Source organism: Eumetopias jubatus, unplaced genomic scaffold (genome assembly GCF_037043125.1).
Source record: "Eumetopias jubatus isolate StellerSeaLion01/CBP00866 unplaced genomic scaffold, mEumJub1_p1.0 scaffold_2, whole genome shotgun sequence".
Classification (NCBI taxonomy): Eukaryota; Metazoa; Chordata; class Mammalia; order Carnivora; family Otariidae; genus Eumetopias; species Eumetopias jubatus.
The window spans coordinates 113,985,443-114,046,397 of NW_028274808.1; the positions used below are offsets into that span (position 1 = coordinate 113,985,443).

Sequence of the window (60,955 nt, forward strand, 5' to 3'; positions counted from 1 at the left end):
TACTTCACCTTCCAGAAAAGAAAAACGATGTTATCTATCTCATATTATTGTTGTGGAAATCCATGAGATTAATAAAGTGCTTCTTACAGTGCCTACTTAGCACGTAATAAGGTCCCGACAAATGTTAGATAGTATTATTTCAACAAACTCTGTCTGAATCACCATTGCATCTTTAGCCTGTCTCCCAAACTCCTTCCTTCCTCCTCCTTATTCCTGGGCTATTGCCCTACACAGAAATGTCCACCCTTTGTCATTACTTCTCATACTCTATTTCCAGTTTGGCTCAACTCCATCCCTCCCCACAACATGAATTCCTGCCCCCCCACCAGGCTCTTCCGCATACCCTGTGGAACCTCTGTCTCAGTGTAAACACACATTTCGTCCTTTCTCCTCAGTGCTGGCTTGTCCCTGAAGATACCACTTCCCTTAAAACCTTTTCTAATGGTGACCACTCATTCCATAACCCATCACCTTTGAGATGGGCATATTCTAATCGCAAACCTAGTTCAGTCACCTGCCAACATCTGCTTACCTCTGACTTCAACGCCATCCATATATATCATTTCCTCCATTTTTTTGCTGCCATGCTTCTTAGCTCTTTCATAAATTATACCTGATTTGAATTTTGTTCTTACTCATGTATTTAACAATTATGCTGTGCATAGGTGCATGAAACTCTGCATCATGCACTTAGGACGATAAAGGTAAATAAGACATTATTCAAGTTCTATGAATTAGCAGTCTGGTGGGAAAGCAGACACATAATAAGAGAACATTATTTATTATAATGAGTGCTATCAAGGAGATAAGTACTGATATAACAGAAGCTCACACCCTGCAGGCACCTCCGTGTCCGTTGTCTTCTCTTCTAAGCCCCGTATCTTACATAACCTGATCACCTCAACTTTTCTACTTGTCTACCCTATTAACAGACACCGCCCCCTTAAGATCTGGTTATCTATATTTTGGAATTGCTCACCTCCAAGATCTTAAACCCTTAAATGCCCCTCATTGATGATAACTTCTAATCCCTATGAAATCTGCTCTCTGTCTTCATTTTCCTCCGTTTCCTAAAACATTCCTTATTCTTACTATTCACTGATCCCTTTTATACAATTTTAATATCGCTATCTAGTGCCATTAATTCTATTGGCCCATATCCTCCAGTCTTAACTTACTTGGAAAACCCCCAACCTGGGTCTTCAAACCATCCATAGTCACATTTTCTTCTCCCAAGGTTCTATTATCGTAAACATTAAAAATAAAAATAACAAAATAATTTAAACCTGAAAAGTTCCATTAAATCCAATCCAATCTCAACTGGCAACTTATCCTACCCAACAGTACTTTCATTCAGTGAAACCCAATTACATTCCCTACAAAGCCAATTCCACATCATTTCCTTTCTCCAAATCCTCCTATCACATTACCTCAGCTGAAGCCATGGGATAGCTCTTTTAACTTGCCCCATTCCCCCTCAAAATACCGTTAAACTCCCATCTGTTATCTCTTCCTTCCTTCCCAGCACGGAATACAGAACATGTTCCTACTCTCCAAGGTTAACCACTCTGCTTGTGACCTTAATCTTAGCTAGTTCATCCTCTTGGAGCATCCATATCAATTGTCATTCACTTGATTCTTCCCTTTCTCCCTCTCCACTGATCCTTCCCCCCTCAGCCTATAAGCAAGTTACAATCTCTCTTCCCATCCTAAAAGAGCATTCCCTTGATATGCCACCCCTCAAGCTACCATCCATTCTCTCTTCTCTTTTCTTTTTTTCACTGCCAACTTCTTGAAAGAAACCTATACTCGTTGGTTTCCACTTCCTGACCACCCACTCATATCTTTTGCCTGTGCAATCTGCCTTCCAGCCATGTGGCTCTAATAACAGTGTCTTACTTAGCACAGATCACCAAGGAAAACACAAGATACTAGAGAAATCATTTGAAACCAAGGTTAAATAGAGTAGAGTTAGGCCTTTTCAGTGAAATTCTCACAAGAATTAAACACCACCCAATTCTCACAATTGTGTGTTGTTGATTTAAAAGGAGGGAAAAAAATGTTCTTAATTGTTTTTCAGAAAAAGGAAGAAACTTCAGGATGTAAATTACAAATCATGTGGGTTCTTTTTCCTCTTCCCTGAAATATCCTAATTTTTAGAGCATAATGGCAGTATTTGGTGTTTTCTATAACCATTTTGATTTATAATGTATAAATCCATTTTGTGTGAAATGAATCATATCAGGTTTTAGAGTTCATACAGTAGTCTTTTTATTTTTTTTTAAAGATTTTATTTATTTGTCAGAGAGAGAGAGAGAGAGAAAGCAGCAGGCAGAAGGAGATGCAGACTCCCTGCTGGGCAGGGAGCCCGATGCGGGACTGGATCCCAGGACCCTGGGATCATGACCTGAGCCGAAGGCAGACACTTAACTGACTGAGCCACCCAGGCGTCCCAGATACAGTAGTCTTTATAAAAGTAGTTCCCAGGAATAGCAATGAATCAATTTAACTGATTATTTCATTATTCTGAAGAAAGATAAGCAATAAAAATTTGAGGAAAACATATCTAGAATGCAGATATTTGTCTATAATCTCTAGTCCTTGCAGTCGAGGACCATGACATACACTCTTCTAACTATGGCAGAATAAAATTCAAGATTAATAATATGCTTTCATGAGTTTTAGGAGTTTTTTACATGTTGCTGTTTCCGTCCATACCTTTGCTATGACTCACTTTCACTGGGATTCTGCTGACAATCTGTTCTAATGCATTCTTGTCTTCCAAAGTGTATCATTACTTCTGCCTTGACATATCCATATTAGTATCATCAATTAACCCCATGCTTGCCAGTTTCACAATATAAATGCTTTATAATTAGAATAATGACATTCAATCATAGTATAAGAATCAACTGAGCCTTCAGAAAACTGAGGGTGTGGTCTCTCTTTCTGGTCTCTCCAGGTTTCAGACAGCTAAGGACATTTCTATTTCTTCTTCATGCTATGCAGGTGACATCCGAGAGTGTCTAATGAGTGAGAGTCTTTCTATCATTTTAGACAAATTTAAAGTGTTAAGGTTTAATTATATTAGAAGAAAGGTAGGAGAAAGTATGACTTGGAGAGTGTATGTATGAACCAAGGTTCATAGATTTTATTTCTTAGAGTGCTCCCTTTATGGGTGTATTCTTAAGAAGGAGCTCTTTACAGTGAGTCTTCACCATCATATCACATAGTTAAGCAGGAAACAGCTGAATGATGTTTGCAAGTACATAGAAAATGCAGGAGCCAGATAGCCAGGTCGCATGGAGTTTACCCTCTCTACTGAAAAATCACAAAGGGAACAAAGTACAGAGAGCCAGGGCTATCTTTTAGTTTTAATGATCTAAGAATTTAGAGTTGAGAAATCACCTTTTTCTTATATTTCACCAAGAGTATATTCAGTTAAGAGCCTTAATTCTGTTAACTGTGGAAAAATAATGCACCTTTCCATGGCTATTTCCTGACAAGTGAGGAAGCCTAGGGTAAAACTCCTCTATACCATAATTAAGGCTGGAATACATCTTGTCGTTTGTCCAACACTGCTTACTTATACAATGTTATTCACACACCAAAGGGAATTCTAGTTACCATGAAAAACAAGCCACAGGGACACTACAGAAATTTCCCACAATTATTTGTTCCAAAGTAAATACATTTCCTTTGATTTTGACAGAACCATAAAACACAGAAGTGTATTGTGAAGCTCTGTTTAGCTGTGTGTTTACCAATACCCTGGAGGCTTTACTCTTTGAAATGCAGCAAGATTACATCATGCTGTTTCATCTCTCATCACTTGGCATGCATGTATGTTATACCTAACAATCAAACATCAGCAGGGAAAAACAATGAACTAATTCATGAATCAGGATTCTGTTTTATACTTCATTTGTGAAGGATAATCATGACTTAGCTTAAATAAGACTTTATGTCTTGATTACAGGTTTCAAAGCATGAAAGTGTTGACCAAGCCTGGGTCCCTGTAACACATGAAACACAGACTATTCATATTTTCTTTGCTGAAGGAGCATATAGGTGTTAACTCATGTAATGGGATATGAACAAACAACAGAACATACAGAAGACTGACATTTCTAAATTTTATCACCGTTCTTCCCATCCATAATAACAATAACTGTTTCGCTGAACTTTCTTTTCTCTTCCAATTGAAAAGACTTTCAAATGTTTGAGCCCCTGTAACTCTACTCTCCAAAATCAGATAGTCACTTCAGGGGAGCATTTTGTTTTCACTTAAGATGGCAAACTTAAGTTTTCACTTCATTTGATTATGGGTACAGTGGGATTATAAAAGAGGGATAAATGCTCACAAACCACACAGGAAGTCCCACTACTTTTTAGTGTTTTTGTTTTTTGTTTTTGGTGGCTATCTTTTTATTCATTCATTCATTCAGTAAATATTGACCATCTAAACTATGGCAGGCATTGACCTTCCAAGAGACAATACAGAAGGATCTTGTAGTTCTATGGCCTCCTTAACTCTGATTCATTCACATCCATTCCCATGGCTACATTTTAGCTTTACATCACCTGGAATTGGGTCACTTAAGACTCCTAAAAGCAAACCACACCTTTCTATCTATGCTCTTCCCCTGCTCCTTTACACTTTTTTAAAGCTAGTCTTTGATACTGCTGATACCTTTAGTTTCTCATCACTTGGGAGGCCTCCAAACATACCTGGATTCAGATACTAGCTCGCCTAGAGCCACATTTAGTCATCATGGCAGGAGTCTAGCCAGTACCCTCCTTTCTAGCTTCCTTTGTCTTTTCATTGCCTTCACCATGACAAAACCAACTCAGTTCAACCCAACCAGATTCATGGAAACATCAGTGGAATGGCATGGTCCCAGACAAAGTACTAGGCTTTGGAATAAGTCTGGTTTGCATCTGCTTTGGCCAGTTGTCAGCTGTGTGACTTTATTAAGTTGTTAATCTCCACAGACCTCAGTTTCTCCATCCATATCATGGAAATAATAATTACTCCATCACAGGCTTCGCTATGAGGAGTAGAGAATGGGTACTTGAATTATATAGCATAGATCCTGGCATATAGTAGGCATGAATAAATAGTAACTAGCATTATTTTGTCTATTTCTGGTTCAGATCTGCTAAGCCCTTCTGGAGAAAATTACATATTCATGTTACTGGGCTCCATTATAAATTTATGAGCTCCCATCTTAACTGGGCCTTCAAGGGTTTCTCATCTACTCCATTTCCGTTCTCCATAACAGCTGTTCCAAAACTTTAGCACTTTCCTTCAGGGTCTAACCAGCTCCCTGCCTCCCCTGCTCTCAGCAGGTGGCTTAGCCTCTCCTTCACTGAGATAACAGGTGGCTATGAGCAAGTCTGCTTCTCTCCTGACTTGTCCAATCAGCCATGTCATCACACCTCCTCTCTCACTTCACTTCTATCTCAGGAAAAGAGGAGGTATCTCTGCTCACTAGATCACTAAATAAATGACTCAGAAAGTATTTACTGAACGTGAACCGAGCGTATGTCAGGCCCTGAGCTGGGTGCCAGCCTGCCCTCAAACAGCTCTAGCTTCATGGACAAGTCAGACCCACAAACAGACTAGACCCAAACAACAGGATGTGTGCTATAACAAATGTGAAGACAGGTACTCGCCAAGACTTGCAAGGTCAACTATGACAGCTTCTGGTGGGAGGTTGCATCTGAGCTGAAAACTGACGAAGAAAGAGGAGTAGCCAGGGCCTTTCAGACAAAGAAAGCAAGATATGTGCCAATCATGGAAACATGGAAAAGCCAGATGCTAGCCATGAGTCAAATACCAAGGGAATGAGTGACTTCAATGTTTTTAATTGTAATGAGACAAAAAATTTCATGCATTGAGGGTAGAAACCAGTCAAATGATTTCATATCCTTTTATTCCTTTAAAAAATACTATCTTAACAATATTCAGATAGGACACAAACTGCATTGAGCCCTCTGCCTGAAGATGAGAACCTGCAGCTCTGTGGAAGATCCCAGACCTCATAGTGGTGGTGGATGGCAGAGGATTGCCATGGCCCGTAGCACATCACTGAAGCTTGTCCAGGATGTCTTTCTAGTAAATCATGAAGGTCTCCAAACTTTTTATGCTTTCCAAAGAAGAAACTGTGGGCCCACATTGTCTATATTCCAATAGGTCCTATGATAATTGTGATTTATAATAAGAAATACATATCAGGTCTTCATCCCCATTTCTGGCACAAAGCCCTTGAAACCATTGGAATTCCCTAAGTAATGAGAGCAATAAAATTAGGTGATTTTTGTTATGTTAATTAGATGATTTTTGGAAAGCACCTAAGGAGAGGCTGGTTGCCAGGAGAACCAACTAATGTGACTGGGGGGTTGGAACTTTCAGTCCCACCCCCCCCCCGACCTCTGGGGAGGAGAAAGGGGGTTAGAGGTTGACTCACTCACCAATGTCAATGATTTAATCAGGCATGCCTATATAATGAAGCCTCTGTAAAAACTCAAAGGGATGAAGTTTCAAGAGCTTCTGGGTTGGTGAAAATGTGGAGACGTGGGGAGAGTGGTGCCCTGAGAGAGGGCATAGAAGCTCTGCACCCTTCCCAACACCTTGCCTTATGCATCTTTTCCATCCAGCAACTCCTAAATTATATCCTTTTATAATAAACTGGTAATCTAGTAAATAAACTATTTCTCTGGGTTCTGTGAACCACTCTACCCAGTTAAGCAAACCCAAAGAGGGAGTCATGGGAACCCCTGATCTATAGCTGGTCCATCAGAAGCACAGGTAAAAACCTGGGCTTTCTATTGACACCTGAAGTGGAGGGCAGTCTTGGAAAACTGAGCCACTAACCTGTGGAATCTAATGCTATCTCCAGGTAGATAGTGTCAGAATTGAGTTGAATTGTAGGACACCCAGCTGGTATCCAAGAATTGCTTGGATGTGTGTTCTTCAGTCCTCAAGCACTTCATGCTGCTAACATCCTCCTCTGTTGCACTTTCATACTTCCTCATGGTTTAGCCTTATTGTTATTTTGAATTATCTACAAAGGGTACACTGCGATCTTTTTCATGGTAAGGGCCTTCCAAGAAAGAAATTGTACACGAATTCATCTTTGTGTGCCCAACACCAAATACAACACTAAGCACATATATACTGCTATGAAATTTGCTTTTTCCCCCATTAATATGTTATGGAAATAATTCCATATCATTGCATACCTCATTCTTAATAGCAGCATAGTATTCCATTGTGGGGAAGTCCTAAAATTTAATTTCTGTTGATGAACACATTGGTTATTTCAAATTTTTCTTTACTACCAATAATGCTATACTGAATATCTTTATAAATATGTCTTTGTGCAGGTGTATGAATGGGTCTGTAGGATAAATCCCTAGAAATGGATCCATTTTAAATTTTTCGTAAATACTGACAAACTCTTCTCCAAAAATATTTTATCAGTCCACAGTTCCATCAAAAGTCTTTTAAGAGTACTGGTTTCCTCATATTCTTACAAACGCTAAATATCATAGCTCTGTTTTAAAATCTTTGCCAACTGGATATGTGAAAAATATATCTCTGTGCCTTTAATCTACATTTCATTGAATATAAACAAGTCAAGGACCTTTCCATATGTTTAAAGGACATTTGTGTTTATTCTTTTATAAGCTACCTGTTAGTATACTTTCCTTGTTCTTTTTTTGCAGTGTTGACTTCTGATTAATTTGTAAGAACTTTTCTAACTTTTCTAAGTTTCCTTTTGCCATATTGCTTGAAAACAGTTTTCAACTCAATAAAGCATTTTTTAGTGCATAAAGGTTATATGTTCTGGGTGGATTTCATCTTTTATTAATATTAAAATAGCCACTCTGTCCTGTTTAGTGTATTTTGTCTTAAATTTTTCCTTTCTCTTCTCTCTCATTCCTAATTTCTTTTTGTGAGCATTTCCCTGATGCATCTTTTCATGTCTCTTTTTAAAAATAATTATTTGTGGGCACCTGGGTGGCTCAGACAGATAAGCATCTGCCTTCGGTTCAGGTCATGATCCTGGGGTCCTGGGATGGAGCCCCACATCAGGCTCCCTGCTGAGCGGGGAGCCTGCTTCTCCCTCTCCCACTCCCCCTGCTTGTGTTCCCTCTCTCTCTCTGTGTCAAATAAAAAATTAAAAATATTTCAAAAATAAATAAATAAAAACAATTATTTGTTATTTACTTTTAAGTATGTCTCTTATAAATAGAAAATAGTGATCTTGCTTCTTCACCTAATTGGAAAGCCTTTGCTTGTGAGTGTGTGTGTATGTTGTTGAGCGGTGTGGGGAAGAGAAGGAACTCATTCACATTCATTCTGCCCACTCATATAGTCTTACTATTGACTTAGTCTTCTTACTCTCTTCTTAATTTGTACTTCAGTTTATTATATCTGCTTTTTGCTTCATTTCTTCTTTATTAGCTTATGCTTATTTCAAATATAACTGAACTTCTATTTCTCTATCAAAGTCAAGAATTAGTCAAAATCTATTAATTATCTCCATACAACCATCAAGATCAGACCTTCAGCAGAATTTTATTGTTTTTTTCTTTAAGATTTTATTTATTTATTTGACAGGGAGAGAGAGGAGAGACAGTGAGAGAAGGAACACAAGCAGTGGGAGTGCCTGAGGGAGAAGCAGGCTTCCCGCAGAGCAGGGAGCCCGATGTGGGGCTCGATCCCAGGACCCTGGGATCATGACCTGACCAGAAAGCTGACGCTTTACAACTGAGCTACCCAGGAGCACCTTCAGCAGAATTTTAACTCCTATCCCCAGTCCTAGGCTTCACTGAAGTAAACTGAAATTTTAGTTACAGATTGTTTTATTGTTATAATCTGTCTCCTCTGGTACAAAAATCTTTAAAATTTGCCTTAAACTTTACAATGACAATATCTGCTAGTTACTATAAATTTCCTACTCACCATTCTATCTTTTATGCCTTGGCTTTCCTTCTTGATTTCTTTATTCTGATTTGTTTTTCATTTGGCTGGAGTACTTCCCTGAGTAACTGTTTTTATGAAAGGTATGTAGGTAGCATGTTTTCTATGTCTTCTTACGTCTTCACAATTGAATGACAATTTGGGTGGATGTGGAATGGTCCTTTTTCCTTAGACTCCATCATCTCTTAGTTTATACTGTTTGCCTATGAAAAGTTGATTCCAATCTGATTATCTTTCTTGGTGAGTAATCTGGGTTTTTTGCCTGGAAACTTGGACTGAGAAATTTCAAAGGATATGAAGAAAAAAGTTACTCAAAAAAAATTAATATCTGTTCAAAGGATTTAATGATTTCACAAAAGCAATTTAAGAATAATTTATATTCTACTTTAAAAAGTGGCTAATTTTTACCAAAGGCATAATAATTAGTTTTTTTAACCGAGTAGCAAAAGAGCAAATGTGATTTATCTCTATGATTAAAATAATTAGGTTATGCCAAATGAATTATTTTCTAATAGCAGGGGTTTTGAGAAAAGTTTATAAAACTAAGCACTGCAAAATAAGTTTCTCAAAAGCCCAGGAAGGTCCCCAGAATTGGGAAGGAATTCCAGATTCAATCATGTAAAAGTTCAGCAATGGAAGAGAATATGTCAAGCACTTTACTTACATTATTTTCTTCAGTGGTTCTCAAAGAATTAAACATTTAGTCAAGACCCCACAACTGGGGCGCCTGGGTGGCTCAGTCATTAAGCGTCTGCCTTCAGCTCAGGTCATGGTCCCGGGGTCCTGGGATCAAGCTCCACATCAGGCTCCCTGCTCAGCGGGAAGCCTGCTTCTCCCTCTCCTACTTCCCCTTGCTTGTGTTCCTGCTCTTGCTATCTCTCTCTCTCTCTCTCTCTGTCAAATAAATAAATAAAATAAAATAAAAAGACCCCATCACTGATAGATAAGTGGCAGAACGTGAATTTGAACCCAAGATTCTATGCCTCTAGTGCATATCCACTTTTCAGCACGCTATATTATGTGGAGTGTTGTTTTTTTTTAAGATTTTATTTATTTATTTGAGAGAGAGAGAATGAGAGATAGAGAGCATGAGAGGGAAGAGGGTCAGAGGGAGAAGCAGACTCCCTGCTGAGCAGGGAGCCCGATGTGGGACTCGATCCCGGGACTCCAGGATCATGACCTGAGCCGAAGGCAGTCGCTTAACCAACTGAGCCACCCAGGCGCCCTATTATGTGGAGTGTTAACAAAGTTCAGGGCACTTGGCTAGGAGTTGTGAGGGACAGAAAGGTGAATGTTACCAAGTCCCAGCCTTCAGGTTGGGTACATCTCCATAGTGGTTATCCATTTAATGAACTTAGCTTTTTAAAAAGTAGCACTTTTCTTCTTGCTAGTAAAAATTAGGCCATGAATCTGTGATTCAGAACAAAAATGTCCTTATCCAGGTGCATTTTTATACATTAGCATTTAGGGCAAATTGCCCAGAAATCCAATACTAATTTACCCCCCAGATCTCAGCCTATAGTTACTCTTGGAATTTTTGGCAAGTAGATTTCCCCAAGGGTAATAACAGTCAAATTAAGAAGTATTCTTAAAGAAAAGGTGTGAGAGTCTTAGGCAACAGTTCAAAGCTTGGTGTTCAAAGGTGGGGAGGGGTACTCAGCCAAGCGGTGTTCCAGCGGTAAAGAGGTGAGAGTTTGCCTATTTACCTTGCCTAAACCTCTGCTTCATGGATCAGTGGTGAAGTTTGATGTGCCGTGGTGAGAGTCTTTACTTTGCACTCAAAATTAGAGTGGACCATGTTTTAACTCCTCACTCCAAAGTTACCATAGCAGATTTGGGAGAACATGTCCAGGGTCAGTACTAAACTCTCCTGCAAGTATGAAATACCAGTGTGAGTTTGGCAATCCAGATAAACGCTTCCCACACCCCTACTACTCTTTTATTTTTTTTTAAGATTTTATTTATTTATTTGAGAGAGAGAAAATGAGAGATAGAGAGCACGAGACGGAAGAGGGCCAGAGGGAGAAGCAGACTCCCTGCCGAGCAGGGAAGCTGATGCAGGACTCGATCTTGGGACTCCAGGATCATGACCTGAGCCGAAGGCAGTCCCTTAACCAACTGAGACACCCAGGCACCCATCCCTACTACTCTTTTAGAGCAGAACCCAAATTGATGAATTCCATCCCATTGAACTGAGAGTCCCCTTAGACCAACCAGAAAAATAATAATAGTAATAATAGCTAACTTTCTTGATCATTTACTATGTGATACGTACTATCCTAAGTGCTTTACCATTCATTAATCCTCACAACAATGCTATGAGCTTATATATCTATTTTATACATGAGAAAACTGAGGCCCAGGGAGATTAAGTGATTTACTGAAGATTATACAGCAAGTAAATGACAGATCCAGGATTTGAACCTGCATAGACTGGCCCTGAGCACGCATTACTAACCACTACCATTTACAAAGTTTCATGTGGTCACATCTGACCTTTAGAGAAAATTTTCTCTCACTTGAATCAATCATGTCAGGCTGAGTGAGAGTTTGGTTGAGGAAACTGACTTGCTAGAGAACCAACTCCTACAAAGTTAAGAGATTTTACAGATTCTAAAGAGCTCTAGAAGAAGGAATGTCAACATTTAAACATCAAGATGGGATGGGGTGGAAATCAGTGGGAGGACAATATTAAGGGGAAGCTACAACTGAATGGGCAGGTCAGTTCTCATCCCCAAAACCGTCCAACGCAACAAGATTAAGTCACGCTCCACTACCTGGTAAGCCAAAGATACTGAACCTGCTCACTGACCTGATCAGAACTGATTTAAGAATTGAGTATGGTTGAGCCAAATGGGCTTCCATTTTCATTGTGGGAAAGGGGTTGAGAAAGGGCAGAGGCTAGACACTAGAATAAACATAAGGGGAATGATTTTCAGGTCCATGGCCAATTCCAGAAAACATCCACTTATAATTTCCCATTTCAAGTTAAATTTCTACTGTCAAGATATCTGACCTACTTTAATGTCCCTTTCTTTTACGCTTCACATAAAATAAATGTTTAATACAAATTTGTTAATTGATGTCAAGTGTAAGATAGAAAGGACAGCCCTCAGTGTCATTCCTGTCTCCCAGTGATTGTCTTGGAGAATCACTTCCTCTTTGCCAGTTAGCACTCCCCAGGACCGGATATCCACTCTAGAAAGCCTGCAGCTGTACTCATGACTAAGCACTGGCTAGGTATGTTACAGCTGCTCTGGATGAGCTTGACCAGTAAGATACGGGGTGTGGCAAACCAAGGAATCCTCCATCCAGCATGAGAGCCAATCTGGCTTTTTTTTTTTTTTTTAAGACCCACAGAAGAGTGTCTCACACTGACTAAAATTCATCTTCAGTGAAGTAAGACTGACAAGGAATCTAGAGGTGAGAGGCATAGGTATGGGCTTTCCCGGCTGGCTTTTTAACTTTATACGCTGTGGAAAACCTGATTTTTTTTTTTTTTTTTTTAGTTTTTTGAATCTTCTCATATTCAGGGTTTTCAGTCAAGGATGTCTCTGGCTGTCAAGAGAAAATGTTGGCAGCAGGAAGGAGAGATTAGCCACCTTTTATTTCCATCAACCCTAGCGGCATTGCTTTTTGCCAAACTGCCCACCCCACATGAAAGGATTCTCTTTCTTCTGGTTTTGATCTAGTTCTCTGGCAAGACAAATATGATTTTTCTTAGCACTTCTCTTCCTCCAGTCAAAGCATAGACTGTTTGGATACATGGTCTCATTTCTATAATCCTTAATCTATGCACCAGAGTTGATGGTGGGTCTGCTGGAGCTCCATCTAGAGCGGCTGAGGAATCAGGGGGTCACTTCCTGAGGAGGGGACACATGTCTAGTGAAAGACATAAGCTCCAGGCGATGGGGGTCTGTGTCAGTCTTGAACAATCCCATGTTCCAAGCACTGATCATAATACCTGGCACATGTGGACATCCAGTAAATGAAGGTGGGTGTTCAATATCTTCTACAAACTTATTTTGTACAGAAGCTAGTGGTGCTAGATGGCAGTGCCTGATCATCGGGAAGAAATTTTATCCCATCCGTATTCTCAGTGGCCAACACTATAGATTATAACATCCTTTCCCAAAGTATTTCATGGGACACTGGACTCAAAATGTGCACAGCAAAAAGTTGATTGCACAATCAAGTAAGTTTGAAATACTGCATACCACAGCCCCTTTCAAGAGTCCCTATTCACATTAACCTACTAAGGAGACTTCAGTTTCTCTGTAAAGAAACAAGTTTAACTTTAATCCACAATTTCTTAAAATGTTTTTGATCACGCAATCTTCACCTTTCACCTACTACTTACTACCCCTTCGAAGTAGTGCTCCTCTGAATTCACCGTGGAATCATATTTGGAAACACTGAGTTATGTCACGATTAGACTTCTATTGCTCCCAGTAGTCCCTCTGAATGGATATTCGAGACTTTCCTTAAAATCATTAATTACATGAACTTGATGGATTATAATTTCCAAATCATCCTGCATGAAAATAGGGATAATGAGTTCCTTCTGCCTTCCTCTGAGGAGAGGTTGGCACTCTCCTGTCTCAGAAGGAGAGGGGGTGACTAGGAGCAGCTTCTCCATCAGCTCAGCAATCTTGTGCATTGCCTGGTATGGAGCTCCCAGGGGCTCAGGGACGTGGTGAGAGAGGGAATCGGACCTCTGTTCATGAACCCTGGCTTCTTCTTGGGACTGCCTATGTGTCAGCTTGACTAGGCTAATAGACCCAGTTATTAAACACCAGTCTAGGTCTTACTGTGAGGATACTTTGTAGATGTGGTTAATATCTACAATCAGTCAACTTTAAGTAAAGGAGATAGTCCTCAATAATCTGGGAGGGTCTCTTCCATCAGAAGAAAGACCTTACAAGCAAAACTGAGGTTTTTCCTAGAAAAAAGAAATCCTACTTGTAGTCAGCATCTCTGGCTCCTGCCTGAGAGTCTCCATTGTCCAGTTGGTTCTGGTCTCTGGTAGAACCTTGACTGATACCCTGCTTTCCCTCATCAGCATCCCTGTCAGTCAGGCTAACAAACTTTTCAAGCAGAGTAAGGAGCCCGCAGGAATGGACATAGTATCTTCCCCCCAGGCCGCCGAAAGGATCTGCCTCAAAGCAGCAGGAAGCGGCAGGATCTGCAATCTGTCCTGACAAGAAGGCTGGGAAGGAGAGACAGGAATGCCCTTTGCCTCCACCCTGGAGGTGCATGTTCTCCCCGAGGCAATTTGTGTCTCTTCCACTGTTGCTGTCCAGCAGTGGGGCTGGGTAAGAGGCGGTTTGATGGGGGGCAGGGAGTGGAGGTGGGGGGGGTGCTCAACACTGATGTATTTCCATGCCTAGCCCCACCCAGGTGAAATAATTTGTGGGAAAAAATGCTTGCCTTCAATTTAATTATCGTTTTCACAGTTTAATAGTATCTCAGGGCATTTATTTTGCATTTAAGATGAAGAGCATAGATTTGTATATATTATGGAAATAGACTGTACTTCTCATTTCAATAAAGAATGTGAAAGCCCAATCTACTCAGTAGCACTGACATGAGGGAGAGTTGGGACACGTTTGTTTGTGCACTTACGTGGGTGTTCTTGATGCTGTATATAGAGAAGACTTTAATTTTCACAATATATGTTTAAAACATTAAAATGTGCATACTCAGTGGTTCCAGGTCTAAGAATTTATCCTGAGGATATATGTAAAGTTGTAACGTATAAGAGATTTCATCTCAGTTGTGAAAAATTAGAAGCCACTTGGGGCGCTTGGGTGGTTCAGTCAGTTAAGCACCCAACTCTTGATTTTGGCTCAGGTCATGATCTCAGGGTCATGAGATCTGCTGTCATTGGGTTCTGCGCTCAGCAGGGAGTCTGTCCCTCTCACTCTGCTCCTCCCTTGCTCATTCTCTCTTTCTCAAATAAATAAATAAAATCTTAAAAAGAATTAGAAGCCACTGGGGCACCTGGGTGGCTCAGTTGGTTGAGCGACTGCCTTCGGCTCAGGTCATGATCCTGGAGTCCTGGGATCGGGTCCCGCATCGGGCTCCCTGCTCAGCGAGGAGCCTGCTTCTCCCTCTAACCCTCCCCCCTCTCATGTACTCTCTCTCTCTCATTCTTGCTCTCTCAAATAAATAAATCTTTAAAAAAAAAAAAAAAGAATTAGAAGCCACTTGCATGTCTAACAGTACGGTTAGTAAACTATAGTATAACAATACATCATAGAGTAAAATAAAAATAGCTGTCATTCATTGAACAGTGTGCCAAGCACTATTCTATAAGGGTTTTATATTATTAACTCACTTAGTTCTCACAACAAACCTACAAGGCAGGTTCTACGATCTTCTTTTTACAGATGAGCAAACTAAGGCAGAATGGCAGGATAAAGTATACAAGGTCACACAGTTAGCAAGTGGAGCTGGGATTCCAGCCTGAGCATTTTGGCTCCAGAGCCCACGCTCTGTGTCTATCCTATGCCTCACTCGAAAGAAGGATGCTGTTATTTCAAACATCCGTGTTTGAAGCACAACAACAAAAATAACAACAAAAACGGAAATTCTACACTTTAAAATCAATGATCTTCCTTTTTTCTTTCTTGCTCAACTGTATTTGCTAAATTTTCTATGATAAATTTAGTAAATATTTTATAGTTTAAAAATAAAAACAATAAAGGGGCACCCAGGTGGCTCAGTTGATTAAGCAGCAGACTCTTGATTTCAACTCAGGTCATGATCTCAGGGTCCTGGAACTGGGGCTCCATGCTCAGCAGGGAGACTGCTTGAGATTCTCTCTCTCCCTCTCCCCCAGCTCATGTGCACTCTCTCTCTCAAATAAATAAATCTTTTAGAAAAATTAAAACAATAAAAACTCATGTTCTCATCGGGCTCCTGGGTGGCTCAGTTGGTTAAGCGACTGCCTTCAGCTCAGGTCATGATCCTGGAGTCCTGGGATCGGGTCCCACAACGGGCTCCCTGCTCGTCAGGGAGCCTGCTTCTCCCTCTGACCCTCTCCCCTCTCATGCTCTCTCTCTATCTCATTCTCTCTTTCAAATAAATAAATAAAATCTTTAAAAAAAACTCATGTTCTTATTTTGATTGAGAACAAATTCCTAATTTGTCTGTTCAGAGACTAGAGTCAGCTCAATGACGACTCATTCAGGACAGCTACTCATCCAATTCATTGCAGAGGACAAAGCAGGCAGCACGGGAAGGACTCCTCCAGGGCACAAGTTCCTGGCCCCCACGTCATACACACCATCAAGAAGCCAGTCAGCCAACAAGCCCTCTGGTAGGAACAGAGCTAATCTGAGAACATCTCCTGTACCCTCCTTTAGCTAGTTTCCAAACCTCACTTCTCTCAACACAGCCAATTATCATGATTACCAACAGTGACCATGAGTTTCAAGTCTATAATCTTTTGAAAAGTCAGGAAATAAAATAAGTAATAAATGTGGTGAGCTGGGACTTCACAGAGCTCTTTGTCAGTGGGTGTGGTCTGGATCTTCTGCAGTCGGCGTACATGTTGAATGCTATGAGAAATAATCAAGAATGTAAAGGTTAGAGCTGAATAGACTCTTAACAGATAAACTCCAAATATCTTCACTTAACAAAGATCCCAAGTCTCCAAGAGGTTAAATAACTTGCCCTCAGTTACCCAGACTCTCAGAGGCCAAACCAGAATTAAAAACCAAATGTTTATCGACTAGTCCATACTCTGTCTGCTGAGCCGTGCTACCTCAGGGGCTGGGGTTCATTTGGAAAGAGTGAAAGGAAGTATTGGTATAAAAACAATAGATACTTTATCAAAACCATCTTGTATTCACTTTTATTATACTAGCAATATATACAAAAGAGAAGTATGCAAAGTAAACTTGAAGGTCCCGTCTACACACCACAACTCCCCCACCCCCCAAGAGGTAATTACCACGGGCAATAATTTGGGGTGTGACCTTCCAAACCCCTTTCCACAAATGTTATACATGTACTTAGTGGCGTGCTAGAACCAGCTCATACTGGTTCTTGAGAGCCAACTTAAATATTCAAGAAAAGTTGTGAGCTGGTTGTTAAACACAGTCATTATTAAAAATCAACTTATACAAACTTACAATTAAATTATATTAAAAACAAAGATAAAAAGTACTCAAGACTCATCACTTCCTTTTTTCTCCCACAACTTTTTACTATTGGCTACATTCCTGGGGTTATTTGCATTTACTGGGTCTGTATGATGGAGAGAATAATGGTGTGTTACTGTGCATGTTTTTACATTTACAGGATCTACCACAGTGGGAGCATTTACACCAAGGAAATTGACAAACACTACAAAACAGGGCCTGCCCTTGCCTCTGCCGAGACAGCCAGTTTTGGGGCATTTACTAGCTGGTATATACCATAAGAGACATTTTTTTCAAGTTTTTTTTTTTCTTTATAATAAACAGACTATTGAAAACTTACAAAAATCTGTTAAATGCATTTCTTTTACTTGGTGAAAACAGACAAGCCCTCACTGAAGCATGTAAAATATCTGTGTTTTAAACTACTACTCATTTTTTCTTCCTCAATAACCTGCTCCCTTGATAATCTAAACTTGTATTTTAACTAAATCCCAGTTCCTTTTAACTTTCCTCTTCAAGGATATTCTGTCTCCCCTCCTCAGTTCACCCCCACACCTTTCAAGTTTTCTTAAGAGAGAAAGAGCATTTTTAATGGCAGAGGTGAAATTTTCCGAAGGTAATTACTTAATAGGCAACAAAACAAGAATGGATGAATTTGCTTGGCCATGGTAAGCACTAGATCCTCCTAGGGGCTACTTGGTCACTCCTAGCTCCTGAATATACTTAGTCCCTTTTGTTTACACACCAGAAGATTAGGTTTCCTTAAATTCCTAAGGAATTTCAGAAGATTAACTTTTAGATAGGAAACTTCATAGGCTGAGCAGGCTGAGAAAAGAAAAAAGAAAAAAATCATGTCACCCTCAAGCAGTTCCATCAAGGGATGAAATTTTAAATCACATCATGTCTCACACCCATTTCTTAGTGCAAAATAAATCACTTGAACAGAGGGCAAGCCAATTTTTACTTTAAAAATGTTGTGTCCTAAGGCTGTCTTCTTGAACTTCAAAAGCACACTTTGTAATTACTCTACCTATCAAAGGAAACTCAACATTTCACCTCCAATTTCTTCAGCTTGTGTTATCACTTTTAATTGTTAATAAACCACATTAATTTTAAACTGATTATTCTGTTTGGGAATTCAATGTTTTCGAACAGAATAGCCTGAATTATATATAAGTGGACTTATTTACATACCAGCTAAAGTTAAGTGCAGGTTTTTCTCACTACTTGTCATTGGTTTTATTTTTAGTAATTTCTGTCATTTTGGAGACTCATAGCAATTCATGTCCCTCATTTTTTAAAGGAACTTTTCCAGGAATGAGAAGGATAAAAAGTGCCAGGGATTTTATTGGGGTTTTTGCCCAACATTGATATCATTCGATTGTGGGACATGAGCCTGCCCTTGACTTTTTTTTTTTAAAGAAAGTGGAGGGCTAAAAATAATTTGCTAAACTCAGACCACACTATCAACCTTCATTCAGATTTGTTTAAACCTTTCATTTTCCTAACAAGATTCTCCCCAACCTGGAATTAATAAGATCAGTTCTTACTATCAACCTCCCTGCAACTATAGGCACTGACCATGTCTATTTGACAGAAGCATTTATCTGCAAAAAAAAAAAAAAGAAGAAGAAGAAGAAGAAGAAGAAGAAGAAGAAGCATTTATCTGCTCACAGACCATATTTTTCCAGCCCGGCCAATTTTCTCTCATGGTAACAAACAAAACGTTCTTGAGATGGAAACATGTCATGTTTGTTTCCACTTTGGCATCAAGGTCCGAATTTGGGACTTGAGAGCAGTTCCTGGCTGACTAAAAATTCTCAGAACATCCTTCTCTCTACCTACACTGTGCCCAGAGAGCTGAACCCTTCCCCTGGAGAGGGCTCCAGCTCCTCTGGCCAGCAAGTCCAGTCCTGCGGTGCCTTTCCCAGCCTCCTGGATGACTGCCCTGCCTTCCGCACGGGAGTGCTTCTCGCCACCACACCCACCATCACCATCGCCATCATCATCCTCTCGCCAGGGTTTGCTGTGGTGCCAGGCACTGTTCTGTTTTACATGTGTTGATTTAAGTAATCCTCAGCACAACCATTATTATTACCACTCTATAGCTACAGAGAGGACGCTCAGGCGCTGAGAGGTTGGTGCCGAAGGCCACTCGGCCGGTAGATGACAGAGCAGGCCAGCTCCAGGGTCCATGCACTCAAGCACTCTGCCATACCTCCCTGCTTCATCAAGCTACTTAGTTACCCCCATATTTGTTTCTCTACCGGCCCAAGCACTCCCAGAGGGCAGGGACCATCTGCTATGCATTCCTACTTCACCCAGGGTGCCTGCCACAGTGCCTGGTGAGTAGTAGGGGCTCATTAACTGTTTATGGAATGAATGAATGGATTTTTCCTATGATTTCCAGGTATGTGAACAGGGAGATGTCTCCGCACGGAGAGAGCCCATGGTGGCACCAGGGAAAGAGCTCACCAAGCTGATGGCCCTGGACGGTACATGGCCTAAAGCCAAGATCTGCCCACTCCTGGGCTATATGAGGTGAGCTACGTAACTGACTTTGTCAATCAGGTAAACACTGATCAAGTATCACCTCCCCCAGAAAGTTATGGCAAGGAAGGTGCCACAGACAGTACACGGCGTACTTTAAGTCAGTGACTAAGGCTGGTGTAAGCCAGCAGGGCTGGACCTAGGCTGGTGGGAAAGTGGGGAAGGTTGACTCTTTTAGCAATCCACTAGCAAAATTACAATTTAAGTTTATTTTTCAGTTATTTATACATACCCTATCTTTTCCCCCAAATGGTTTCTATATTCAGATTTATAAAATGGAAGTGGAAAGAAATAAGAAAACAAAAATAGGGACAATAAATGGAAATTAGAACAAAGCTAACACCAAAAAAAGTATATAATAGTTTTTATATTTTTGCTATGGCTAGGACAAAAGATTGAAATGTATATAGTAATTTATAATGTACACTCACAAAGACTCTCATATTGAGTCTTCAAAGCAGCCATTCCCTATAGCTAATGTTATGATGTGCAGGTTACAGGTCAGGAACTAGAGGCTCAAAGAAATCAAGAAACTTGATTGAATTCCCACAGATAGTGTGACTGGAACCAAGGCTGAAATGAACCCTTTGGGGTAAGAAACTAATTCCAAAGCCTGTTGCCTAAGAGGCCTCACAAATCAGCCACACCTAAGCCATCTCTTCCAAATGGGAGAAAATAATGAACCATAGTTTGGGTAAAATCTTTATTTGTCCCTTTAACCTACAATTATTTATAGCATAATAACAATAATTTCGCAGATGCGCAAAATCTGAGTTTGATTCTAGAACTGGTGTTTTCTGAATCTGATGTTGCATCTCCATACACTGCTGCTGACAGATGCCAGACTCTCTCCTCCTCACAGAGCAGGTCTAGGGAGTTTTCCTGAATTTGCTCTCTGGGTAAGGTCAGCCTCCCCCTCCCCCTCCTTTAACATAAATTCCTCAGGTTTTAGTGAAATCTCTTGGAAGGGGGGGGTGTCTTTAGGGGAGGGGTGTGCTCCCCGGGCAGACTGGGTCTTCTCTACGGAGGGCATGAGGAAACATGTGCGTCAACATCCAGGCACCTTGCAATAACCCTGACGCTACCTCCTCACCTCTAATTAGATTGGAACCAAAACGTGAATCAGAAGGGGCTCAGACATGGTGCCTGAAAAAAGGATGAAAAGCAAGCAAGGGAGATTTCTGGTGAGGAGGAAAGAGTACTTACAGGCAGATCATCTCTGGGAGAGTTGCTTCCACAGAGGTACCTGTATCTTACTGGCCTCAGTGGGCTCTCCTTCCCCTCTACCCCCACCAGCCTCAGCACTCTCTCCCTTAGCTCCTCGGGCCCCACCACCACCTCCAGGCCTGTTCCCCACCCGAACAGCCCTAAGGAAAGTGCTTCAGACCCTACTTTTCCAGAACTGTGCTTCTGTCCTCAACATCTACAGAAGGTTTCTCTGTGGGGTACACCAGTCAACACAGTGAGGAAACACAATAGTACCCACTTAGACGTGGGAGTAATTGCAGCCAGACACACTGAAGAACAAAAATTCCTCAGCCTCCCGCTGACTTACTGTGTGAATGAAGGGTCCTACTGATGTGGTAGCAATCTTTCCTGAACAAAACAATCTAATGCTTTCTGTTTGGGGAGCAAATCACCACTAATAGGATCTAGCCAATGACACAAACACCCCGGCTGCCCTCACCTTCCTGACTTTCTTTACATCGCCCCCTTCTGATAACATGCGATGTGATAACATACCAGCATGTGCAGATATAAATACTTCTCTTCAGAAAACGAATTACAATTCTAGGGGGAAACCCCAACATCATCTTCAGACTGTCTAGAGTCCAAAAACTGTGCCTAGCTATAAAACCATCTATGACCAATAGACTGTGGTTATTGTTTTTAAATGCTTATAAAGGAATATGAAATGAAATCCAAAGATACCTCAAAAAAAGGAAAGGGAAATAGTTTAATCATTCTTCTTAGTCAAATACTCTGATAAGACGACCACAAAATAGCAGACAACTCATTTACTGGAAAAAACTTGGGAGATAACGTGGTGTACCTTCATTTTATAGTCGAAGAAACTAATCCAAAGAAGTTAAGGGAATGCCCCCAGGCCACAGTGCAAGTTAGTGTTAAGACAAGAAATTGGACGAGCAAGACAAACAGCAGCAGAGGAAAAGCAGTCAAGGAGGCAGCTTGAGACTCCAAGAGTGTGGGGCTTATGTAGACACAGACATAAGCTGTTGTCTCCCGCGGGCCCCACACATCCCCTGCATCTCCACCGCCATTCCCACTGTCCACAGGCCTCTCAGCCATCCTGGAGCGGGTGCCATTTCACATTGTCAGCTGAGACCCGTCGCACGTAAGAAGACCCAGAGTGGACGACAGAAGAGATCTGGGCCCCTTCCCACTCAGTGGGTCCACTTTCCACCCCAGGGTTGGGTGCGGGGAAGAGTACAGCAAAGAGCAGCAGTGGTGGCTTGATTTAGCCTTATTTATATATGCCTTCTCCCTACCCCCCTCCAAAAAAAACCCCATCTTGTTGCAAAAAGACTTTAAGGCAGCTTACCTTTTTTTAAAGTCTTAAGCACCCCAGAAGTTTATGACCGTTGGTGTCTGGATGTTTTTGAAAGTGCCACCATGAAACGTGAGCTCAAAGTGCCATCACCCTGTTGCAGGTGGATAGCTAAAACACCCTGTTCAACTCGCTTACAAAATTAAGTTGAAGAGACTTTGGAAAGAAGACTACAGCACATGCTACTGCATTTTAGGGTTTTTAAGAAAAATGAATGCTATCACTTAAGAACTGGCTTCCTTTTTCTACAGTCTGGTACTTGTAGCTTGAAATAACAGTTGGCCCTTGGTGACAGCACATGAAGGAAGCCACGTCTGCCTCTAACGATCCCCTTAGAGGCTGAAGACTGAGGCTGGAGGCCTTAAAGGAGTCCTGAAGGCTGGATTCTAACTTACTCACTGCTGACTTATTTACAGACTTTTTTCCCAAACTTTTTGTGATGTTTAGTAATACATAAAGTTAAGTTTTCCCATATAAATAAAACTGATCACTACTGCCAGCTATGTCAAAGAGAACTATTAGGGTGCCTGGGTGGCTCAGTTGGTTGGGTGACTGCCTTCGGCTCAGGTCATGATCCTGGAGTCCTGGGATCGAGTCCCGCATCGGGCTCCCTGCTCAGCGGGGAGCCTGCTTTTCCCTCTGCCCCTCCCCCCTCTCATACTGTTTCTCACTCTCTCTCTCTCAAATAAATAAATATACAAAATCTTTTAAAAAAAAGAGAGAGAACTATTAAACTGTGAATCTTTGCAAAGAGGGGGAGTGTTAAGAGCCTGGACATGCAAAACAACATCTAATATTGCACGTTATGAGCAACCAAATACATCTGGGAAAAGAAACCCACTGCCGCTTAAAATACCTGCTCTATTCTCTAGTACATCTGTGGTACAATTAAAGAACCTAGTGCACAATTAAAATTCAGGTCAGCACACAGCAACAATGGGGCTCTTTGATGTGAGGTCAGCTTTGGTCATTCTCATATACTCATTAAACAGGTTAATCAACTTAGTGCAGGATATAGGACAGGAGTGACCGAAAATCTATTTAATTACCATTACCCTGAAAGCACTGCAGAGAGATCTGTTTTATTTGTTTGACATAGCAACTACTGTTTCATTGTCACTGCATGCTGGAGCTAAAGGTACCACTTCTGAAATCCTGTGCTTGTTTCCAGCTAACGAATGTAGATATAACACAAATATTTGTTTGCACTTATTATTAATATATTATAAAAGCAGATGGTTTGGTGTATGCCTTTCCTTTTTCCCCCTGTCCATTTCTCTCTCTTGGTTAAAGTAATGAAGTATGAGTTAAATTTGTGGAATGGTCTCACACTCTTTATATTTGTTTGCCTTTCCTTGAGTCAAGAAGGTGCTAATGTGACACGTTCAGTCTGGATGAGTAAACTTGACTCGCGTTCTCCTAATGGGTTTTACACAGCCCCTGCAAGGAAGAACAGGTAATATGAACAATTGTGCCTATTGTGAATGCTTTAATAGAAAGACCTGGACTTTCAGTCAAATAGACTGGGACTTGAATCCAGCTCCCTGATCTGTACTCACCGATGAAATGAAGACAATAAGATCACTTTGCAGCATTGTTGTGAGGATACAATAAAATAATGTAATGAAGTGCTTAGTGCAATGTTTGGAATGTGGTAGAACTTAATGGCAACTATTTTTATCATTAAGAAAATGCTTTAGTCACTGAGGAATCTACAACATCATTAATCAGGGTACAATTTTCTTTTCCTCCCTAAAAACCAGTATTCAGTGAGTATCAAAATAAACCAGGTTTGGTTTTTTTTTTTATATTTATTCTTTTTTTAGTAATCTCTACACCAACATGGGGCTCAAACCTGTGACCCCAAGATCAAGAGTTATACACTGTTCCAACTGAGCCAGCCAGGCACCCCAACCAGTTATTTTTTCAATGATAAAACTGAACATACAATATATAATGTTAAAGGAAATAATGAAAATCTTTCATTAGACTTTCAGATAACAGGGTCTAAATGACTTCAAGAGGAAGGCACTGTGAGTGAGTGTCATGGACATCCAAATGCTTCTTGAATCATTCCCAAATAAGATATAGGGAGTCCCACCTTCGGGGAGCAGGAAGTGACATGGGAACTCTCAAGTTTAAAAACTCACAAGTAGCCCCAATAACATATCCCTTAGGAAAGTACACTTGATTCTTGTTATAGTGGTACTTATGTTCTATAAAGTCACTACAAACACTGATTTAGCAAACACTGAACTATTATTCCCAGCGGGAAATACAGGGTTAGGTTCCTATGAACCTCTTATCATAACATTTTTGTCAAGAGATCAATACATAACCCTGTTTTGTGTGTACTTCTGTTTAAAGACACCTTACTTAATATGTACTGTCGGGGCGCCTGGGTGGCTCAGTCAGTTGAGCGTCTGCCTTGGGCTCAGGTCATGATCCCCTGGGATCTGCCCCTGCCCAAAAAAAAAAAATCAGGCTCCCTGCTCAGCAGGGAGTCTGCTTCTTCCCCACCCTTTGTCCCTCCCCTCTCATGCTTTCTTGCTAATACTCTCTCTATATATGAAATAAAGAAAGAAAATCTTTTAAAAAAGAAAAAAAATATGTACTGGTGATTTATTAACATTGAACTCACAGCCAGCAGCACTTCAACTCATGTCTGAACGAAGTTTATCCAGCACACGTAGTTTCTCCATAAGGCGTGGTCACAGCCTCTTGCATATGGACAGTAATTCAGCAGTGTGCTTGGAGGCCATTTTACACAGCAAAAATACCAACAAAAAGCACCATAGTACAAAAAGCAGGGCACTAAATTGACCACAAAAGGACACTTGTTTACTGACTACACGCGGAAACAAGAATGCTGAGTGTCACATTGTTCAACCTCAGCTGAGAAACTTGTGCGTTGGGCAACTCAAATATTTCACCATTCCACCCATGTCTGTGAATGCACATGAGAGTACCACCAATATTGGTTTGGAGGGTATAAATAAATTTTAACAAGGAGGTGAATTTACAAATACAGAATCAATGAATTATGAGGCTTAACTATGTCAACCTGAAAATTGACATGTCTCCTCTCAATAAGCCCAACATAGCAAGTCTTTTCTTCAGTATTTGATGGAAAGCTCTTTCTTCAGGAAATTACCTGATAAAGCCATTAGCTTGCATTAGGGGCCACATTGCACGAAAAACACTAAAACAAAACTTTAAACCCCAGAGAGAATCTCAGAGCAAGGAGATCTAACTCTATGAGAAGCAAGAGTGAACTGGGACCCACTGAAGGACCAGTAGGATTAGGTCTCCCATTGCCCATTTATTACGGAATAGCTAAATAAGAGAATAATCACAAAAAATGATAATAACGGTGTCATGTTTATTATGTGCCAAGCATAAGTCTAAGTTTAGCTTATTAATTAAATATATATTAATATAGTTATATATTAAATACTTTTACTATTATTATTTAATGGTTCAAGTTGTTGTTTTCCTCTATTTTTTTCTTTAGAAGAGTTGGTTTGGGTGCCCCAGGAAGGAAGCTGTCTCAGGTGGTTGGAAGCAGAAAAGTGTACCGGTAGGAAGCCTAGAAGCCATAGATTTCTAGAAGTGTTCTCTCACCCCACCCCTTACATAAGGGCACCCACTGATTCATGCCGACAGTAACCACTACTAGGTTCAACAGGGTCAGCCAAGTGGAATCTTTTTCAGACAGCTAGATAATTCTTAGGATGACAAAGTGTGAGACCTGGATGGGAGCCTAAGAGTCACCTAACTGAACCTCTTTCAGCAGAGACAAATGAATCTCACAGATGTTAAGTGACAGATCTAATTAATAACATACCTCTGAATTGATCATTTAGAAAAATTATCTGGCCATAACAATAAATGGTGAAAGTAACTTGATGAAACCCACTACTAGTTTAAAAAGAAAAGGAATGAGGATGGGCACTTGTCCTCTTACAAACTAAAGTATGTTATAAGAGCACATTATTTTTTAAAATGTGGCAGTGAAGAAGGGACATGCAAACAGACCAGTGGAATGGAATACATGGCCCACAAATAAAACATAGTACTTATGTTCTATAAAGTCACTACAAACACTGATTTAGCAAATACTGAACTATTTAGATCCATCCAAGTTTATATGGATGTATGGGTAATCATCTATAGCATCCTTTGAAATTATTTACCAAAATAAGTTACAAAGAACTAAATATTTGTATAAACGAGAAATACAGATAAAATATAGGTTGACTAATATTACAACAGTGGAAGAAATTACAGAAGAAAATATCTACTATGTAAAATCTTTAATCTTCTGCTTAAGAAAAATGACTAATAGTAAACAAAACGATGGTTGCTTACCCAATACCCATTCTCTCCTATTTACTTACTAACAGAACTCCAATTTTGTCAAAGGAGCAAAGTATCCAACTAAAAATCCTGTTTTAGGATCTTTGCAGCAAAGGGTGGCTATGCGATAAGTTTGGAAAGAAGAAATATGTTGGAGATGTTAAAGAGGGCATCCAGAGAAACTTCATAAAAGAGACAAACTGTAGCAAATGCTTGGTGCTCCACCCAGGTCCCCTCAGAAACACTTTATCTGTGCGCCCATGCCCTTGTTTCTGTAGGTTCTGATCCTGACAGCTAGCACCTATTACTTTCTTCATCCACCCTTGAACTATTAGAGCATTTTTGCAGGAGTCTGAACGTGGGAGCTCCTTGGCTTTGAAAGGACACAGACCTACCTGATTTATGCTCAGAGTTCAAGGTCAGGCTGTAGCACTCCCTTGGCTTTATCTTCTTCTCTATGCTGCTTCCCTTGCTCTATCAATTTCTCCTAGAAATACTTCCTTAGTAAATCACTAACACAAGAACAGGCCAAGGTCCGCTTCCGAAAAATCTGACCTAAGACATTTTCTCAGCTGGCCTACCCATTCATCTTTTGTTCCTTCACACTGCCACCATTTTCTCTTTTTGGAGCATGGATGAAATGCCTAGAGGTCCTGCAGCTATCTGGCAACCACGAGGCAATAAGCACCAAGTCACAGATCCAGACACTAAGGATGATAGAGCAGAAAGATGGAAAAAAGCCGGAATACCTGATGGTTTAATTAAGTTGTCATCCTAGCCCTAGAATGACATCCCTAGACTTATTTTTGCATAAAACAAGTAACTACTTTATTTGTTGATATGCCTGGTGTGGTATTTAATAACATCCCCCCAGAGATGTCCACATCCTAATGCCTTAAACCTGTAGCTATGCCATGTTACATGACAAAGAGGAATTAAGGGTGCAGATGGAATTAAGGTTGCTACTCTGCTACCTTAAAGCAGGGAGAGTATTCTGGATGATCCAGGTGGACCCAATGTAATCACAAGAGTCTTTAAAAGTGGAAACGGGAGGCAGAAGAGAGATCAGCGCCAAAGAAGATGTGATGGGGGACGCCTGGGTGGCTCAGTTGGTTAACCACCTGCCTTTGGCTCAGGTCATGATCCCCAGGTCCTAGGATCAAGTCCCACATCGGGGTCCTTGCTCAGCGGGGAGCCTGCTTCTCCCTCTGCCTGCTCTGCCTGCCACTCCCCCTTGCTTGTGCGCGCTCTCTCTCTCTCTCTCTCCCTCTGACAAATAAATAAAATCTTAAAAAAAGAAAAAAAAAGATATGATGGTGGAAGCAGAGGTGGGAGTGACTGTGAGAACGACCACCCACCTCTGCGGGCTATGAAAATGGAGGAAGCAGTCACCTACCAAGGGACGCAGGCAGCCTCTGGAATTTGAACAAGGCAAGGAAACAGATTCTTTCCCCTAGAGCCTCCAGAAGGGAACATAGCCCTCCTCCCAATGCCTTGATTTTAGCCCAGTGAGACTCTTTTTGGACCTCTGACGTCCAGAACCATAAGACAATAAATTTGTGTGGTTTAAACCACCAAGCTTGGTAATTTGTTATAGCAACAATAGAAAACGAATACAGTCATGTATATATGAACTTGGTTAAGAGAGTAGATCTTCAGCGTTCTCATCCAAAAAACGGTAACTATGTGAGGTGATGGATATGTTAACTAACTTGATTGTGGTAATGATTTCACAATGTATACATGTATCAAATCATCATGTTGTACACTTCTAATATATACAATTTTGTTTGTCAATTATTCCTCAATAAAAGCCGGGGAGGGGGGAAGAAAATTAATATGCCCAGTTTTGTTACTTGCAGACTAATTCAGTCCTAAACAATATTTTTAAACTAAAAATAGGTAATTTTTTCTCAAAATTTTATTTAAATTCAAGTTAGTTGACATATAGTGTAGTAATAGTTTCAGGGGAGATTTAGTGATTCATCAGTTGCGAGTAATTTTTATAAAAGAAAATCTTACACAAATCAATAAAAAACACCCAATAAGTTGATGGGCTAATAACACACATAAACAAAATCCACAGATGAGGAACTACAGGTGCTAAGAAACAACATGGAAATAGGTTTCCCACAAACACATATGAAATATTTGTAAATATCCAGAGAAAATCATCATGTTATTACACAAAAAGCAAGACATGGAATTTATATTGTGTTTCCAAGTATATCTTTAAAATAAGCACTGAAAAAAGACTGAAAGAAAAGAATAAAAGGAAAGATTCTGAGATAGTAAGATTTGGGGTGTCTTTTCCTTCTATTATTTTTTCATATAGACCATATCAAAATATCTAGTTCTCTCACTTTATTCAGTTCTCTTCAATAGGAAAAAGAAAATAAACTTTGCCTTAAAAAATGATTACAACACAAATACAAAATAATGATAACCCCAAATGCTATTTGTAATAATACGTGGAAGGAAGGGTAAGGCCAAGTGCGGGCACAAAGGAGGGGTGAGGCTTTGCCTGGGAATACTGGTGAGAGGCGAGATGGGCACTGCAGGCAGAGGAATGCACAAGCCCGAGGTGCTGAGTAAACTGCCAACAGCTCTGACTGCAGAGCGGGAAGGAGAGCACAGTGGAAGATCAGGTAGGACAGGTGGAAGCCCCACCTGAAAGGGTTTACGTCATAAATACAAGAGGTTGACCTTTACTCTAACCGGGAGCAACTCTTGGCAGGAAAGAGCGTATGGGTATTTCACAAGGATTTTCCTGCCACAGTGTGAGGACAGACAGGGGACCAAAGGCAGTGGGAGGAGTTAGCTCTATTGCAATTGTCCAGGTAAGAGGTCTGAACCTAACGCCACAGATAACTTGAGGAGTTTATGAGCCCAGGGGAATGAGTTAGAGGAAAGAAGGAGGCTGACTCCCAGTGTTGACTGAGCCTCTTTCTACTAGTATTTCCTTGGTTTTTTAAATGAGAGCTAACACGCATACAGAAAGCCATGGATATAAATGCATGGTGTGTGCAGCTCCATGGATTATCACAAAGGGAACCCACTCATGTAATCACCATGCAATGGATCATAGCTTGGACTAGTGGCGCCTCAAAGAAAGGCCCACTTGCTTGGGTCAAAAACCTAGAAGTCATCTTCTTTTCTACCCCTTGTGTCACACATCTAAGCCATCGGCAAATCCTATCAGCTCTGCCTTCAAAATATATCCAGAATTCAACCTGTTCTCACCATCTCCATTGCCACTACCCTACTGCGAGCCACCATCATTTCCAGCCAGGACCGTTGCCATAGCCTCCTGCCTGTTCTCTCTTACTCCACTGCTGCTCCCCACAGTCTATCATCCACACAGCTACTGGAGTGGTCCTTTAATTACGGGGGTCACATCACGTTACTCCCTGTGTCAGATCATCCTTTGTGACCCTAATTCTTCACCCCTCTCTACACTGGTGCCCTTTGCCAAGTAACTTGGGAGTGAACTGCCTCACCCCCTTTAATTCTGGGCTCAGCTTTGCGTTTTGCATAGTAGATATGACATACGTAGATGCTTCAACTGGGGTCAGGCATCAAGGTTTTTTCTTTTGCAAAATTGTGCCAAAGTCCATGCTTCTCCCAACTTAGGTCTGAATTTAAGTCTCACAAGATGTATCGGATTGTGAGAACCTAATTCACATCCACAACTCTAGCTATTAGGGTATCTATGATTAGTAGCCTCTGCAATACAGGAAGGAGCACAAGAATCAGATTACTATCAACGGGGAAGGATCACTTCATGGTATCACCATATCACACTGCTCCAACGTGCCTTTCCAGATTGCCTTGCAGAGTCTTGCCCCTGTACTTTGCCCATCACCCCAGTCTCCCCTGCTTTACACTCTGGCTAAGTATCCTGGTCAGAACCCCACCTTTGCCTTATGCCCTGCTCTACTTACACTGGCCCATGTTGGTCTCTGTCCCACCCTACAGAGTAAGTTTTAGCAATCTCTCCTCAGCTGGCATCAGATAAAAGGGAATCTCTGGTCTCTCTCACTATGCACCTGTCCCCCTTCCTTCCCACTTCATTCTGGACTTTATTCAACTGCCCATTCCATCTTTGCCTTGTCCTGGAAACTGACCACTCAGCATCATCTTTTTGGCTAACTTTGAATCCCCAGAGTCATAGTTCAGATCAAAACAATCTCTTTCTCCTGATTTTTTTTCTCCCTGTATCACTTATTTGGAAACAGGACCAACTTATCCACGAGATACTGCATAGTATCTATAGGCCAACAAAAATGTTTTAATGTTACTTTCTTTTAAAATTGGAAGGGGCAACTGGGTAGTTCAGTCAGTTAAGCGTCTGCCTTCGGCTCAGGTCATGATCTCTGGGTCCTGGGACCGAGGCCCGAGTCAGGCTCCCTGCTCAGCACAGAGTGTGCTTCTGTCTCTCTCTTTCTCTCTCTCTCCCCCTCTGCCCCTCCCCCCGGCTCATTCTCTCTCCCTCTCTCTCAAATAAATAAAATCTTTAAAAATAAATAAAATTAGAAGAAAAAAGAAAATAATAATGAAGATGTAATAATCCAACCTATATTATATTCATCTTTGTACCTTTTATTTGTAAAATTTCATATATATTTTTTATTTCAATTCATTTTATTTACTTTTAAATGAAGGAATGGATCCACAAAGGTGAAAGCTGCTAAGGCCAGCAAAAGTTATGATAGGATCCTAGCTGCTTTTGAGTATGTTGCTGTCTTTTGTGGCTATATGTGTGCTTCAACTTAACTATAAACTCCTTCAAATTATGTATGATCTTTTTTACATATTTGTTTTCCCTAGAGAAACTCTTTATTAGAAACCTGATTTGGGGCACCTGGGTGGCTCAGTCGGTTAAGTAGCTGGCTCTTGATTTCCACTCTGGTCATGATCTCAGAGTCTTGGGATTGAGCCCCTCAGGCTCAGCAGGGAGTTTGCTTCGGGATTCTCCCTCCCCCTCCCTCTGCTTCGCTACTCCTCTCCTCCACACCCCCCACCCCCCCACCCCCACCCCCGCCGCTGGTGCACATGATCCTGTGCATGCTCTCACTTGGCTTACACTCTCTCTCTCTTCCTCCCTCTAAAATAAATAAATCTTTAAAAGAAAAAAGAACTTTGTTTTAACTGGCTGACCAAGTGTAACATGCTCCGCACAATACAGAGAGCTCAGTAGTTGCATTTTTCTTTCTCCATTCTAGGGTCAAAGCCACAGATGGTAGACTAAGTGAGGCCCACAGTTTCTTAATCTACATGAAGACAGTAGAGATGATCCACTGTCTTTCAATCTATTGTCTTTCTTTTTTTTTGTTTTGTTTTTCTAAAGATTTTATTTATTTATTTGACACAGAGAGAGAGAAGGAGAGAGAGCAAGCACAAGCAGGGGGAGTGGCCGGCAGAGGGAGAGGGAGAAGCAGGCTCCCCTCTAAGCAAGGAGCCCAGTGCAGGCTCCATCCCAGGATGCTGGGATCATGACCTGAGCCGAAGGCAGACGTTTAACCGGCCAAGCCACCCAGGTGCCCCTACCATCTTTCAAACACTCTTGTGATTGAAAGTTCACAATCAGGTAAGCATTCTCACATTATTAGAGGCAAATGAGAGGAAGCAGTAGGTTTTGCTCATTTGCTTTCACATTTGTTCATATAGTGGAATCCTGGCTCCTTTTCTCTTACTAGTTATGTGCCCTTGGCAAGTAATTTAAACTCTCTTTGCCTCAGCTTTCTGTTCTAGAAACTGGAGAATAACTATTTGCTTCAGAGGCCATGATGAAGAATAAATGAGATCATCTACATCAAGACCTACAATGGTGCCTGATAGGCCCTCTAGAAATGGTAGCTGTCAATTAATTGGACAAAAATTTGAGTGCCAAAATATTTATTCAATTGATGCCTATCAGTGGAATGAACCAATAGTGATCAAACATCCAAGGGCCTTGTCTCTGGGTTCTGTTTCTCCCCAGCTCTCCTCTGGTGAACACATAGGCTGCTGAAACCTTAGGTCCTCCTCACCCAGCTATGTAAATCAAGTACATTTGTCTTTACTGGCCTTTGGTTGGAATGTAGGCACCTTGAAAGTATCTTACCCTGCCCAGTGTTGGCTGACCAAGGAGAGAATTTGTCAGCATCCCTATGGGGTTACAAAAGAAGCATCCCTGATGGTTGGGGAATGACTGCAAAGGCCCCCCTCTGGTCTTCCCAGCCCCACTTCTGCCTCCACTTACATTTTCCACAGAGCAGCAGACCAATCTTTTTGAAGCTGTGCATTAAATCACATCACTTCCCTGATTATCCCTTTAAAGGCATCTCTTTGAGCTTAAAGTACAAACTCAATGGCTTGGCAAGCCCTCCTCCCCAAGTCATCATTCCCATTCTCCCTCCAACTCCACACTCTAGACTTGACCTTAGTTTTTTAGTTCCTAAAGCAGTTCCTACCTACCTCCCCTTTGGAGTTCCCTCTGCCAGGAGCCATTTTCTCTTTTCTCTTCATTGGCTAAATCCCACCCTACCACTGGGAAACGACTCTGACCCCTAGAGCAGATTAGATCCCCTGGCTTTGCTCTCCTGTAGCACCTAGGGTTTCCCCAACCAGCACTGGAGTCTATTGTGATTATCTGTTTAATGCCTGCCTTTCCCAATAGAGTGTAAGCTTTTCTTTTCTTTTTTTTTTTCTTTTTTAGATTTTATTTATTAGTCAGAGAGAGCCCATGTGTGCGCACAAGCAGGGGGAGTGGCAGGCAGAGGGAGAAGCAGGACCCTGGGATCATGACGTGAGCTGAAGACAGACACTTAACCAACTGAGCTACCCAGGCATCCATAAGCTTTTTTTTCAATATTTTACTTTTTTTAGGTCATCTCTACACCCAACAAGGGGCTCGAACTCACAACTCCAAGATCAAGAGTCACATGCTCCACCAACTGAGCCACTGCTCAGAGTGTAAGCTTTATGGGGCCACTGTTATACCTGTCTTGTTCATGACTGTATTCTCAGCACCTAACCCTGTGCTTGGTTCATACTATCTCTCAAGACAGATTTGTTGACTGAAAGAATGAATTTATAAATTAAAGAATAAAGTCCCAAGGGAGCAAAACAAAAATGAATCTCAATGCCAAGAATCAGCCTGCATCCATTAAAGTGACATAAGGTTGGGGCCAGAGAATAAGAGGGGTGTATGGGTAACCCCTCTATACCTCAGTTTCCTCATCTGTAAATGGGGGATACTAAAAAGCCTATCATATGGGGTTGTGAGGATTAAGTGAGTTAACAGAAATAAAGCAGGCATTGTACGTGATTATTATTTTTTATTGTTCACACGGGGCATTTTTCCCGGGCAGTGTGCCTCATTCCACACAGTGAATGCAGAGGCAGTTTATTGAAACAAGTCTGCACAGGAAGGGATGTTTGTGGGCTGGCGATGTCCAGTGCCCCATCCTAGAAGGGCATACAGCAAGAATGGCTGAGGCTGCTACTCCCTGGAGCGTCCTGTTATCTACAACATAGTACAAAGTAGAAAGTTAGGACCCTGCTCTGTAGAAATGCATATAACCCACTGCTACATTTCCAGCCCATCTGGAGAACTGGGACCAATGAGTATTCCATCTTTATCCTCTCTAGTCCCCAAGAATAACACATCAAAGAGCATGTTTGCATCCCTGCAACAGATAACAGCACTGCCATAAGCTTCAGGGTCCACACATGCTACAGATAGAATGAATTAATAAGTTCACATATTTATAAAATATGAATTAACCTAAGAAATACATAACTCCAAGTAAAATTTCTGCTTTTTAAAACTGAGCAGAGATAGACACTTTGAAAAATGAAAGGCTAGTACATTTTCATTATATAGTATCACCAAATTGGCATTTAACCCAAGAAACACATCACTCAGATATACAGATATTGACACAACAGAAGCCTCAGGTTATTTTAGGGGTGTGGGGCAGGGGGAATCCGGACAACTGACTTTTTAAATTATATTTGATTATTTGGCTTTTTTTTTTGCAACAATAGAAAAGCAAGTAATACGATCAGTAAGAATTCTAGAGGCTCTAGTGCATTTATATAAGCACAGTAAATTACTCATAAAGACCACGGAGTATTTACCTTTGTCTTGTGTATGATATGCCATGTCTGTGTGGAACCTGGTTCGCTTTGATGATACAGAGCTATTCTCTCTGAAACCCTGCCTTCTCTAGCTCAGCTCTGTGTTGGGAGCTTCCCTTAATAGCCGAACTGGTTTTCCTGGAAAGAAGAAAAAGAAAGCAGTGTGAGAAATGTATGTGTTACACTTCTTCCTTTTCCATAATACTGTGGTGATCATTTACATTCATATTCAAAGGTGTAAAGATCCATACATCAGCTTTGTAAACAAGTGGTAAAAACGTAAAGCAGTATCCTATATTAACAATACCGGAGCAAAGAAAAAAATTGCCAGTCTACTCTACAAGGACGTAATATAATGAAAATCAACCTTCTTTCTCCTCATGTCCTTGATCCTGAAACAGTACCTGTATCTGCAAGAATGTTGTAAGCATGTGGATTATTTATTAATGGGTTTGGGGATATTTTGTTGCTGAATAGGCTTGAGGGGGGCTATGTATTAGCTATGAGATATTTCCAAACATTATTATGGACACACCATTAGAAAAGAGAGAAACTTTGTAGCTTAATGTTCTACTTCCTTCTAAAGAATTTTCCAATCAGAACCTGAAATAATACTATATTATTATATATAATACATACATATAAATATAAAGTATATATAAATATACACACACGCACACACACACACACACACACACACACACGCACAGAAGATCTATGACCACAATAGAAAAAATAAGATTTTAAAAAGAAGAAAGTATTAGCATCACCTCCAGGTAAAGAAATATGTGAGCTGAGATGGAAGGCCTTTATATGTAAAGCCAAGAATACTTATTTCCATATTGCAAAATGTGTTGAGTTTTGCAGAGATAATAGCATTGGCTGAAAAATGTTAATTTCAATAAATCTCCCAGAAACTCCCTGAGCTGAAATTTCTCCCTCTAGTTCGGGATGGTCTGTAGAGCAGACCAAGGAGCTGGCTCCTACCTTCCTCTCCTGTTCTCTAGCCTTTTCTGAATGCTCCCAGGTAAACTAGAAAATTTCCTTTTGGCATCCAGAAGGACCCAATGTTACCCTCAGTGGAAACTCCTTAAGGACCCCTGAGGGCAGCCACAGCCTCGAACAACCAGCCAGAGATCCACCCAGAATCAGGTTTGAGAGCTCCGTCACAACTGGGGCCACCCAGTCTCTTGGCAAGGCCCACCTGGGCAGACACTCAAGCGATGCACCCCCACACAGAGCCACCAAGAGAAGGGAAGAGGTTCTTCCTGCTCCACACTCCTCTAACATTCACATGGATCTGAGCCAATTCCATTCTTCCCACTAGCACTCTTGGGGAAAACGTGTTGAGAACAGAATAAAACAGCAGCGCACACAAAGAGGACAGACTGAAACAGTGTGTGGTATTGGTACTTGCCAGAACCCTTATTACTGAAACTTCTTCCCTTTCCTGTTCCTTCACAGCATAAAGAATTACATTGCTGAATTCCAAGCTGTGATCCTGAAGGATATGTTGCATATAAAGCTTATATGAGAACAGGGAGGAAGGGAGATGGCCAATGTATAAAAACTACCTTGAAAAAATAAATAAAAACTCCCTTTTTTAGAAATTTCTATTGTACTAAGGGCTCTGCGTGCATTATCTCTAGAAGTTTCTATGATCATTCCATTCTACAGAGGATGAAACTGAAGCTCAGTGACATTAAGTAACTTGCCCAATATTACATAGCTGGTAATACCTGAGTTAGGTTTGAACCCAGATTTTTAAGACCCCATGCTTTTAATCACTAAACCAAACCATACTGCTTATCTTTACAGATTAGGCAAATGTGGACAGTATGAAAAAGAACCCATTTATTGATTTAACAAGCAAGACTTTTTATTAAAATACATGACAAGCTTATCAATAGTGCTTGAAGGAAAACATTATGAAGGCATAAAGAACTGTTAGTTTTTTATATTGTACACACACACAAACATATACACTGTGGTTAAATTAATGGAACAGTGCAAATACAGGAAGGCGGAAAGGGGAGAAAGGCTGTATCATGTGATCAAATGATCTGATTCTGTGGTCGTTAGGGTTTTCCTCCAGTCATATGACAAGAACCTACATGGTTAACACCAGGGCCTATGAAGAGCAAGGTTGCTGCCTCCTTCTGTGGGTTAGTCAAAGAAAAATACTAAGTGCAATATAGTTTCCTGACGGGATCCTGGAACAGAAAAATGACACGAATGCAAAAGCTAGTGGAATCTGAGTTTAGTTAGAAGTAATGTACCAGTGTCAATTCCTTGGTTTTGACAAATGCCCCATGGTTATTTAAAATAGTAACATTAGGACAAACCGGGTGAAGGGAACACAAGAACATCATACTATCTTTGGAATGCTTCTGTTAATCTAAAATTACTTCAAAATAAAAAAATTGTTTAAAAAGCTAAGTAAAATTTAAATGTAAAAATAAGAGAGAAAGAGAAAGCACAATGCTAGAGGCCAGGAAATCATTTTTTCTTATCATACCCAAACAGAAAAACCACGCAGGATAATTTTGCAAATGTTACTAGTATGGTCACAGATGCAAAATTATTGGCTGTATATTTAAATAGAGAGAAAAATGATTCTCAAAGATTAGAAATATGCATCAGTTAAGCCAAAATCTTGCTTTGTCTGAGAACTTTCTGGTGAGCTTACCTTCTTGTTAGTACTTCGATAAGAGAGATTCTCTTTACTGGAGTAAGTATTAAAAGATTCTGCTACTAGATACAAAAGAAGATTTGAAGAAAATTGCAAAAAGGGCGCCTGGGTGGCTCACTTGGTTAAGCGTCTGCCTTCGTCTCAGGTCATGATCCTGGAGTCCCACATCGGGTTCCCTGCTCAGCAGGGAGTCTGCTTCTCCCTCTGACCCTCCCCCCTCTCATGTGCTCTCTCTCTCATTCTCTCTCTCTTTTTCAAATAAATAAATAAATAAATAAATCTTAAAAAAAAAAGAAAATTGCAAAAAAATACCATGTTCTTGGTCAAAGACTTAACATCCTAAAATTCAATTCTCCCTATGGCAATCTGTAAACTTGACATGTTTCCAACAAAAAAGTTAACTATTTTTGTGGGGAAACTGGATAAGCTGGTTTCAATGACCATAAGCAAGCAAGAATAGTCATGAAAATCTGGGGGGGAAAGAGTAATAGGAGAGAGCGCGAGAACAACCCAGATTTTAAAATACATTATAATACTTGACTGACTGAGCCGCCCAGGTGCCCCTAAAAGTACAGTTTTAAAAAACAAAGTGGTATTGGTGCACAACAGGTCAAAATGATCAATGAAACAGAATGTTCATAAAAGACCTAAATTCTTGGGGTGACTGGGTTGCTCAGTCAGTTAAGTGTCTGCCTTCAGCTCAGGTCACGATCTCGGGGTCCTGGGGTGGAGCCCCATGTCTGACTCCCTGCTCAGTAGGGAGTCTTCTTCTCCCTCTCCCTCTGCTCCTCCCCTGCTGTGCTCACCTGCTCTCTCTTGCTCGCTCACTCTCTCTCAAATAAATAAATAAAATCTTTAAAAAAAACGGGGGGGCGGGAGGCACCTGGGTGGCTCAGTCTGTTAACCCTCTGCCTTCTGCTCGGGTCATGATCTCAGGATCCCGGGATCAAGGCCCATGTGGGGCTCCCTGCTCAGTGAGGAGCCTGCTTCTCCCTCTCCCTCTGCTCCTCTCCTGCTCGTGTTCTCTCTCTCTTTCTCTCTCAAATAAATACAATCTTTAAAAAAGAAAAAGACCTAAATTCTTTTCAAAACATTATTGACTTTTTTCAAAACTAACACTAACTTTTCAAAACATTAATGAAAAGATATATCATTCAATAAATGGCACTGAGGCAAGCAGGTAGCTGTGTGGAAAATGTTAGTAAGGCTGATCTTGTCCCTTGTACCCGCCAACAAAAATAAATTCCCAGATGTATCAAATATGAATTAATAGGCAAATAGGTGAAAACCTGGAAGGATTTTTTTTTTAAATAACCTATTTTGGAAAAAGCCTCTTGTATAAAATAAGACTTTTAAGTCATAAAAGATAAAGACCTGATATTTGACTACATAAAAATAAAAATTTTCTGCATAAGGTAGGGAGTGAGGGGACGAAATGAAATATAACACAAACGGAAAACTGGTAAGTATGTGGGGGATTCATATCTCAGAAAAAAACCCCAGCATTATTAATATATAAAGATCTATAAGAAATCAATAAAAGAATAAAACACAATAGAAAAGTGGACAAAGGATGTGAAGATACAGTTCACAGAATAAGAAATACAAACAGCTCTTTAAACTTAAGCTAAGATGTTCATACTTACCAACAAGGTAGGTATACATTAAACTACACGAAGGCACTACTTCACCTTCCAAACTGGCCAAGATCCAGACATTTGACATCACACTGTGTTACCAAGGATGTGAGCACACAGGCACTCTCCTATACGACTGGCATGAGTATACATTGGTATGATTAGTTATGGGAAGCAAGCAAACACGATTTCAAACAAAACCACCAGTGCTCAGACCTTCCAACCTAGCAATTCCAATTCTAGTGATTTGCCCTCCAGGCACACTCTCACCCTTGCAAAATCTCACAACTACAAGAATATTAATAGCCACATTGTTGTTGGTAGCAAAATACTAGAAATTACCTAAATACCCATTAATAGAGGACAGGTAAAATAAACTAGGTAACACCCATGTAATGGAATACTATGCCACAGATGTTCTCTAGGGGCTGAGAGGGAAAGTCCTCCAGAATCTACTGAGTGAAAAAAAGAAACAATGAATAACATGCCATCATGAGGGGTGGGTGTTTATACATGGATATAGGGGGACAGTTGGCTGAGGGTACAAATGTAGGAGGAGACTTTGTGACAGAACTTTGTAGGTTTTCTCTGCTGGCCTCGCTAATTATTTTATAATGAACATTAATTCCATTTTAAATAAGGAAAATAAACAAAGTTATTTTATAAGAAACTCAATCAAATGCACTGGGACTACTCAAACGCATTTCTGAGAAGAAAGTGAAAACAAATAAAACCACCTGGTTTTTGAGGCCCCTCTCCCTGATCCTGAGCAGTCCCCACCCTCTCCCTAGGAAAACAATGTAGTGTTAAACCCTCAAAGCCTCCCAGCTCTGTTGTTAAGGTAATTGTGTTTACTCTTTTCCAAACAAAGTAATTTGAATCAGAAAAGTAAATGTGCTCAGTCTTCAAGCTCTTTGATGTCATCTTCCTCCTTGCTCTAGAGTGCGACACCGCCCACAGCAAGGCTGCCCAGAGCATGACACACAAATTCTAGAAGCATTGCCATAGCTACACCATTTTGCTCGTGATAATGATGTAAACCAAATAAAACATAAAGAAAATCAAATTTGAAATAAAATAATAGGCCCCAAAAAACACAAGCCGTGGGTTTTTTCTGCCCTTTGAACACTTGTGGAGATGATGAAACTTTGGAGTATTTTTAAATTTCAGAACAATTTTTAAGGTCACAGAGTCCCAGAGACAAGGCTATTTTCTTGCCTGAAAATAACATCTGATCCAGGCAAATGGTATGTTTGAAACATTAAGAGCCAGCATCAGTACCTCCTGAGCCTATCAGTTGCTTTCCCTCTAGATGACCCTTGTTAAACATCACACCAGCTCTACATGTGATTTTAGGATTTTAGGTTTCTAAGACTCTGAAGCTGGTGGCTGTTTAGTCATGCAGGCTGGATCTATGCAGGCAAAGGACAGAGCCATCCATGCTGTATTAGATGAACTTTCTGAGTCATCCAAATACAATCCTCTAATCTATGAGACACCTACTGTCTCCTCCACCTCAAAGCACCCAGCTATCGGTCCACTCTGCTCACTTTGTGGAATCCTGGGTCTACTCGCCTGGAGCTCCAGTTTCTTTTAACTGTTCCCCCCTTTTTAACACTCCTTTTCCTTGTAAAAACAAATTTGAAGTTGGAAGGTATTTAAGAAGAAAAAAAATAGGAAAAGATTCAAAAGAAATCTGCTAGAATATCCTTTGCTCATTTAACATCCTAAGGTTAAGCTTCTCCAATGGCATTTAAATCCTTGGGTTTGGGTTGGTTTTTTTGCTTTTTTTTTTTTCATTACTTTATGTACTTGCAATAAAAACATTCTTTAGACTTTAGAAATTCCTAAAAAAAACAAGAACAAAAGAGTGTTCCTTCTTTTCAGCTCTCCACCCAAATGTTACCATTATAAATCAAGGTAAGAAAGTAAATTAACTGCTGGCATTTAAATGTTTGCTGTCCCAAATATTTATTCCTTTCCACTCCCCTAAATTTGTTTCATACAAAACAATACTCATAAAAACAATAAATATTCATTCTTTATCTACTAAAATTTTTAAGATCAAAGTACTGTGCGGCCCAAATCCTCAATAGCAAAAAAGTAACATTGTTCAGCAGGAAACCTTCAACTTCCCAATAGCAACCTGACCAAGTGTGGTTCCCATTTATCTCAAAGTGCTGCAGTGCTAGGTATAGACATAATAATATGATTACAAATCCATATTTGCATATACACTTTGCAAATAGAGTTTCACTTACCCTTTAAATGCACACTGTGCATTGTTGCACACACCCCACCAAGCTGTCTTTCTGTGTTTACATGTTTGCTTCCCACTGCTAGAATGTACACTCTAGGGAGGAAGTCAGTCTCTTCTACCTCTGTAGCCTCAGGGCTGGTTATGCCTCCTGGTGGGGTGGCTGCGGAGTCCTTCACAGAAGAGGTGACATAACCTGAGTATTTTTTTTTTTAAGATTTTATTTATTTATTTGACAGAGAGAGAGACAGTGAGAGAAGGAACACAAGCAGGGGGAGTGGGAGAGGGAGAAGCAGGCTTTCCGTGGAGCTGGGAGCACGATGCGGGGCTCAATCCCAGGACCCTGGGATCATGACCTGAGCCAAAGGCCGATGCTTAACGACTGAGCCACCCAGGTGCCCCAACAACCTGAGTCTTGAAGAACATTCAAGCACAGGGAAACCACATGACCCAAGGTCTAGAAAACTGAACGGAGTTCGGAATACCTGGAGCCTACAGTATGAACTTGGGCCATATGGCGTAAGACTGCTGTGTGGGAAAAGAAAGCCTGAGGGAGAGTCCACGATGGAGCACAGGGACTTTTTAGTCCCCCGCTGTAAGCAACAGGCGGTGTTCATTGAACATGTTTTCCTCTTGAAAATCTTTATCTTTATTCATGTTAACTGGAAAAAAAAAAAAACATTTCATTGTTAAGAAAAACCAAGTAGTAAAAAAGTACGTAGAATAAAAAGCAAATGATTCCGCCCCATTCCATAGAGGTAACATTTTAGTGTTTATCATAAACTTGGACTTTTCACTGAAGTGTGTTTTAAGTAAAAAAGTGTCATGATCAGATTTTGTACCCAAAAAATCACTTTGGGTAGAAGGTAGTGTAACTGAAGGCAGGAAGACTCCCCAAGTGACCAGGACAGTTCTTTCAAAGAGGATGACAGCCAGCACCAGGGTAGAGACAAGAGCACGCAGGTCCTCATCATTTGCAAGGGTGACTGAGAGCGGGGAGTCAAGGTAACACTTTGATTCTGGCTTCATTTAATGAGTTTGGGAACACAGGTGTGCCTGGATACCTCCAGAAATCTGAGGAATTATACATTTTACAACAGAACACAGACTACAAGTCAAGATATAATGCCAAAGGTTAATTAAAATTAACTAAAAAGGGGCACCTGGGTGGCTCAGTCGTTAAGCATCGGCCTTCTGCTCAGGTCATGATCCCAGGGTCCTGGGATCAAGTCCTCCATCGGGCTCCCTGCTCCACGGGAAGCCTGCTTCTCCCTCCCCCACTCCCCCTGCTTGTGTTCCCTCTCTTGCTGTCTCTCTCTGTCAAATAAATAAATAGATAAATAGATAAATAGATAAATAAATAAATAAATAAAATCTTTAAAAAAAAATGAGTTTGGGAATACAAAAGAAACGTGGGTTTGTGGGAGGAAAGTAGGAGTACAATTTTGGACCTGATGAGTTTGATGTGGCCATGGGCCAGCCAGGAAAGGATGTTCTGGATCTGGGGCTGAGGACAGAGATAAGGAGTAAATTTTGTGTGCTAGTGAGATCGCTCAGGGAGAACCAGAGGAAGGCCCATATTTAAGAAACAAGCAGAGATGCGGGCCTTTATAAGAAGATGGAAAAGGAGCAGACCTAGAAGGGGAAGAAAGGGGGCTAGAGTCCTAGTCAGTAAGGCAGGACAGAACTTCAAGAAGGATCAGCAGTGTCAAAGGTGGTGGAGGGAACAAGTAATTTGACTCAAGTGAAAACAAGCTTTGTCCTCAGTGGTCATCAGCTGAACTGGAATGGGTTCAGCACATCAGTTATATATATTATTAGGAAAGGACAGGAAGGAAATATGATACAATTTCAACAGCAATTATTTCTGGGCATTGAGATTATGGGTGACTGTTACTTCCTTCTGTTCCTAGAAAAGAGCTGAGGGGTCAAGGGAAGAAGAAGAAGGTGCAATATTCCAAAAGGAAAACATTTAAAAAATTATACGGATGAAACAAAATTGTTTAACATGTTCAAACATTTACAGTCCCAAGGGGAGATACCAGCTTTATAGGGAAGATGGCATAAAATAACATTGCTGCTACATATTACTGCTTGCTGTTGTGTGAAGGTGCCATGGGACGCATAGTGGGAAACTCTCTGCTTTCCCCAGAGACCCCACAAAGCCAGCTCAGGAACCCATAGCAGCATGTTCCCCAAACTTCAGCCATTTATGTCCATGACTTTTGTCAAATCCCTTTACCACCATCCTATTATTTGATAAACATTGTCTTTAAACCAACTCACTTTTTAAATTTAAATGGATCTATTTATTTCACAACAGTAAATGGAAAATCATTATTAGAGTAAATGGAAGGTAACTGAACAATAAGTACAATGAAAACAAAACCACTGCCAGTAAGTCTGGCAAGATGATTTCAACAACCCAAAGTTTCCAGCCTGAGGCCTAAACTAGCTCGCTGGTGGAAAAGCAGCTCTGTAAGCACTAGAAGTAGTTAAAGCCCTACTGGTATTGTTTTAGTTTGGATTTCTCCAGAAGCAAACCCTCTAACAAGAATTCAGTTGCAAGCAGTTTACTTCAAAAGGTGAAGGAAACATTAGAACACAAATAAGGGAGCTGAGAAGTGAGATAAAAAGGGAAGGAAGCCAATAAATTATGTGTTATCAAGTCAGCAATCACTCTGGGCAACTGAAGCTTAATTCCTCTGGGGAAACGCTGGGAGCCAGTGCAGAAGACACCACAGAGCTCGCCCACACAAAATGAGAGAGCTGGGGTATTGATACACCAACCACTGTTGAAGGCTGATCCTGGGGACGTTAATTCCTCAGCAATCCTGGGCTACTTTGTGGGCATCACAGCAGGCCCCAGAGGAAAGAGAAGACTTCAGGCAAAGAACACCAATGCTGCAGTTTTAAGTCTGGCAGGGGCACACTGACTTGATAAAGGTAAAGAGATATGGGTGGGGCCCCACAGATGCTGCTAGATACTAGACTGAGATTGAAAGCGAATAGAAAAGGAAATTGCTTTCTCCTTATTTGAGTCAAGGGAATTTATTCTGGGCCTGTCAGTCACTCAAAATCCTCTCCCATACAACCAAGCTAAGGCTCCAGCACCCTGGGAAACTTTCAGATACCCTGGAAGGCCCAAAGCAGCACAGGAGGGATGGAGTCTAACCCCACAACTGTCCTGAGGGGTCTGGCTGAATCTCATCCAAACCAGGCCATTGAAAAACAGATCTTTTAAAATATTTTAAAATTTAAGTGTACTTTCCTCCCTGTCAGTTTGAAATAGCCTCATCATATCTCCTTGCCCAACAGAGTCATCAAAGATTCTTCCCTATGGAAGAAAGCCATTAGAATGAAATTGACCACCTAGACAAATGAGAATATGAATGGTCATTTTAAAAAGGAATTTTTACTCTTATAAAAGAATCATCAAATTCCTCCAGGTAATAGCTTCCTTGATTCACTTAAAATATGGTTTATTTACAAATACCAAACTATCCACCCACCCATAGCTCACAACAATTATAATGGATAAGTATAGAGGTACAGAGTACTACCAAACTGTGTGTGGGTATTTCTTTTAGATATTCTTTCATTCAACAAATGTTTATTGGACTATATATGAGAAACTATTCTAGGTGCATTGAGATATAGCAGTGAAGGAAACACAAAATTCCCTTCCCTTCAGGGACCTATATTCTCATGGGGAAGACAGCCGAGACATAAATAATAGGTATGGGATGTCAGCTGGCAAGAAGTGCTACGACTAAAGCAGGAGAGGAGGATAGGGAGTACCAATGGCTGCGGAGGGGCTATCATTTTAAAGGGGGTGATCAGAGAAGACCTTCCTGACAAGGGATATTTGGAAAGACCAAGAGAAGACGAGAGAGTAAGCCATGCAAAGAACTACAGAAAGATTACTACAGCGAGAGGAAATAGCCTGTGTAAAGATCCTGGGGCAGAGGCATGCCTGAGATCTGAGAAACAGCAAGGAAAATGGTGAGGCTGATGTAGAGCAAGCAAGAGGAAAAGCAAGAGTGAGACCAGAAAGTCAAGGGTGAGTGCAGACTGTACAGAATCCTGTAGGCCATTGTGCAATGGTAAACTATTGGAGCATTCTGAGCAGAAGAAACACCTGAACTGACTTGGGCTTACGGGGATCACTCTGGCAGTTTTGCAGACAATAGGCAGTTGCGGCAAAGGCACAAGTAGGCAGACCAGTTAGGAGGCTATTGTCAAAATCCAGATGAATGATGGCAGCAGCTTGAACAGGGCTGGTGAGTAGTTGGCTCGGTTAGTTTGCAGGTAAAGGATTTGTAGATAGATTAGATGTGGGGAGTAAGAAAAAGAGAAGGGTTAATGATGGCTGAAAGGTTTTTAGCCTGAGTGGCAGAAGAACAGACCGCCCATTTCCTGAGATAGAGAACACTACAGAGGGACAGACTTGGGGAAGATCAGAAGTTGGATTTCAACACGTTAAGTTTCAGATAACTACTAGACATCCAAATGGAAAGGTCTGTAAGCAGTTGGATATGCAAGTCTGTGTGTCAGGGGCTCAGTCTAGGGTAGAGCTATAACTGTGGGAGCTGTTAGCACCTATGGTGTATTTAAGGGCATGAGGCTGGATGAGGTCATCAAGGGAACAAACAGAAGGGCTAAAAGGCTGAGCCATAGGAGCACTCCGCCAACGAGAAGTCAGGGTGAAGATGGGGAACAAGCAAAGGTGACTGAGGGGTGGCCCAGGAGACCGGGAAAGAACCAGAAGTTGATGATATCCTGGAAGCAAGGGAAGAGAGTGTTCGAAGAAAGAGTAATGAACTGTGACAAATGCTGATGATGAGTCAAATAAAGAGACTGAGAACTGACCACCAGATTTAGCAGTTTGGGTGGAGAGCTAGGACCAAAAGCCGGTCCGGAGAATGTTCAAGAAAAAATAAGAGAAGAGGAGTATATTTATATCTGCTACCTTCTTTGTGTTGGTGATTTTAGCATTGTTTGGAACCTGATATCTGATTTTTTAAAGATTTTATTTATTGGCGAACAAGTGAGCCCGAGTGGGGGGAGGGGCAGAGGCAGAGGGAGAAGCAGGCTCCCCGCGGAGCAGGGAGCCCGATGCGGGGCTCCATCCCAGGACCCTGGGATCACGACCTGAGCCCAAGGCAGACACCTAACGACTGAGCCCCCCAGGGACCCCTCTGATTTTTATCCCTGACAAAATAACATATAATTGAATATTAGTTCTGTTTAATTGATTAACTGATTAATTCAGGTTTAAAAAAAAGTTTTTTTTCTTTTGCCTAAGATATGTAATCATTGGTTTAATTTCTGCTTTACTTTTTACCTGAACAAAATATTGGCTACAAACTATAATACGTGTAGAATATATGATGAATATTCTGCATATGTCGTCTCTGTAGTGACTTGTAATACATAAGTCAGTAAGCTTCTCCTTTTCTCTTTTCCCTCTGGTGAGGCACCAATGATCTGGAAGGTAGGAAAAAGGAGATAGTAGAAGAAAAAGAGGAGCAAGCAATACTTCTGATTTATCTCCAACCTGACGATGGAATTGGTTCCATTGAAATCCCGTATGGACATAATGAACACAAAGTCACATTCATCAGTGTTCTCAGTGAGGCTGAGAACAACATAATTATTGACTCATGTACAATGTGAATTGAGTTACCAAAATAATAAGAGAAGTTGCTCTTCTTTCCTTTTAAATTAAATCTTGTGGCATGCTGCTCTGAATACAATCCTGAATTTTTAACTATATAAATTAGTTATAATGTCTGCAGCACAATTTTTATTTGATTGTAAATTCCTCTTTCATCTTACCGAGACTAGAAGAAACTGAGGAAATAGGATATCACTCACCCTCATGCATAACCAGAAGTGAGGGTAGTTTTATCCAAAGGATCATAGTCTTAGGCTAGAAATACAATTATTGTTGTTTTATTTATTTTTCATCTCCTTTTTTCCCCCTTCAGTAAAAAAGGAACAGAAAAGAGACAGTACAGCTGAAATAGAGTTATTTCCATGAACTGTCTCTTCCATAGTGCTGGAAACCCTCAGATAACAGTCTTGTATTCAAATGTGAGAGGCAGAAAATGTAATTTACTTGAAGCATTACGTGAAACAGAATAGGTTTTTTTTTTAATCAACCATAGTAAGTGGAATACTCACAGTACATACTGTACAATGTCCATTTGATTTTCAACCTTCTTTTTCCACTTTTAGTAATAAAAAAATCGATACAATGACTGATTATCATTTAAAAATCATTTTTGCTGTTACTGTTGTTGGACTTATGAATATAATTATTTATAAGAATTAGTTCTTGCCTGGAAAACAAGCAAATAAATACCACGTTGGGGGCAGCTGGGTGGCTCAGTCGTCTCCCTCTCCCACTCCCCCTGCTTGTGTTCCTGCTCTCCTCTCTCCCTCTCTCTCTCTCTCTAATAAATAAATAAAATCTTTAATAAATATATAAATAAATACCACCTTGGTTTACAAGTGAAGGGGAGAGGCTAAAGAAAATAGTTATTAAATAAAATTCCTCCCCTGCTTCTTTTTCTCAGATTATAATTTAACTTTTATTATTGTTCTCTGTCCAACTGGCCTTGTCATAGAAATAAATCTTTTTTATTATCTTACTTTTCAGTTCACTTATTATTTCTTACCTACATAGCCGCTATGCAAAGGTGTTTCTTACCTAGGTGAGTCTTTCTAGCAACCAATTCACCACCTTGGGCACCAAATCATCTTTTCCATCAGTTCTTAATTCCCTTCATTTTCAGGGGTCAAACTATGAAATTCTCATAGCTCACCAGTGGAAACAGTTTATCCAGTGATTTCACACCCCACATGCTGCGGGGTCCATGAAGAAAGGGGGACAGATGAAAGGCATCAAGGAGCAAGACAGCCACTCAGAAATGTTTTGCAGTCCACACTTGGGAGTAAATTCTGAATGTTGTTTCCACATTACTGTTTTTATTTCCCTCACAACATGAAATGTCTTTCTGGACTCCCAGGACAGCATTCCAAGAAGTTCTGACACTGAACTAAGAAACTGCCAGACCTGAACCATACTGCAATCCATTCCACAGTCCTCTTCTGGACAATCCTGACCTGCTTATTGATCAGATTGTTCTGGCATGGGCCTTTGTACCCATATTTAAATTGATTAAATTTTCTCCTTCCTGGAAGTCCAGGTTTATCTTCATGTTAAAGGCAGGGAGACAGAGAAAAGACAAGAACGTCAACTATTTCACAATAAGGGGAAAAAACATCAGACTACATCCCGTCTGTATTTTTTAACACTTCCCATAAGAGAAATCCAGGAAATGCTTTTTTTTTTCTACATTGAGTACAATTTTGTGCTACAGCCAGAAGCCCCTCTTGTTTGCTGTATTCAACTGTATGTATACAGTGGACTGGATCAGACAGAGCCCAGAGGAATGCGAAAAGCCCAGCAGGCATGTGCCAGAGGCAGGCACATATCCACTATATTGCTCTCCTGTGTTTCTACACCCACCAAAGATCCTCACATTCCCAAGTCTCTGGGACGCAGCTGTCTCTGGAAATCACCCATCGCTTCCTCCTCAGTTTACCTCCTGCGGCTCCTCCCAGCAAAAAACATCCACGTCTGTAGCAACCAAGACCTCTTCCGAGGTTTGCTGAGACCACAGACATCATTTCATCTATGACACCGAAAAACAATTTACAATACACATATTTCACTGAATTTACTTGGTTGGGGTTCCAATTCAGCATTTCAATAGCCAACCCAATACCATGAGTTCCATTTCTGCCCTTCCTATAAAGTACATTTTTAGCACATTTTCTGGAAAGGCATATTTTAATCTGACAAGTTCTTCAGATGGAAAAATTAAATCACAGAAACCTTAAGGGACACATCCAAAGCAGCCAGTAAGAAAAGAACAACCTAGGAGTGCCTGGGTGGCTCAGTCAGTTAAGCGTCTGCCTTCGATCAGGCCATGATCCCAGGGTCCTGGGATCGAGCCCTGCATTGGGCTCCCTGCTCAGCGGGGAGCCTGCTTCTCCCTCTCCCATTCCCCCTGCTTGTGTTCCCTGTCTTGCTGTGTCTCTCTCTGTTGAATAAATAAAATCTTTTAAAAAAAAGAAAGAAAGAAAGAAAAGAACAATCTAACAGCATATAACATTTCACCAGAAATGTAGCTGAAAAAGTTATTTTAAAATAAGTTCATTCTCTGGGGGAACTTCCAGGGTAATTGAAATTTTCTGTATTTTGATTGGAGTGATTGTTTCACAGGTGTATGTATTTATCAAACTTATAATAAAGATGTTCCTACAAAGTACTTGCACATTGCATTCAATACAGTGTTCTTTCAGTGAATGGAAGTGATACTCATTCTGTAACACATGTAGTGAAATGTTTTAAAAAAATCATTGAATTGTACCCTTGGGACTGTGCATTTCACTGTGTTTAAACTTTGTCTTAAAAGTAAAAAAAAAAAAAAGCCTTTTTTAAAGATTTATTTATTTATTTATTTGAGAGAGATAGAGAGCATGCCTGAGCGTTGGAAGGAGGCGACAAGGCAGAAGGAGAAAAAGAGTCTTAAGCAGACTCCATGCTGAGCACAGAGTCAGATGCGGGGCTCAATCTCACAACTCTGAGATCACCACCTGAACCCAAACCAAGAGTCGGACACTTAACCGACTGCATCACCCAGCCATCCTGAAAGCCCCCGCTTTTTCTTCAAATTGTTATAAAGGGTCAGAGCCCCTTTGTATTAACTTCTGCTTGCCCACTCTTTCAGTCAGCCCTGGGATCATGTCTGCTATGACGCATTGGTTCCAACTCTGCCACCGACGCCTTATCCCCTTATTTTCCTTGGCGATTTATTAATTTCTTGCGGTTGTTGCTGTTACTATTGTTAAAATTTCCTACCACCAGCTCTTTTATTTTTTAAATCTTTTTTTGTCATATTACATTTTAACATTTTTTCATCTTCGTCCTTTAATGTTGACTCATTGCATTTAAATGTTTTTAAAAGCACAAAAATGAAACTAAAAACGACCCAAGGCTCCACCACCCAGAGAAAACTACCGTCAGCATTTTAGTGTCTACCCCTATCTATTCTACATATATTGAATAGATAGCGACTGAGTGACTGCTTTGTGGCAGGAGTTGTTGTAGGTACTTGAATTGTAGCTAACAAGACAGTGCCCTTGCCCTCATAGAGCTTACATGCTAATAAACGCTATGGAGAAGAGGATTTGTTTTTTACTGAGGCAGGATTGTACTTGCTCTTTTATAATCTGCTTTTACCACTTTTTTCTACATAGCACTGATGTCTTTTCTTCCAGCAAATAAAAATAATTATATGATATCATTTCATATCTGCATAGTGCTCCACTATATGGCTTTTTAGAATGTATTTAACAAATCCCCTAGTTTAAATGACCAGACCTTTCCACCCCTATGAACATCTCATTGACAGTCTTTTGAATATATATATATTTTTTAAGAGTGAATTTTTTTAAAGATTTTATCCATTTATTTGTCAGAGAGAGAGTGAGAGAGAGAGAGCACAAGCAGGGGGAGCGGCAGGCAGAGGGAGAGGCAGGCTCCCCGCGGAGCAGGGAGCCCGCTGCCAGGCTCAGTCTTGGGACTCCCAATGTGGGGCTCGATCCCAGGACCCTGGGATCATGACCCGAGCCAAGGGCAGACGCTTAACTGACTGAGCCACCCAGGCATCACATTGAATATATTTTTAGTGATCTCCTTGCTGACAAAATAATTTTAGTTTACTTTCTTTATTGCATCAGGGTTTAAATCCCTGAAATGGGTGAAATGATTTTGCAACTGTAAAGCATCTGCCTAAGCCTAAGATTAATGCCTTATTAAGGTATTTTGGTTGAAAACTCCAGGCAGAAGACAGAGATTTACTACCTGGCCCATGTGTGGTTGAAAAGCAGTTGAGGAAGTATAGCTGAAAATGAAGTCTGGAGTGGGAGTGGGAAATCTCCCTGTTATCTATCTCCTGAGAAACCTATGATCTTAGATGACTTGTAGGGAAGTTTGAGCTTAGCAGTTTGGCCAGGGAGGAGAAAGTCATTCAAGAAGATATGCTTCAGGAAATCTTCAACTTCTGTATTTCCTAAAGTTCAATGGTAAATCCACTATCTAGAATGTGAAAATATACTCAAAGAAACAATTCACTTGAACCCTTGAACCACAACTATTTGTTGAGCTATTATATGCAAAGCACTATTATAAGGTACTTAGAGTGATGATTACAATCTCCAGCTAGTTCAGACTTATTTCACTCTCCAATAAAGTTGAAAATCTGTATTTGCCATGAAAAATGGCATATAACAACATATTGTTATAATAGTCTTTGATGCATTTTTCATCAACTACCATTTTAAAAGACTTGTGCAAGGTACTATTGTAGCAAGGGGGCTACCAAGATGAATCAGACAAACTCACACCATTAAAGAGTTGACTGAGGGGCGCCTGGGTGGCTCAGTCATTAGGCGTCTGCCTTCAGCTCGGGTCATGATCCCAGGGTCCTGGGATCAAGCCCCACATTGGCCTCCCTGCTCAGCAGGAGACTGCTTCTCTCTCTCCTACTCCCCCTGCTTGTGTTCCCTCTCTCGCTGTCTCTCTCTGTCAAATAAATAAATAAAATCTTTAAAATAAATAAATAAATAAAAGCGTTGACCGAATACAGTAGCCCTTAGCCACATGTGCTGCTGAGGCCTCAAAATGTGGCTGGTCTGAACTGACAGTGTTGTAAGTAAACAACACACCAAACTTCAAAAAGTTAATATAAAATAATGTGAAATCTTTCATTAATAAGTTTCTATAGTGATTACATGTTAAAATGGTAACATTTTGGATATTCAGGTTAAATAAATATATTATTAAAATTAATTTAACTTTTCTCTTTCTAGCTTCTTAATTTAAAATTACCTATGTGACTTGGACTGTATTTCTATTGGCAATGCTGATCTACACAGCTATAGTTACTACCTACTCAGTGCACCAGGTGGTTTTATATCAAATATATGTAGTCTTCCATAAAGGAAGTATTACAGATAAGGAAACCAAGAGTTCAAAAGCTGTATTAATTCATTTTTCGACATGTATCTAGTATATTTTCTGTGCACCAAGGAATGTTGTAGGCAGTGGGGATATAAGAAAACAAAGTGCCCGCTCTCATGGAATTTATGTTCTAGTGGGAGAGGAAGGTAAAAAATAAATAAGTATAAAAAAACATGTCAGGGGGCGCCTGGGTGGCTCAGTTGGTTGGGCGACTGCCTTCGGCTCAGGTCATGATCCTGGAGTCCCAGGATCGAGTCCCACATCGGGCTCCCTGCTCAGCAGGGAGTCTGCTTCTCCCTCTGACCCTCCCGCCTCTCATGTACTCTCTCTCTCTCTCTCTCATCCTCACTCTCTCAAAATAAATAATAAATAAATCTTTAAAAAAAAAAAAACATGTCAGGAAGTGACAGGTGAAGAAAGATGAAGCTGTGAAAGAATAGACAGCGCCCAGAATTGGGATGAGGCAGCAGTGAGAAAGAGTTGTCATCTAAGCAGAAACATGAAGAATGAGTCCTGGGAATATCTACGTGGCCAGGAGTTTCTGGGCAGAGTCAACAACAAATAAAGGATTGAGGGTGTGTGTGTGTGTGTGTGTGTGTGTGTGTGTGTGTGCGCACGCGCGCACGCACTTTACACATTGGAGGAACAGCAGGAGAGCCAGGGGCTGGAGAGCAGGTGAAGAGGAAGGAAGCCAGGAGCCAGTCCACATAGCAAGTTGGAAGCCTCCTCCCCACACTAGGAACTGCTCAAGGATGACTTTGACTGCTTTATGAGGCATGGACTGTAGTGGGGTATGCATGGAACCCAGCAAGAGTGGAAGCCAGACACCAGCTGGAGGCTACTTTAGTCGTGCAAGAGAGATCTTACAAGGTCTATGTGACTCAGCCCCTGGAGATTTGCTGTTCCTGCAATACAAAGTAAAATAATCTAAAAATTATTCAGAGAATTTGAACAGCAAAGGTCAAATGTCTGGATAATTCAAGCCTCAAAATATATTTGGGATTCTGTACAGTTATCTGAACTGGCAGTCAAAAAGCATTGTCTAACTTCATAGCATAGTCATTTATCTCTGCCGCTTGATTTCTGCCAATTTATCCGAAGGGAAGCGGACTTGAGATCTGTAATTAGCAGAGTGGGATTGTAGGACCTTTAAATCAAACTCAGATCAGGCAAATTAGCTTATTTTTGCCAGAGAAAAGTGTTTAGTTGAGCCAGATGACAATTTTGTAGCCTAAACTATTTGCATTGGCTCTGCCTACCTTCTGAATTACTCCCGTAATTGCTAATTCTCAGTTTAAGCATAGCTGCACATGCAAGACAGAGTTAAGAACTAGAAGCTATGTCTTGGATAAGTGTACATGTTAGCCTGGATAACTCTACTCAATGAGTCTGTTTTTATGGACAGAAGCACTTTTAAAAAGAAAGCATCCCCAAGGTCAAATGTTACATAGGCCAGGTCCCTTCTCTTCTGAGAGGTAAATGAAGGTTTAAAGCAGGTACCCAGTTTCAAATGGAAACAAATACAAATCAATCACAAGGACCCCTAAAAGTCATATCATGATAAAAAGGAGGCTCCATCCTGACCCCCCAGGTTGGTTTATTTACTTGGATGGAACTCACTGGAAAATTGTTCAACATGCTTCATTGTGCCCGGGTAGATGTGTTTTCTGAGCTTTTGGATGTTGTTCCTGTCAGTTAGGTACTTTCCTGGAGCACTAAAATGTATAGATTACACTCATTCAAAGACAGACTACCACCACTGTAGCTGAAATTTACACAAATCTGTGCTGTGAGTAACTGGATAAACAACAAGACTAATGACCTTGTTCTGCATTCATCTCCATATGGCTCTGTTGGTACTGCCCTTGCCTTCAGGCAAGAAGGTTGTGGCTTTGGCTTCTCGCCTCAGACCAGGGATTAGACTCTGCACAGAGCCCAGGGCCTCGCTTCTATAGTCCAGGAGGCCTGAGAAGACTACAGAGACCATCCATCTTAAGAGGTGCATTTACCTCAATTCAAGGAACACTTCGTTATCAGATCCACTGAGGAAATAAATTTATAAAAGTAGGAAAAATCCTTTAACCATGCCTCCCCATTCAGAGAGTTTATTTTCTCCCACAGAGGACCCCAGGTTTTCTTTGAGTATTATCAGGCCCTCCCCGCTGCCCCCCAAAACAAGACAAAACCCTCAGTGCCTTGGTCGATGTTCATTTTCCAGCCAAAAATAAATTTCAAAATGGCTGCATCCATAAAGAAGGGTGAAAGGAAGGACTGAAGTTGACAGTGAACTTGATCAGCATTCACTTCTAATCTGGGACATTTGGGGAAAGGTAAATTAAAAATAGAAGGTGCCCCCTAAGTATCCCCTCCCGTTGCTATAGAGTCCACACCATGTGCAAAATATGAGGGTTGCTGCTAGCAGGAGGCAGCCAAAAGAGATGGAGCATCTCAGGAAGACTCTGTACCGGGGCAGTCTTGGGCCACAGTAAAAGGAGACTTGGAACCAGAACCCTGGAAACCACCCCTTACTCCTGCTTTCACCACTTTGTATGCAGGTCTCACTGAAAAGCTTATACTACAAGGTGGAGCCCAGGAAATGACTCCATCAGAGGAGTTACCTTAATTTAGAAAAGATCACGCGGGGAGCCTGAGTGGTTCAGTCGTTAAGCGTCTGCCTTCGGCTCAGATCATGATCCCAGCCCCTGGGATCAAGCCCCGCATAGTCCTGGGATGGAGCCCTGCATGGAGCCTGGCATCTGGCTCCGTGCTCGACAGGGAGCCTGCTTCTCCCTCTCCCTCTGCCTGCCTGCCTGCCTACTTGTGCTCTCTCTCTCTCCGTCAAATAAATAGATAAAATCTTAAAAAAACAAACAAACAAACAAACAGAAAGGATCACGCATGAAGCACCCTCAGCTAAATGCCCTAAGTGCTACACATGCCGCGGCCCTGTCACTTCACACCCAGCCCTGGCCATAACCTTCATTGCCTTATAAACTTGAGATGCCTCAGTCTGAGATATGTAATCACATTCTATTCTGAAACATAAATTCGGATGGTATTTACACACTCCCAAGAAACACTTCTTACACACCTTAGTCACCCTGCCCTGTGTTCTTAATGTTGTTGTTGTTTGAGTATTTTATCTATATATACTACATGTTAACCCTTTCATAGGCCCTCAGACTACTAAGGCTGTTCTCAGAGTTATTACAAGCTGTGTCAAATGCCTCACAAAATAATATTCTATTTTCGGTGTCATATGTCTACATTCATTTATCTGTTCATTAAGATCCCACCATAAGGGCGCCTGGGTGGCTCAGTTGGTTAAGCTTGGCTCAGGTCATGATCCCAGGGTCCTGGGATCAAGTCCCACGTCAGGCTCCGCAGGGAGTCTGCTTCTCCCTCTGCCCCTTCCCCCACTCGTTCTCTCAATCTCTCTCTCTCTCAAATAAATAAATAAAATCTTAAAAAAAAAAAAAGAGCCCATCATAAGCACGAGGCAGAGTTAACATTCCCTCTCTCCTTGGAATGTTTTTTTTTCTTATCACACTCTAGGGGTAACAAATGCTGCGATGATTTTGGTGCTTTTGTAACACAACTGTTGCAGATATGGAGATGGTTATAGCATGTGCATGTGTGTGAAATAATCCCCATTTACTCCCATGGTAGAGATTCCTAGTGCCTTAGAAGTTTTGTTTTGCAACTTACAGGTCTCCTGCAGAATCATCTTTGCTTCATGTACTAATAATACCTTACATTTGTACATACTTTCACATGCACTATCTCACTGAATTCTTACAACAATCTTGTCAAGCAGGCCATTATTACACCCATTCTGCAGAAAGGAAGCTGAGTCTGGGAAAGGTTAAATGGCTTGCCTGAGGTCAGCATAGCATGACAGGAGTGGCAGAGCCCACCTCAGACCCAGGATTTCTGACTCTGCATTACACTATTTCAAAGCAATCTCTTCATATGGGTTACTTCTGAAACAACAGAATACTGTATTCCAAAAGGGGCCTTGTGGTTTTCTAAACTATAAAGACAAACTTTCTAGCTAGTTGCCTGTAAGAAAAGATTTCAGATCTCTTGTCATTAAGAGGATTTCAAACCAAAGACACCAGATAGTGAGTGCTTTGATAAATAATATTAACGTTGGTTTTGCAGGATCTAACTTCTGTGGAAGAAAACTATGTAGTGCACCATATCGTGTGTAGCAAAAGAAGCACTATGCACAATGAACACACAGCCGTGTGTCAACATTCTCTTCCAAATGTGGCTACAAAAGAAAGTGTGAAGCATACTGAAATAAGACAATATTTATGGCTCAAGAAATTCGGCTTCACATAACAGTAATTATGAACAAGATATTTTCCCTAATAAAATTACTGCAAGACAAAATCTGGAGGAACTAAGTGTTTCCCTATGTCCTCTTTATTTTATTCCATGTGCTCAAGAATGGTTGCGGGAAAGAAAGGGAGAGAAGAGTAAGAAAGAGCAGAAGGAGAAAGAAAGGCATAGCCAGACGGCCTCTGCTAAGGGTTGGTTTTGCTTTAGAAACTGGAATGTGTCCAGGCTTGATTTTTATTTTCAATTCACATTTCAGATCCAGCTCCCCAAACTCTTTGATCTTTCTCCCTGTCTCCTTACCCGGAAGAGAACCCTTGGCCTTCTCAGCTGGGAGCTGGGAGCACACGTGGAAAGACTGGCTCGGATCCATATTCTTGCCAAATTTAGTCACACAAAGGGGCCTGCAAGGGAAAAAAGAAAGGATGAAAGCTGCAGCCGCCAGGACTTCAAAGGCCATGCCGCCCAGCCGGGCCCTGCGCAGGCGCCGCCCTCCGAAGATATAAGGCGCGGATCGCGCGCGCCGGGCGGCCTCTCTGCGCGGCTGTAAGGCGCGCGTTCCCGGCCCGAGAGCGGCTGAAGGAGAACTAGCTGTGGAAGGAGGGGCCGAAGGGGCGGGCCGCCGAGTCGGTGCTGTGCGCCGGCGGCCGGAGGCCGGTCCCCACGCCAAGTTAAGGTTCCTGAGAAAAGTTTTCAGACAGGAGGGAAAAGAATTTTACTTCCAGCCCATTAGGCGAGCTGTCCTGTGGCCTGCAAATTTATCCCAGGTCGCACATCCATTCTATTCCATTCTGGGGATTCCCCCTTCCAGACGTAGCGCGGGCTCCTCTGCACCGCAGTCGGGGTCCCCGTGGCGGGGGGAGGGAGGGTTGACAGGGGTTCCCGTCGCGGAGCCCAGCCGTGAAGGTGCGTGGCGGAACTCTTAGTGGCCCGTTCTACGCCTCCGAACGCGCCCCTCGTCCCCTCGTTCCTGTCCGCCATCACCCCAGCTTGACTCCTCTCGCTCTGGGAGGCCCCGGGATGGGAACCCTCGCTTCCTGGTTGACAAGAGAATCGGCTGGTCCCAGATGGGCTGGGATGTGGTCTTCCTTCGCGGGCCTTGGAAGGACACAGCCCCCTGGACGGGCGCGCCTCGGGCCCCCAACCCGCGAGCTGCGGACGCCGAGCTCAGCCCGCGCCCGCGCGAGCGCGGGAGAAGCCACCGGAGGGCTGGAGGGGCGGGCGGCCGCGGGGTCTCCGTGGGCGGACCCCTCGAGGCTGTGCAGAGCTGCGGATGCCAACGGGCACCCGCTCCGCGGAAACCCGGCGTCTGCACGCGGCGGAATTTGGGAACAACATTTTCACGGTGCTACGAGTTCAGTTACCCCGGCGAGTAGGGGGTTGAGTTTGTTTGTCTTAGAAAGAGACAAGAAGAGGCGGAAGAACCCCTGGGACACAAACTGCCATTTACCTCGCCCCTCCCTTCTCTTTTCTGCGAAGTCCGTTAAACTGAAGGTGCCCACAGCTTTAGTCTCTGGCGAAGCTGGGGTGGGAAATCGAGGGTGCCGGAGTTCCGTCCGTCTCAGCAATCAACATTATTCGTTTTTCTAGTTCTTCATCCTTGCTCTCTCCTCCAGCATCCTCTTGCGTAGCCCCCGCCACCTCCTTCCTTTGGGATCCCACCAAAGTTGTAGCTGGAGGAGAGTCCAGGCCACACAAAGGGGAAGACCCGGAGTCTGGGCGGCGGGTTAGGACCGAGGGGGCGGAGAGGGCTCTGAAGGGCACCGCGCTTTTCTCTCCTCCCTGTAATTAAGGACTCACTTGAGTGTCTGTAGCCGAGTCGACTTAGCAGCAAAGTCGCCGGAGGGAGGGGTCTCTGTTGGGGGTGGGGGTCATTCTCCTAGTTCCCCACCACACCCGCGGGGGGCTGGGCCCCATTTACCCTGCGGACTGCGAGGCGGGTCTCCGCTCCCCCACCCTCGGTTCCGGCTCGGGGTGGGCGCCTAGTCCCCCACGCGCAGCGCCGGCGACCGCGCCCGGCAATGAGGGAAGTGTTGATATAAAACAAGTCACTGTTCGCTCCCAAACTAAACCCAAACCAACCAAAGCCACCAAGAGGGGAAAAACCAACAGCAATCCAGCCAGCCCCTAGCAATTGTTTTACGGTCGGAATTAAATCACATCAAAACGCCCCCTGAAACCCACATCCTGAAGGAGTGAACCTGCAACAGCCAACCTCCAGTCGTTCGCTCGAGTTCACACGAACAACCCGCCTCTACATCCGAGGGAAGGGGGCGGCGGGCGGCGGCGTTTCTCCCGCGCCGCACCCACCACATCCCTGACTGTGCACCCAAAGAGGCGGCTGCATATGTAATAGCAGCCCCCACGCGATTTCGAAAAGACCTCCCGGCGACAGAGATGCCTTTGCCTGGAACATCACCGAACCTGTCAGAGAGGAAGGAACGTCTTCCCAGGGTTACTTCACCCCTCCCGAGTGCCCCTGCTTCCCAACCACCCTACCCCCCACCCCCGACCCGGGTAAAGACAGACTTCACGTGGACATGTCGACCTCCTTCCCAGACGAAGCCCTAAATAAACTTGGGAGAATGTTTTCTCGCCTCGTAAAGCCCCCTTTAAGTTCAGCCCATCTCAAGATTTGCAACAATGCTGAGGACAATCAGTCAACACCCGCAAGCCACGAGGAGGACAAACAGCCACAGAAACAGAGGAAAGCGCTGGTGATTTCGTTACAAACTGTTTCTACAGGAGAGGGTTACCGAAAAATACCAAACATAGCCACCTACCCTCGGCCCTTCTAGTGAACAGTTCCTACTAGTTATTATTCCCCAAATGGCCATCTTCTCGAGCTCCCAATCTCCAGGACACCTGGAGCTGAGCTCCAAAAGACTCCAGGAGTCCAGATAATTAACATGAAGGAGAAAATGGGATTCGAATTAGTTGTAACACTTAAACAGGGAGATGTAGGAGTTGTCATTTAATCTCTTTTTGGCTTCCAGAAAATATTCTCTGGCAATTCTGTGTGCCCCCCCCTCCTGCCCCGTCCTCAATATTTTGATGAAAAGGAACCTCTACTCTGGCTACTTTGGTGAAACTGCATTTCTCAGTTCTTTTCCTATCAGCCAAATTGGCACATTTATAGGAGGACTTTTGACTTTGCTTTCCCATATCTCTTTTAGAACAGAGGGTATTAATGTCTAACATAGCTACATGTTCACATCACTAGTACTTTACACTCACATTGGTGCATAACTTAAGGGGAAGTTGACTACTGCCACCAATAAAAAAATTTTTTCCCTATCTTTTTAGTATTGTCTTATACACACATTGTAGCAGAATTTTCTTTTTGTTTTTCTTCTCTAAGTCTTTGCATTTTCAGCTATTTAAAGTATATTTAATGTTTTACTCTTCCTGGCTTCCATCACCAGATCCTTAATTTTGCTCCAATCTCCCAAATAGAATGTGTGACAACTGACCATTCTGTATGTGACCAATTGAACCCTTTGATAGTTTTTAAAATTGCTTTTTAGTAAATTTCCCATCCCTAGTCAAAGTTTTAAGTGCTCATTTGGAGCACTGTTAAGGTCTTTACTTATATAATGCCCAGCAGCATGCATTTTTTTCCTTAGGGAAAGAGGGATCTTTACATGACTGTTCCTATAAAATAGAGCTAAAGTCTGATTTTGTAGAGTTTTCCTTATTTTCAGTTTAAGGTAGATGGAGACATATTTTTCCTGCCTCTTGTTTACTGTTCTGAGGTTTTACAGATGGCTAGTGTATTAGGTATAATGATTTTGCCTGGATTTTTAACTGAGGGGGTTTGAGAGCCAAGGAACAAAATGTAATGTGTTTTCAAACTTCAGCTTCGCTTATACTTTAACTTTCACAAAGCATCTCCTTAAAAGTCCTGTCCTTGTACAAAATTCATCAAAGAGATGGTGGAGGCTGGGGAATTTTTGAGGTTGGATTCGGATTTGCATCTTCAAGGGTCTCTTTGAGTGCGCAGTCCGAGGTGCCAGAGACTGTCTGGTCCTCCCTCCCTCTACTGGCATCCCTCTCCTGGGTCCTTTTGCCTTCTTCTCTCTCCCTTCTTGGGTTGATTTTTCATTCTCTATGAGGTTCCCATACATTGTGGCGTGTATCTCCCCAAATCCACAAGAGATCTAGAGCAACTTTC

General features: G+C 41.6%; 1 long non-coding RNA gene across 4 annotated transcripts; it reads right to left on the bottom strand.

The window, feature by feature from the left end:
• Positions 1-33,956: 33,956 nt before the first annotated feature.
• On the bottom strand, positions 33,957-58,880 carry LOC148164879 (uncharacterized). 4 transcript variants are annotated; one of them, XR_015767781.1, is made up of 6 exons: positions 58,582-58,880; positions 57,085-57,185; positions 41,822-41,998; positions 41,341-41,509; positions 34,751-34,888; positions 33,957-34,133 (listed from the first exon to the last, which is right to left on the bottom strand). It is a non-coding gene; the product is annotated as an uncharacterized LOC148164879 (long non-coding RNA). The 4 variants fall into 4 exon arrangements; XR_015767783.1 differs by lacking the exons at positions 33,957-34,133; positions 34,751-34,888; positions 41,341-41,509 and having other exon boundaries at positions 41,577-41,998; positions 58,703-58,880; XR_015767780.1 differs by lacking the exons at positions 33,957-34,133; positions 34,751-34,888; positions 41,341-41,509 and having other exon boundaries at positions 41,577-41,998.
• Positions 58,881-60,955: the final 2,075 nt, after the last annotated feature.